At 42.2% G+C, this 71,377-nt stretch overlaps 2 protein-coding genes and 1 long non-coding RNA gene across 5 annotated transcripts in view; 2 read left to right on the top strand and 1 right to left on the bottom strand.

The window, feature by feature from the left end:
* The window catches only part of LOC121141780, a 10,087-nt gene extending 8,698 nt beyond the window's left edge, over positions 1-1,389 (top strand). The window contains exon 4 of the long non-coding RNA XR_005878720.1: positions 907-1,389. This is a non-coding gene — a long non-coding RNA (uncharacterized LOC121141780). The remainder of the gene's footprint in view (positions 1-906) is intronic.
* A 39,452-nt stretch (positions 1,390-40,841) lies between these two features.
* On the top strand, positions 40,842-53,685 carry Nepro (nucleolus and neural progenitor protein). 2 transcript variants are annotated; one of them, XM_005074755.4, is made up of 9 exons: positions 40,842-41,028; positions 42,503-42,657; positions 44,831-44,910; positions 45,203-45,334; positions 45,929-46,006; positions 47,685-48,049; positions 48,391-48,452; positions 51,252-51,511; positions 53,081-53,685. In XM_005074755.4, exons 1-9 carry the CDS (start codon positions 40,923-40,925, stop codon positions 53,544-53,546), a joined length of 1,704 nt encoding a protein of 567 aa, XP_005074812.1. In that variant the 5' UTR covers positions 40,842-40,922; the 3' UTR covers positions 53,547-53,685. The 2 variants fall into 2 exon arrangements, with proteins under 2 accessions (XP_005074812.1, XP_040606712.1); XM_040750778.1 differs by lacking the exon at positions 40,842-41,028 and adding an exon at positions 41,149-41,282.
* A 2,377-nt stretch (positions 53,686-56,062) lies between these two features.
* Gtpbp8 (GTP binding protein 8 (putative)) lies at positions 56,063-66,012 on the bottom strand. Of its 2 annotated transcripts, XM_005074756.4 has the most exons (6): positions 65,647-66,011; positions 65,150-65,248; positions 63,343-63,473; positions 62,086-62,185; positions 60,206-60,324; positions 56,063-56,734 (listed from the first exon to the last, which is right to left on the bottom strand). In XM_005074756.4, exons 1-6 carry the CDS (start codon positions 65,983-65,985, stop codon positions 56,665-56,667), a joined length of 858 nt encoding a protein of 285 aa, XP_005074813.1. In that variant the 5' UTR covers positions 65,986-66,011; the 3' UTR covers positions 56,063-56,664. The 2 variants fall into 2 exon arrangements, with proteins under 2 accessions (XP_005074813.1, XP_012972359.1); XM_013116905.3 differs by lacking the exon at positions 65,150-65,248 and having other exon boundaries at positions 65,647-66,012.
* Between the last annotated feature and the right edge of the window lie 5,365 nt (positions 66,013-71,377).

Raw genomic sequence — 71,377 nt, 5'->3', positions numbered from 1 at the left:
AGAACTTTCTTGCTCTTATATTTGGTTTACTTGGCCCAGTTTCCCAATGAATTTAGTGTTCTTGTTTTTTTGTTTTGTTTTGTTTTGTTTTGTTGAGACTCAGTCTCACTCTATAGCCCAGGCTGGCCTGGAACTCACCATGTAGCCTATACCTTCCCTGAACTTCTCACAATCTTTCTGTCTTGGCTTCCTAAATCCTGGATTTTAAGTTGTGTGTTGCCATATCTGGTTTCAGTTCAGTGTTCTCATACTTACCAAAAGGGAAATATGTTATTGATTGATTGATTGATATTGTCATTAATATTTGCAATGCTAGGGATCAAACCCAGGGTTTCACACTTGCTAGTGGAGCACCTCTGAGCTATATCCACATACTTGTCATTTACAGACAGCATTTTTCCTAACTGAGCTAAAAAACCTCATTCTGCCTCCAACAAGGTTCTGCAGGTTTGCAGGGTAACATAAGAGCCCATTTTCTTGGAACCTGGCTCTATATCTAAGATACCCAGAAGGTAACGAGTAGAGAACAAATCCTAGTCAAGATAATAAACAAGGACTTGGCAGCAAGTCCCTGTCTATGAAAGTAAATGCAAAAAAAAAAAAAGTCAAAGAAATGAATAGATACCTGTGGGAAAGGCCAACAGCAAAGACTTTCAGGAAAAGAAAAACGAGTAAATGGATTCCTGAGAAAGATCAGGTCTAATGTATGCAATTCCTTTGACTCAACAAAGGGAGTAAAACAATCATGGTTTGAGTCATGGGAAAAGATAGGCTAGGATAATAATAAAAAACTGTTTTCGATGGAATGATCTAGTGCGCTTGCCCCTTTTCTCTGATTAAGATGTTTCCCAGGTGCCTTCAGAAGATCGCTTGTAGTTTTTCTTTCCGTTTTTTGTCTTGTTTTAGCTTAGCTTCTGGTGGTGCTGGGATGTGACATCCATCAATAAAAGAGAAGTAGATGACTGCAGTTAAAATTAGCAGACAGAAGCCGGGGCCTCAGATGAGAAGTTGCAAATAGTGAAGTGCTGTCTGGAAGAAGACGGGTTCCCAAAGGTAAACTTCAGTCCTGTGGATGAACAGGCCACCCGAAAAACTGCCATCCGGCCATAACCGCTGAAGGGTGAGGAACAAGCATGCACTCTGAGCTGTTTAAGTCATTAATCGTCTCTCGTTGGTCACCACTGCACATGCAGTGCCTGACACAGAGAGCACTGCGGGAAAACTGCTTTTGTCATTCATAAGCAAGCCAGAGAAAAGAAATGAAACCCTCAGGGACTTGTAACATTTGCTTGGTGTGTCATTCGTGAGTAGCCGCGTATTTGCTGTTTCCAGAATAAATGCTGTCTCAGGTGGGAATGACAGGTTGAAAGAATGTTGGTCTGGGTTTAATAACAAATCAGTGTTTTCGCTCAGATGAAGAAATAACTTAATAATTACTTCAAGATGGTGTCTGATGGCCTGATATTAATATATACAAAGCAAGAGAATGTATACCAAACAAGAAAACTTGAAAATGTCACATTCATTTCTGACTAGACACTAGCTTGAGGGGATAGACCAATTTCACTAGAAATATGAGGACTTGTTTCATCGAAAATCGTCTTCTAACCTTTGAGCTGAAGTTCCAGACTTGCAAAAGAGTGACTCTCCCAGGTCTGTGAGTTCCCCTGGTGCCCCAATCCTTGTACCACATCAAGCTGTATGCTCTAGAGAGGTCCTCCTCAGGGACTGGGTTCAGACAAACAGTGACAGGTAAGGGACAAAGGTGCTAGTGGGCTCCCGGCAGCCTCTGGACTGGGCGGAGCAGAAGAAGGACTGACTGGAAAAGTCCCGAGTTCTGACACTGGGAAGGGGAGCACCCCAGTCGGTGCCTTACACCCACCACACTTCAGATCAGGCGAGCATCCTAGCTGCCTCGGTAGTAGATCCTCACATTCCTTCCACCCCACCATGCCTAATAGAAGCCTGGCTCTGATGACAGCCATTGTTCCCAGTTCCTCATGGTCATCTTGGAATGAAGGAGAAAGAAATCCCATATCATATTTTACTCAGATTTTTCCAAAAGACACGGTTGAGTCCTACGAGTTTGTTTTGTTTCTGCTACAGGAATTTGCTTATCTGATTGCCAAGAGATCCTCCCTAAAGGTTCAGAGGCAAACCTCCCAGCAGATGCTGGAAAACAAGAGTTACAGCCTAGTGAGTAATGGCCCCAATGCTGCACGAGGAAAATTCATCTTTGCAGAAGACGCGGAATGCAGTTTTAGGGAAAAGTCAGTGTTTTCAGAGAACAGGGGGCATAAAAATGTGAGTCTAGTATTTAAAATGCCAAAATTATTTTAACATGTGTATGTTTAATATTTATATGAATATTATTTTTGAAACAAAGAACAAATACAGACTGTTGGGATCAATAATAAATCACAGGAGTGAAAGTCAAAGCCCTGAGCCTATGGGCACTTCAGAAACAATTCTGGTTTTGAAAAACAACCTGAAATTCTTAAGATGGTTCCACCATTTATAACTTCACGTGACCTTCATAGCAAAGATAGGGCTGACTCCTTGACTCCATTCTCTGAAGGTATGGATGTTTAAAGTACGACAATCCTTTAGAAGATAATTCATTATGGGTGTGTGATGAGTCACTGTTTAAAGTGGGATAATGGTGTGTTTTCCCAATTTCCTGTCTGGTATGAGCATCTCCATTCCATAAACATTATTAATAGAAGGGGGTGGGGGAGAGAAACGTAGAAGCATGAGACTGCCAAACAAGTTGGATCTGCTGTAGAATTAAAATTGGATGTCTACCCTAAGGACGAAGCGGTAGGAAGTTTGTCACTTTTGAATTTAAAGTGGCCTTTTGTAGCAGTTTTCTGAACCCCTGGGATAAAGAAGGTTGATTTGCGATGGAATCTCCAGCGCCTGCAGTCATATATTACAATATGTTGTAAATCCAGCGGGTACAATATAGATTTCACAGGGGGCCCTGGGGTTAATTGAAATTCCATCTGTTTCTTCCGTGTGGGTTAGAATCCTAAGATACTCACTCAGGGTAAGATAAGATTTACAGTCTTTAATTTCGGCTCAAGTAGAAGTTTACCTAAGTCTGTTCCTGTCTTCCACACTCTACCTTCAATTTAAAGAAGAGGGGAAAACAGTTTAAAAGGCCAGCCTTTACTTTCCTCACAGCTGCCCCCAGGCAGCCCCCCTTCCTAGCAGTGCATGCTGGGTAATGCCATGTATTCTTAGGTTTCCAATGGCCCCCATTACTGTCAATTAGTTACGGAATGCTACAGAGATTCATGCCTGACAGCTCGGGTAAAGGCAGGAGAAATGGGCTCAGTAGGGAGCGAGGGGCCTGATTCTTTTTTGTCCACAAGAAATACCTTTCTCTGCAAGGCTTTTAATAGCTTTCCCTTCTTTCTTTCCTCTGCCAGGGCTCTCACTCCCCATGATCCCAGCACACACACACACTCATATATTCATATGTGTTCGCGTGAGTATCACACTCGACTGGGGGAACTCTCAGAGCGGAAGGCTCTGAAGTGACCATGCAGCCTCTCAGGGCATGCTTCCAATTCCCACTTAGACCTCGCTCTGATCAGATTCCTAACTCGGGTCTCCTCAGGTGTCCTGTCCCTAAGTGGCCCCTCAGCTCCTGTCTTACTTGCTATCATTTCCTCCTCTCTAAAGGAGAAGCGCAGCCTGGCTACAGCCGGCAGCAGGCAGCTCACAAGGTGAATGAGGCCTGACCATCCCGACCACTCCCACAGCCCGGGACTTCTTTCTCTCCTCTTTTTTGGCTCCTCTTTGTCACATCTCCCTCTCCCCTCCTCAGATCCACGGAGATCATCGCACTTACTCAGGAGGTAGTCTCTCCCTCCCTCCCTGATTCATCCCAACATTTATCATAACACAACATTCCCCATCGCCTTAGCATTCTCTCACTCCAACCCTGGAACGTCTGTCCTCGGTGTTTGAATAGACTCCTCCTCCTCCTCACAGACGTTTGAGCTCAAATGCTACCGACATGGAGACTTCTTCCTTCTTCCTGACGGACTGAAGGAGAGCTGAAGGTTCTAGGAGCCACAACTCATGCTCTGTCCCCCACCCCCCACTATATGTTCCCTCCATAGCCCAATTACTGTCTACAGTCTTCTTCATCTGTATGCTTATGCGCTTCCAGCCGCCTTTATTACAAGGCTTCATTAAGACAAAGACTGTCTTGTTCACCAACCAAACTGCATCTAGAAAGCAACACCTGCCTCAGGCAGGAGTTCCATATGTGAGTTAAAAGTGAATTAAAGTGTGTTTTCGGGGTTAGAGGAAACCTGCTTCACACCAGAACAGTTTGCTTATTCTTGGCCAGCTGCCATTGCTTTTCTGTATGAACACCAAGCTTTCCTCATGGTCCAACACAAAGACAGGGTTAGGAAAAACCTGAGAGGAAAATACCAGATGCTAGTAGAAAAAAATAAGCACAACGCTTAGAGTCATCCTATTCCTCCAGATGGATATGAGAACAAGGATGGGCTAAAAATAGCAGAAGATGACACACTGGAGAAAAACACGTCTGCAGCAGTTTATGCCTGGGTTATTCATAGTCTCTGCCTCTTGCTTTCCTGGAGTCTGACCTAGTGAGAGAGTCACCCAAGGGCTGTAGTAGAGAGACAGTCCTATTCTGTCTCATCCAGCCATCTGCGAGAGACAGAGTAGGGAGGCCCAAGAAAAGGGTAACGGGGTAGGACAAGTTAGGGCCGGCTTTCAGAATGTAGGCCTTAGAGTTCAAGAGTTAGGAGGCAGAGTTCCTGACTGTTGCAGTCAAGAGAATGACTGAGAAGACTCGACTCTGAGCATTATGTCTGCAGCTACTTCATATTGTCAGCCTAACGGACTTGTTGCCCTACGAGTCCTACAGAATCCTCCAGCTTCTTATTAATGCCTTCTGAAGCGAATAGTCAATACCATCTCATCAGTGAATCTGCTGTAATTCTCTGCCTTTCAAACTTGAATATGCAGGCAGATGACCTAGTAGCTCACTAAAGTGCTGACTCTGAGAAGGGTCTTGGGACCCCACATTTCTATGACTCTTTCCAGAAATACCCCTGCTGCTGGTCCACTGACTCTCCAAGTAGTCACTTCGCCCGCCATCTTGTCTACACATTAAAATGGATTTGCAATGACAAATTGTCTTTAACCTGAGTTAAATAGCAAAAATTACTTCCTATACATTTGTTGCTACAGACAGGTCAAAAAAATTCTATGGCCCATGTACCTTTTAAAGTAAGTTAACCTAGGAGATGCTGTGAAATAATAAATTGGCACATAGCCTAGGTATATTAAAGCTGTTTCTCCAGTGTATTTTTATGCGTAGACTTGAGTCAGAAATTATCCAATGAGTTTTCCTCTCTAGTGGAGTAGTTTTAGCATGAAAAGTGCACTATGCAATGAATGGGGTTGGTTGGAGGCAAACAGACTTCCTGTCTACCTAGCTTTTGTTTGCCTAATCTACTGAAGATGGGGGGGTGATGCAATGAGGCGGGGTACTTCCTACTATTATGGGTTGGATGCGCATTTGCTCCCTGAAGCTCTCATGCTGACACTGCCATTACAATGGTATTAAGAGGTGGGATACGGAAGAGGTGACTGGCCACATACACTCTTGCTTTGTTGGTGAGACTAAGGCTACTATGACAGGACCAAGTTTGGCCTCCTTCTCTCTTGACCTTCTGTCAGGCTATGACGTAATAAGAAGACCTTCAATAGATGGTAGCACCTTGACACTGGACTGTTTGACCTCCAGAACTGTGAGCTAATAAATTCTGTTCACTATCAACTACCTGGTCTGTGATACTCTATTGGTGTTGTAATATACCACAACCGGACTAAGATATGTAGGTAATTGTATTAGCTACTTCTCTTTATTGCTGTGATGAAACACCATGACCAAGGTAATTTTGAAAAGTAAGTGCTTAATCTGGTTTACAGTTATCAGTTGAAAATGATGGCAGAAGTAAGGCATGGCGGCAGCAACAATGGCGAGCTTACATCTCAAGCTGCAATCAGGAAGCAGAGAACACACTGGGAATGGCATGAGCCTTTGGAAACCTCATAGCACATCTTCTCCAACGAGGCCACAACTCCTAATCCTTTCCAAACAATCCTACTGATTGGGGATCAAGTATTGAAACATTGGAGACTATGAAGCCATTCTGATCAAACCACTACAGTAACCAATAAGTAAGATTTGTTTGGGGGGAAGTATAGCAAGCTAATCACACCTGCACAGGGTTAATCCCGCCTATGGTGTCAGCTCTCGTTAACATGCAGGTTTGAGACTCAGTATACGGAAGCAAGTGCCATTTATAAATCTGTGAGCTCACAAGGGGACAGGTAGCATTCCAGAAGCATTAAAGGTAGGTGCCAAGAGGCATGGAGTGTGTTCATATCTAAAAATCCCAAACAGTCTAAATAGGAAGATAGCAAAAGAAAATATACACAGTCATTTAATACAAAATGTTAATCTGCATAGTTTATGAAACCGTCAGATATTTATGGACATTAAACGGAATTTATGGGGGGAAACAATACTTTAGATTTAGGAAGTCCAGGATGTTTCTTCTAAAAGAATTTGAATAAGAATTTGAAGGGAGTTTGGGCTGGGAGGGTGATGCTTGTGCCAGGCAGATGGAAAGACATGAATAGTTATGTGGAGATACATACATACATGCATACGTACATATGCGTATACCTGTTTGGGAATTTATGAGCAGAACATGTTTACCACTGGAGCAATTTATTTGTTTGAGGCAAATAGGATGGAGAGGAAACCAGCAAGAACAATGAAATTGGGAATCAATTAAGGAAGACTTTGAATACTAGGCTAACAAATTCTTCATTTGGTAAATAATGGATAATGCAGTCAGGCAATGGTAACAAACCCCTTTAGTCCCAGCCCTCGGGAGGTAGAGGCAGGTGGATCTCTGTGAGTTCAAGGCCAGTCTGGTCTACAGAGTGAGTTCTACGACAGCCAGGGCTACACAGAGAAACCCTATCATGAAAAACTTCTTTAAAAAAATGGACAGTGCCTTGAGAAGACTGCATTTTAACAAAGTATCTTAATACATTAATTTTAATAGTTCATGTAGAAGAGACAGGACAGACTAGATCTGATGGAATCACAAATGTTCATGACTGACTTGAGGCTATACTTACTCGCTGGGCACAGAGCAAGCTTGAAATTAGTTGAAGAAAATGAATGGTTGGAGAAGGAGATAAAGTCAATTTGAGGTACCTTAATGAACAGTAAGAGAGAAATTTGGAAAAATCTATTAGCCAGCTGTAAGCAGGGTCCTGATGTGAGACCCTAACTGAAGCCACAGAAGTGAAAGTTGTTTCCACAAATCCTGCAGACGCTAATCTTAGGAAACGTCTGACTAGAGAAAAGCAGTGCTTGGAAAACTGAGTTGCACAGAATAAATAGGGAAATAGGGTGGAGGGGCGGGCAGTGCCCACAGCACTTCCAAGAGACCTGGGAAGATGAGGTCAACGAGCAGCTTTCAGGCCAAGAGGCTTTTCCTAACTGGACAACTCAGAGTTCAGAGGCAGGATCCGCACAACAGAATAAGTGGCAGGCAGGTCACAATCAAGTTGGAATCGGTGGAGTTTTTTTTAGGAAGAACAAAGTGGGAACTGGAATAAAAGTGGGAAGATGGAGGCCATTTTGACGGAACATAGTCTTGGGAAATTGTCAAAACAACAGTTAAAATGGGCATGGGTTTGCCAAATCAGCACAAACACAGACCTAAAAAAAGAAAAACAAAACAAACAAACAAACAAAAAACATAACAGAAACAACAGACAGTGGGCGCATCCCAGGAGTGGAAAAGTAGCGCCATAGATTGGGAGGTAAAAGGCAGTCAATTGCCAGCGATGACGAAGGCTGCCCAGGGAGTGAGTCAGTGCTGAAGTGGGGGCAAATTCAGACACGGGGGTCTCCAGAGAGGAGGGTGGGTAGGAAATGGTGAGCGAGAAAAACTGAGAAACTGTATGAGTCACGAGGATGCCCATCTCGGAGGCACTTGTGGATAAACTGAAGGATGGTCCCTCTCGGAGCACATCACACGCTGGACCTCAGCAGATGGCGGGCGAAGATGCACGAGGCAGATCCTCCCTCTGCCCTTGAAGAGCTCCAGGGAGGTCAGGAAGCAGAGACAGCATGCAGACTCCTGGCAGAGTCTGCTTCATGCAGCAGAAGCAGATCACGTGCTGAGGAGCTATCAGGGTGGATCACGGGGAGCCATCCCCTTGCCTCCTTCTTTACATCATCCCCAGCTGTCTCAGGCAGGTCACACAGCTGCACCTTTGAGAAAGAGACATGGAACCGAGGGACGTGTAACTGATTTTCTCTCGTGTGTCAGACTTGAAAAGCTACGCTCACTACACTGCCCAGAGGTAGATAGGAAAGCAATAGCCATCTACCTTCAAGGACAGCTGTGGAACACTCATCTTGGCGTGCCATCTGGGCTAGGAGGAAAAAAACAAGATAGTCTGGGAGAGATGAGAAGTTAACATACATCCCTCAAGAGGAAGACAACCAACAAGGAGCCAGTCCCCAGCTCACTGAACTCGGAAGGCAGGAACACGCCTGAGGAGCACTTTGTGGCTGGCAGCAAGGGTCTGGTTCTGGACTTCCGTTGTCATACTCAAGGTCTCATTCTATCTCAGGCCATTCGTTCCGAGGGAAGAATTTGGCTCGGCTGCTTTACCCAGCTATGTGACTTAAACAGATTGTTTGGGACAGCTGAGTCTCATTTCCCCATCCCTTGGAGCAAAGATGCTCATAGGAAAAGCAATTAATAAGTAATTTCAGGGCATGATTGCAGTTTTGCTTACCTCCCTCTTCATTTCCTCGTAACAAAAAGATGAGATTTGCCCTTTATTCAGTCACAGTCTTAGTATCAGAAATGGATCTATTTCATGACATAGCAATTTTTTTTACTAATGCCACATTAATCCAGTGGGAGGGGAATTCATAGTCTTAAATGGCTGAGTCAGTCTCTCTCTCTCTCTCTCTCTCATTCTCTCTCTCTCTCATTCTCTCTTAAACACACACACACACACACACACACACACACACACACACACACACATTCCAAGCTACTAAGTGCAAATGTTGGTGGGATGAGATTCTGCATGTGGTTTTCACCCTTGGTTAGGAATGATTTTTTTTTTTACCCTTTCAGATGTAAGTACCCAATGATAATCTATGTAACAATAGTGTTGGAAAAATAGATAAATTATAAATCTGGTAAGCTAAGTAGGCTCAGAACCTATGGCTGCTTCACTCCCAAGAACAAGTTGAAAAGGGGTTTGTTCATTTGAGGATTACATATTTTAAAGAAGTCCACCATCAAAAATATTTGCTTGTTGGCTGGGAGATGACTTGGTGGTTAAGAGTACTTGCTGCTCTTGCAAAGGACCAAATTCAGTTCCCAGCATCCACGGGACAACTCACAACCATCCAAACTCCAGTTACAGGAAATCTGGTGCTGACTTCTACCTCTAAAGGCACAGGCATGCATCTGGTGTACATGCTTCCATACAGGTAAAATCCCACTTACACAAAATAAAAATATAATATACACATATATAATTTGATTGTTTATATATATAAACAGTCAAATATTCAAGGGTGGGTTTGTTCTAATCTTTTATTTTTGGTTTTCTTGATTGCAGACCATTCTACTACTATGTTTTTCCTTTCCAAAGAGTCAAGTACCTTCTTATAGCAGGCAAGGAGGTGTATACCTATGCTCTCATCATTCAAGTAGCTGAGGCAGGAGGATTGTGAGTTTGAGGACAGCCTGAGTTACAAATTGAGATTCTATCACAAATAAACAAGCTTCTCTTGAGTTTCTGAGACATCTATGAAAGAGGGAGGTAGAAGCGTATATCACGGAGAAAAGAGGGATCTGGCAGGCTGGACGAGAAAGGCAGAAGGAAGCGGGCAATGAATGATGTAAATATAAGACGAATGAAAAACCCAGCAAAGTCGTCCTAAAGAAACAACTTTTCTGATATTTTTAGTATGTTGCTAAGTGTCTCATACTTTCAGTGTGTGTGTGTGTGTGTGTGTGTGTGTGTGTGTGTGTGTGTGTGTGGTTGTGCTGTGTGTGATGGGGAGGAGGGGTAGCTATATACTTAGAGTTGAACATAAAAAAGCTCCCTGTGTTGACCCTGAAAGGCTGAGATAAAGAGACCCACATGGAACACATTGTGAGCAACGAGAGCTCAGGAGCTGGCCTCCTTTCCTCCATTATTGTGCTATTCTCCTTCTCCCCCTACCCCTCCCACTTCAAAATGTTTCCCCAACCCCCACCCAGTCCCGCCTCCCCCCTTTCCTTCTCACAGCCCAAAGGCTCTCTTTTCAAGCTCTCACTGCTGAGGCCCCCTCAACTGAGCCCAAGACCTCCATTCAGAGTCACTGGTTTGGGTAAAATCCCTTATTCACCCCTAGCCACCCCTGCCCCATCAGCTGAGGCTGGGTTCAGACCTCACAAAACAAAACAAAACCAGCCTGGATAATTGATGGTGGCTGCTGGAGGGCCCCCCTTCTGTGTTCCCCCCAGGGGCTCCTACCCAGGCAGCCTCTATTCTCAAGTTTCCCTCTCTCCCTGCCCCCAACCCCTGCTGGATTTTCCTGGTTAACAAGTGTGCAGTGTTATAATTGTGACCCTATCATATTTATCCCCTTTCAGAACTGATGTGTGCTTTTGTTGCAGGCAGCCTGCACATCTTTTGACGCTTCTGTCTGATGGGGGATGGGATGAGGGAGGTGGAAGTGGTCTTGTGGAGTGGGGGCCGGGGGCAACCGGTGTTTCTGAGATGGAGCAAGTGACAGAAGCAACGAGGAAGAAGAGAACAAAACCCCAAAACAAGGGGAACAGGAGGCAAGAGAAAAACATTGTAACTTGTTAGTGACCCAATGGGAAGGAGGCAGGGGAGGGGGCCCTAATGAGCATGATGGCAGCTGTATTGAACACATTTTTATTTCCCCAGAGAGGGTGGGAGGTGGCTAGCTTTATTACATCTCTGCTAAACTTCATTTTCCCAAGTTCAGGATGTCTCAGGGAAATGAGGCAGAGAAACGGGAAGGGCCAGATTGAGAGCCAGAGAGTCACAGAGCAAAAGCATCAAGGAGAGGAAAAAGGAAGGTTATGGTAACGTGTGTGTGTGTGTGTGTGTGTGTGTGTGTGTGTGTGTGTGTGTGTGCGCGCGCGCGCGCGCGCGCACGCGTGCGCCTTTTTAAAATACAGAGCACTTTGGGAATGTCTTCGGAAAAGTCCCCAGAATCTCCAAACATTAACGATCTATAAACTTTTGAGATCTTTTTGTATTCATTTCCCTTGGATGATTGTTTAGGTCATGGGATACAAAGATATAAGGTTCAGAAGCATCCAGCCAATCACTGCGGAGTGCTGGAGTACCAATGGAGAACTCTAAGAAAGCACAGCTCATTAATTTTCACTTGACCTCCCAGACAGTGGTGTTTTCCTCCCAATTGCGCTGAGGATGAAGCTGAGTGGGTATGTGATTTGCACGGGGTCCGTAGAGCAAGCGATGGAAGAGCATCTGCCTGTGGGGCCTGCAGCCAGGCACCCCCACTCCCAGCCCCTACCCCAGCCCCCAGCCTTCTCCAGTCATGTTTCTAGGGAAGGATGTCACTGATGAGGGAATCTGAACCATCAAATTCCAGCCTTCTTTGGAAGAGTGAATGTAGAGAGAGGACTTGAAAAATGGCGAGTGATCTCACTTGCTTTTCTTCCCTTATAAGACAAAAGAAAGATCTCAAGAAACGCTAGGGGAAGATGCCAATTCTTCCTTGATGATTCCTTGGCTTTTCTAACTAGTATGCTAGAGTCATAAACCCGTGACTTTCCAAAATGCCTTGAACATTTATAAACAATAATTCAGCCCTTGGACAATGGTGGGTGGTTTTTATTACTACCTTAGACTCTCAGATGGAGAAGCAGGTTTAAAGAAATCACATTTCTAGTTCAAGGTTTGTTGACATGGGAGAACATTCCTAGGCAGCTGACCACACCTTTCTGTAGGATCAATATCATCCAATATCTTAGCCCACATTTCCAAAGCTTATTCCCAGCTTTTCCTTGTATCCCCTCCTTGGGAAAACTTTTTTGTTTTTGAAGAGGTAAAGAACACTTCAATTTAGTGAAGGGAACAGTTAACCAAGAAGACATTACTATACTAAACATATATTTACTAAACCCTGGGGCACCACATACAAAAAAATACACTGCTGGATTTAAAGACATGGGTTAACATCAATCCATTAATAGTTAGCAATGTTAACATAACAGTTTGATTAATAGACATGTCATCTTGGACAAAAACAAACAGAAAAATCAGAATTAAACAACATTGTACATCAGATAGACTTAACAGATATCTACAGAATATTCTATCCAAACGTCTTCACCTGGCTGATTGTTTCTTTGTCTGTGCCGAAGACTTTTATTTTCATGAAGTCCTACTTGTCAGCTTGTTGGGCAAATGGAGTTCTGTTCAGAAAGTCCTTTCCTGCACCTTTATCACATAGGGTACCCCCTATGTTTTCTTCTAGTATTCTTAGAGTTTCAAGTTTAGGTCTTTGATCCACTTGGAGTTAAAAGTTGTGTGTGTGTGCACGTGTATGGTTGTACAAGGTGACAGATACAGGTCTAACTTCATTCTTTTGCATGTGGACATCCGCTTTTTCCAGAATCATTTGTTGAAGATAGTTTCTTTTGTTCCAGTGTATGTTTTGGCAACTTTGTCAAATATTAAGTTGTTGAAGTTAATGTACTCATGTTTGTGTCTTTGATTTTGTTCTGTTGGTCTACATGTCTGTTTTTGTGCCAGTACCATCTTGTTTTTATTACTATAGCTCTGTAATATGTCTTGAGGACTGGAATTGTGATTGCTCCAGCACTGTCCTTTTTGCTCAGGATTGTTTGGTTATTCAAGGTCTTTTGTGGTTCCTTAAAAAAATTAGGACAGTCTTTTATTTCTGTAATGAATAAGATGGAGATTGTTCCTCCTTGGGCAAACTTTAAATGTGGCAGTTATTACACCTTTTATAATCTGTCTTGCCACACAAAATCAAAGATTCTTATGGGTTTTATTTCACAATAAACTTCCAACTCATATTTTTCCATTATATAGCTTCAATTCCCATGAAGCTACTTTGTATTTGGAGTCTAGAAGCTGGGTACTGGCCCCGAACACCTTTTCTTGTGTTTACAGTACTAACATTCTCAAATTAAAAGCAATTCAATTAAAATTTTCTCAGTGGTATGTGTACAGTGCTTCATAGCTTTTATAAGAAGTTTTTACACTGTAGCCTTTGGAAAGTGTCAGATAAGGAAACCAAGTCAGGCTTCCAGGTTACATACTGACAGTAACACATCAGGAAAGTAAGACTGTGGGAGACGTTGAGACCTTTAGGCCAAAGGTGCAGAATATTTTGTGTCCATGTGTAAAGAGTCATTGGGAAATAACTTTTCTCTATTTACAGCAATGTCATTAATATTGGTGGCACGATACCTCAAAACAATTCAATCACAAAGAAAATCCATAATCTTGATAGAATGGGGTATTTCCTAAGCCTTACAAAGAAAGCCTAGAATCATTTCTTAAAAATCAGAAAGATTGCAATGAACGCAAGGCAAACTGTAATGTGGTGTTGACATGAGGACCCCAGATGGGAGGAGCACTTCCTAGACATCATTTATTCAGGCAAACTGTATGTGATTTAGGGCCAGAGCATCACCCATTCTTTAAAAGATCATGTATTCTGCAGAGGCTGGGTAATCACTCTATTAATTTAGCCAATGTGCTAAATATAATTTTCAACCTCCATTTCCACTAATTGGGTGGGGGGCAGTCTTACCAATTGATGAGAAAAGTTGTTAAAATTCCAACTGCAAGTTTGGATTTTCTTATTTCTCCCGGTATTTCTGTCCATTTTTGGTTTGTGTTCTGTAAAGTTCTGTTCTTAGATACTGTTTCCTCACTACTTTATCTTCCTGACACCAGCCTCTTTATCTTACCAGACATATCTTTATCTCTGGAAGCCTAGGCTGTATCACACTGAAACAACTGGTCTATCGCTTGATGCTCAGTGCTTCATGATCTATCTTTATACTCTATATTTTTGTTGCTGTTGGTGGTGGGTTTTCTTTAAATAGAGTCTAATGTAGCACAAGCTGTCCTCAAACTTGCTATAAAGCTGAGTCAGGCCCTGAGTTCCTGATCTGTCTGTCTCCATTTTCTTGTGCTGAGGTTACAGGTTTGTGCCATTATGCCTTGCTCTACCCTGTTATTGTCAGCCACTCTAGATTAATACATCTAAATCCCTGCTTCTAGTTAACTTCTTGTGAAATTTATTGGTTTGAGTATGATATTGAAAGTATGGATGTCTGAGTAAAACCGTAAGAGAACATCTCTGAACCTAAAACGTCAAGGTCAGGTGCATACCCCAATAGAAATGGCCAGGACCTTGACCCATGTTAGAAATCTCATCACTGTGGGGCTGGAGAGATGTCTCAGTGGTTAAGAGTATTTTCTGCTCTTCCAGAGGACCTGAGTTCAACACACACTTTAGGTATCTCCCAGGACCCATATTAGGCAGCTCACGACTGCCTGCAACTCTAGCTTTGAAAATCCAATACCCCTTTATGGCTTCTTGGGGATGTGTACACAAGTTGCACACACATGGTACAACACACACAATGAATTTTTTCCAATGATTTTATTTATCTATTTTATGTATATGAGTAATCTACCTGCATGCATGCCTACATGCCTGAAGAGGCATCTGATCCTACTATAGATGGTTCTGGGCCACCATGTGATTGCTGGCAATCAAACTCAGGACCTCTGGAAGAGTAGCCAGTGCTTTTAACTGTTGAGCCATCTCTCCAACCCCCACACAAAATGAATCTTATTAAAATCTCATCACCCCAGCTTTCCTTCTTTCTCTTATCATGCAGATCATTTATGAGTCTTCTCACTTTAATTAGTGCCTTTTTCTTTCTTACTCAGAAGTCAAACACTAGTCTTTGACCTTGTGCCCTTCATTCAAGATCATTAATGTTTTCTTTGGACACCCCTGTCTTTCATCTCTCCCTCTAAAGACAAAAGCAGGGTCAGTGGCTCAGAAGGTAAGGGCACTTGCCACCAAGCTTGACAACCTGAGTTTGATCCCTGGAGTCCATGTAAGTGCTTCCAATTCCTTCAGGTTGTCCTTGATCTCCACACTCTTAATGTGGTTATGGGTAAGCATGCATATGAACAAACAATAGGTAAATAAATGTCCCCTTGATGTGCTCTTTGGTTTTTTTGTTTTTTTTTTGTTTTGTTTTTAACCCCAGGTTGGTATCCTCCCTGTACATGTCTTGGAATAGCTCACATTCTAGTATTCCTTTTTTTTTTCTCCAAATCTCTCGGTAAAGCGGATTCTTTTTCTGGGCCTTCCAATTTTTCCCCTGCTTCCCAACCACATCAACTGGAGGCGATGGTTCACTGTTCACTCAGTGCTTTGTTTATGCCTAAATCAGACAGTCAACGCCTCCGGGCTGAGGTTTCATTCTCCAAGGTCCATGCTTTGCAAAATGCCATCTGCACTTACCACACTGTATAAATAATAAATAATCAGAGCAAAGAATCAGGAGATGGGTGCCAGATCGCTGATTAGCATAAGCACTCAACACATTCAGAACTGCTATGCTGCTGCTGAGACAAAACTGGTTTCTCCAGGAAAAACAGAGCGGTGAAAGAGAGGCTTGGATGAGATCCCTGGTCTCAGTTCAATTTGGATGAGGTAGAGGACAAACTGTGGATGGAAAGGCTCCCAAAGGCAGCTTCCCTTCCTGTCTTCTTAAAGGAGTTTTCATGAGGACCGAAAGCTCTCACTAGTTACTCTTCCTCTGCGCCCTGGCTCCGTGGCTGACAGGAAGGAGGCACATCACGGACACATCTCTTAAACTTAGCCTCTGAACATAAAGAACGAGAGTCTAACTCATCTCAGTGCCCAGCTTCGGAAGCAGTCTTTAAGGCAGACCCCTCATTTTTATTTTACTTTTGTTTTATACTTATGGGTGTTTTGTCTGCATGGATGTCTGTGTACTCTATGTGTGTCTGGTGCCCGTGGAAGACAGAGAAGACCATTAGATCTCTTGGAAATGGAGTTATAGATGGCAGTGGGTCACCACATAAATGCTGGGAATCCAGTCCTAGTCCACTGGCAGAACAGCCTGTGGTACCAAGCACTGAATCCATCTCTCCAGCCCCCAGGCCCTCACTCTTGATAAACGCTGAAACATTTCCAGTCACCAGAGAAACTATATTTCTATATTAAACCACATTGAGTATTTGAAATTTAGTATTCAAAATAATAGTGAGTTTTCTGTAACACTTGTTAAGAAGGCAGATAGATAGCTAAAGCATGCTGTATAAATTTTTATTATATATAGTAAAAGTGTTGTTTGCTAAAGGGCACATTTCAGGAAGGAAAGGTTAGGGAGGTGATTTACAATCTATAGTTTTTTGCTGCATTCTGGATCCTTCATTGAGATACTACAGTACCTTTTTCTTTCTGAATATATGAACTACTCATATCTGAGAAATTGGTCAAGTGGCAATACACACACACACACACACACACACACACACACATATATATATATATATATATTGCACAGATTCAACTCAGTTTGGTTGAACAAACCTGGAACCCTTCTGGATTTACAAGTTAAGACTCCAGTAGACTGTCTATCTCTTAAGCTTTAGGTGACTGATGTAGCAACCAAAATGAACTGCCTGACACTGCAGATTCTTAAGTTCCAATAACTATGCTTACTACCTTGGCCCCATTGCCCATGAGTATGACTATATCCCCTTTGTTTTGGGTGTTTATCCTTCCCCTTGAATTCTGCCACTCTAAGATCTAATCATTCACATTGGACACATAAAAAATGAACACTTATCCCAATTCACTGCCTTGCTTTGGAATTATTTGGATAAGTTAGAAGGCATATAAGAAGAGGTGTTTTATAGTAACCCTCCTTAGGAATGTGTTTCTTGCAGGCAGGGTAACATGAATATCCTCTGAACTCTCTTGGGCAGTGAGTCTCAACTTTCCTAATCCTGTGACCCTTAATACAGTTCTTCATGTGTGGTGACCCCCAACCATAAAATTATTTTGTTGCTACTTCATAACTGTAATTTGCTACTATTACGAATCACAATGTAAATATCTGATATGCAGGAGATGTCTGATATGTAACCTTCCCCAACAAAGGGATTGCGACCCACAGGTTGAGAACCACTGTTCTTGGGTGACATGCTAGGAGGGAACAAGATTACATGATAAATCTACTTTTGCATTCAGATCTCATGAAACCTTTATGTAGCTTCCTCTTTAAAATTCTAACTCAAAATATTTTAGTCTCAGACTCCTTTGCAGTCTTAAAATTTACAGAGAACTCTAAAGAGCTTTTATTTGGGTAATACCTGTAATTACCTTATACCCTTTCTAAAATTTAACCTGGGAAGTTTAGCAAGCCTTCCTTTGATGCAGTACCAAAACTTAGTAACACTTTTTGAAAGGTTAATTGCAACTTGAAATGGACACTATCAATTTTTCATTCTGTTGAAATCCATTGGTTAGTCTTGAACTTTGAAAGGCTGTTCTATTGCTTTGTAACATCATATAGTGTCCAGTCCCAAAATAATAGTTATTACAACTATCTTAACTGTTGAGTTTTTCCATTGTTAAAAATGATACATTTCATTCAAGGTTAAAAGTCACATTTGATAATATCACAAATGGTGGACACATGTTTTCCAAATCTCATTTTTATTTTGCTCTTTCAGAGACTCAGGTTCAATTTCCAGCACCCACATGGTAGCTCAGCTGTCTGTTACTCTAGTTCCAGGGGATTTGATAGCCTTTTCTGGCCTCTGATGGTACCAGGAATGCCCAGACATACATGCAGACAAAATACCCATAGACATAAAATAATAATAACAGCGATAATAATAAAAAATAATAGTAACATGTGTTTCCATCATCAAGATCCTTCCAGCCACTCTTGGATGCTCAAGCATCTAGTTTGACTGCCGAGTCAGTCTCTGGAAGGTGCCTGCCCTGAATTCTCTGTCTTCCATCCTGCCCTGAATTCTCTATCTTCCATCCTGCTCCATCACCTTCAGTACACATTCTTGTGTATTTCCCCAGATGTCTTTCTATAAAAATGAGCCAATTTGTGAGATTCTTTTTGTATACATTGTATCTTCTCTGTATGATACTCTCTGAGCCCACAGGGACTTGAGTCTTGTGATTGTTTTAGAATTATGGTGGTTTGAAAGAAAATGGTCACCAAAGGGAGTGGCACTATTTGGAGGTGTGGCTTTGTTGGAGGAAGTGTCACTGCGGAGGCAGGCTTTGACGTCTTTTGCTTAAGATTCGCTCAGTATCTCAGTCAACTTCCTACAGCCTGCAAGATGTACGACTTTCAGCTATTCCTCCAGCACTGCGTCTGCCTGCACACCACCATGGCTCGTCATGATAGTGGACTGACCCTTTGGAATGGTAAGTGAGCCCCCTCAATCAAATGCTTTCCTTATAAGAGTTGCCATAGTGTCTTTTCACAGCAATAGAAGCCAAACTAAGACAAGAATCAACCAATACATGTTTGAGAATCAAAGAGAACACTCAGTTGTTCAACAGAACAACAAAACATGAACCAGGACTGGAGAACTGGAATGCATACTTTCCCTATTCATGACAAAGTCTTCCCAATCCTGAAGGAATTTAGGAAATCTTTCTAACCCAAGGGGTTAGAGCTGCTTCCTTGTTTAACCGGCCCTCCATGCTGCATGTCTACTATGATGACATCTGTCTCTGTCAGTACATGAGATGGCATTAGTGAGGTGGTTAATCTTTATCACTCTGACTAGATAAGAGACACCATTTGGATATATCTCGGGGAAGGGGGTGGTCAGAGAAGTTTAACTGAGGAAGGAAAATGTTCCTTGACTGTGGGTAGTACAATCCCATGGATGAGGACTCTGGACTGAGTAAAGGGGGACAAGAAGAAAGTCGACTGAGTACAAACAATTACCTCTGCTTGATTCTTGTCTATAGATGCAACGCCATGCCATTGCTGCCATGATGACTTTATCCCATAAAACCATGAACCAAAACAAACTATTTTTTCTTTAAGTGACTTTTGTTGGGTGTTTTGTCACAAAAATGGGAAAAGTAACTAGTATAGTCACTAAAAGTGATGTCTTATCCCTGAAGTCAGGCTAGAGAACAAATTCAAATTCTACTATCAGATAGTGTGCAATTTTGAACAATTTGTTAAATTTAGTGGCTTTTCAGTTTCTTAGTAAGTTGTGATGCAGAGGGAATTCAGATTCAGTCAATTCCATTCTGATTTTAAAACTAAAATTATGAGCTGAATGTGGTGACTCATGCCTTTAATCCCAGCAGGTAAGTAGATTTCTGAGTTCAAAGACAGCCTAGTCTACATAGCAAGTTCCAGGACAGTCAGGACTACACAGAGACCCTGTCTCATAAAACCAAAAACAACAGCAGCAGCAGCAGCAGCAGCAAATCCCCCCAAATTCTTTCTCTCTTTTAGTCCCAGGAAACTGGAGTAGCTGGACACTCTCCAATCCAGCAGAGCTATGAAGCTTGCATATCATGAGAGAAGGGGTTGAGTGAGCATGTGGTTACAGGCAGACAGTATGGGAAATGTTTTTAGCTTTTATTTCTTCTAGGTTCTTATGGTTCCTGTCATTTTTCCAAGTATGGGAAGAGCACCATCTGGACACGTCTATTGATGATGAACTGGCCCATGAAATCTGTTTTACAATCACTAGATACAAAATAAGATCTTGAAAACCCATCTACAGTGATACATTCTCCCCACAAAACTAGCCCTCCAAAATGTCCCTTTAAAGGAAACTTCTATCATTCTGTTGCCAAGAAAGGCCTTGTTGATCAGGTAGACTCACTGTTCCCCCATGACGCCTGTTGGAATACTAGCTGCAATCAGAGAGGCAACAGGACAATAAACTATACATTCCAGCCATGCCTCAGGGGACCGACATGGAGTTGTTCTCTCACCAAGGATTTATTTACTCTGGCTTCATAAGACTCTCTCATCTTAAAATATAATGTGAGTTTAATGTTGATGACAAGGGTTGGATGGCCGCTATGAAACAGAGTCTTCTAGTCCCTGAGAAGACACAGCTGGTGCGGCCACAGCGCAAGTTTCTTTTCTCAGTGTGAGAGGTGCAACCCTGACATGGAGGAAATCACTCCAGAGGGGCCTGTTTGGTCTCAGGGACTCATTCCAACTCTGACACCTCCGCGTAGGCTGCCCCTTTATACGAGGCAGAATAAAACAACTCTCCCAGAGGCAGGGTTCAGGATGACATCAACATTTTTTTCCATCTGGAAGGAATTGAAATCACCAGTTCATTTTTTTGGTAGTCTCCTTGGGAGGAGAGGTTGTGAGTGAAAAATCGTAGCTTGGAACTCAGTGTAAGACAAACAGCACTTTCCCCTCAATGTGCTGGATGGGAGAAGGGGGTTAATCAGCCTCAGTTCTTCCCAGCTTCCTGTCTGCAATCACACTGGAGACAGCACCAAGGGAGTGGCCAGGATCAAGTAAAACACAGCATTGTTATACCGGAGGGGAAATGGGCAAGGCACTGGCCAAGTCACTGGCCAAGTCACACTGGCTGGATAACTTTTGGAACCATCTTACTGTTTTGGAAGTCAGGGGGTGGTGTTGCCTAATCTTCCAAACCTTTCCATCCTGGAGAGCCAGATTTCTATGTCAGCAGCTTTTCTGTCTTCTTTGTTTCCTTTATCTCTATCTTGTAAGTGAACAGGGTGATGGGGTGGCCTTGGCTGGTGACAAGTGGTGTGGAGACCTGCATTGGCTAGGTGAGGTGCAAATGTTCTTTTTCTTCTTTTCTCAAGTCTCCCTCTCAGCAGGAGCCTCCTCATGATACCAAATGGCTTTGCTCTCTCCCAGAGTCATTTCCTTCTAAGCCCATCATCTCCTCTTTTAGAAAGAGTGTTTTTGTATGTTAAATGTACCATGCTGGTGAACTAGGCATCCCAGTTTGTAGTATTTATCTATTTTCATGGCTTTAATACTCTTTTCACACTCTGTCTCAAGATGACTACAGCTTAGCTGCCTGCTTAAGAATTTTCTGAATATTGAGCCGTCTGTTCTCATGGGCCAATGTGAACCAGTTCTAGCACCCTGCTGTCCTGGCATCATTTATAAGTGATGTTTACATGAGACCAAGGTGTCAACACAATGAAGGGCCAAAATGGATACCCAGACCTAAGTGGAGTCTTTGACTGAGTTTCTTCATCCATTGACTAGTGTACTTTTATGATCTTCTTAATGCAATTCTAATATATTGCCAACCCAGACTTAGTTCCAGAACTTAGAGTGTGGGAGATCTCAAAGGCCAACCTTTTGTCTCTAGCAAACTAAATATTGACCAGATCTTCTGTGGAGCCTTTTCAAAACTTTAATGACTTAAAGAGCCTACCTCTCTTTCTCCATCCAGTTCTCAGTGTTTAACTTTTAGCCTTCCTTTATTGTGGAAGTTTGCTCTGCAGGGCCAGGCCAGTTATGGCTCTGGAACAAAGTGCTCCTTTTCCAGGCAGAGAGATGTTTCATCTGGAGCCAGCCTCGGCTTTTCTTTTTACTTTAATATAAGCATGAAAATATGAAAATGAACAGCACAAACATGGTCTTATGGCTTTCTCCAAGCAGCAAAGGGATCCAGGAAAGGCAATAACAGAATTCAATCATCCTCTCTGCTTTCTTAATAGCTTGATTTTAATTTTGCTTCCAGAATAAATACTTCACAGGTTTCTTTATTCATGTGTAGCTGGAGGAAATGTAATAACTTTGGCTCAGGTGAATGACTGTGGCTCTACCTGCTAGTTCTGGTCTGTGGACTTTAGTGTTAGATTTATGATGCTTACCTAGCCATGTGGTAAAGACTAAATAAAGACAGTCACGAGGTTACTGAGTAGGGGTCCAAGAGCAGATTATTGACCAAGGTTGGAATGAGACAAAACTGAACCTACTGGGTGTGTTCATTTCCTGGAATGCAGTTTGTTCTCCAAAATGGAAAAGTACAAGAGTACCATTAGATTTGGAGGGAAGTCTTCAATAAAGTCGTAAATTAGTTGTGTTCTTCATAGACTAGGAGTCAAATAAAGTTGATTGTAGGTTAGGTTGAGGAGCAGTAACTCACATATATATGCCAAAGAAGCATACAAGACTGTTAGAAGTTAACAGCTAGGGCCATCCTAAAGCGAAATGAAATTCTCTTAGAATCTTCTTTTGCTATTTACTATGAAATTAATGTTTGTGTCCTTAAATTTGTATGTAGGACATTTATTTTGTGGGGGGTTGGAGTGGGGGAGTTGAACGTGTGCTACAACACTCCTACACAGTTCAGAGGATAATTTGTGAAAGTTGGTTCTCTCCTGCCATCTGGGTCTGGAGATCCATCCTAGCTTGTCAGGCTTGGGTGGCAAGCACCTTTATCCACTGAGCTATCTCTCAGGCACTGAAATACTTTCTATTAACAAAAATGCATTAGTTACCATCCAAAGGGATAATATTAGACAAGCCAGTGCTTTGACGCAATGGCATGCAATGTTTTATGATTAGGAAATTGGAAAGAAGCAGCAGCAGTCTGGAGATGAGATCTGAGCTTGCTCACTTTCACCAATAATTATGGCACAAAGACTGGTGAGGTGGTTTCAACAGGGAAACACACTTGTGGTCAAGCACAACACCTGAGCTCCAACCCCAGGAACCACATGGTAGAAGGAAAACATGCACCCCTGCAAGTTGTCCTCTGTTTTCCACAGTGTACCATCACACACACACACACACACACACACACACACACACACACACACGCACGCACGCACACAGACACACACGCACGCACGCACGAGTGCATTCGTGCACACAAATGAACTGATGGTAGAAGTCTTATTTTACTTTTGTATAGACCCAAGGACAGGTGACACTGTTTATTGCTGATTTCTCACCGTTCAGCATTTTTGTTAACATGCTTCCTTCCCATCCTAGTATCTGTCTAGAAGGGTGCAGACTGTTTCAGCTAACAGCTGTAATTCAAATATCTTTCCCAGGGTCCACAAAGCTGTTGATTTCAAAGTCCCTTCACTTTTGACAGTGTGGCTTTCTTGTCACAGGTGATTATACAGTCTGAGCTGGTTACTGAATTCACTTTTTTCCAGGAGTTAATCTCATTCCTACTTACTTCCTCTACTCACCAAAGTCTTTGCAGTCTACAGCTGCCCTTTTCCTTTAGATGGCTGAATGGTGCCTATTGTTGTGAGTACGAGCAGACAGCAGAATTCCGTGAGAGAAAGCAGGTGTGGTCTGAGTGACAGGTCATGACATGATATCATAAATAAAGAGTGCATATTACATTTCATCCACTTTTGTTGTACTCATCTTACATGAAAATATACCTACACACACATATATATGTGAGCAGATACTATATATATATGTGTGTGTGTGTGTGTGTGTGTTCATGTGAGTGTACATATACATGCCAACACATATATGTATGTATGTATACATATATGTGCACTCATATACATATATATCCATCTCTCTCTAAAAGTTAATACTTGGTAAGTGGAAAATCTGGTCTAAAGAAACACATTTCATCATCCTCTGTTGGTTTAAAAACATGATATTCTTAGGAAGAACCAAGGCTACTTCAAGTTATGTATACCACTCATTCTCCCAGGAGGTATTAACCAAGTACTCACCATATAGCATACTGTTCTGGTTCTTGGGTCATATCTGTGAACAGCAGAGGTCCCTGCCCTTGTGGTGTTTTATGTTCAGGGGTGCCGAATGTGGTCAGCCCATGTGGCAAAGCTTAAAATGGAAGCTGCTCATACCGTTTCTAAAGAACAAAGTTTTTCCCGACCCCAGGAGACCTGAGAAGCTCTTTACAGGCATAGCTGACTTTCCCGTGGTCACATGTACTTGTCAACCTTATCTCTTTTAAGTCTGTGGTATGCATATGTGATCTTTAAAAACCATCTAACATGTCTCACTTCTGTCTATAAGGTGAACAGGGCCACTGGCTTAGGTGTATCTGAGGCAAATATACATTAGTATTTTTTAGTGTTGCTCATATGTACATGGTTTTAGGACTGACAATCAGTTAGGAGAACTCATCCCTAAAGAAGATTGGTTCTCCCCATCTCAGCAGTTAATTCCCTGCGTTCTTCAACCAGGGGTGGGACCTTGGGAGGCTTCCACCATCTGTGCTGGCATGTCAATTGATGTCATTGTTCAGGTCTTGTTTAGGCAGCCATACTGTTGACATTTCATGGGTATGGCTTCCCTGTCCCATCTAGAAGACACAGTCTCACAGAAGACTGCCCTTACAATATTTCCACACTCTCTTCCATGGTGTTCCCTGAGCCTTGGGTACAGGGTTTGTGTCATATCCGTATCAGATGGGGTTAGACATTCCATAGTCAGTTGTTCTCTGCATTTTGACCAGCTATGGTTTTCCATAATGCTCTCCATCTGCTACTAAAAGACACTTCTTTGATGAAGGCTGAGAGGTACACTGATCTGTGGGTGAAATATATATTTTCTAGCCTGGAAGCCTTTATGATTATAACTTCCAAATATTTAGCTTCAGAAGAGGTGAGCATAAACTTTTCTTTCCTTTTTTAAAATTTTAAATGAGAAACAAGCTTCTTTTAAACGTCAACCCCAGTTTCCTCTCCCTCCCTCTACTCCCCTGTCCCCTATTGACCCCCTATTCCATACCCTTTCTCCTCCCCAGGGAGGGTGAGGCCTTCCATGGGGGAATCCTCAGAGCATAAACTTTTATAAGTGTTTGGCTACCTGTTTTAGCCTCTGGAGATGGAGCTACGGGGCCTTGTGAAGAGACTTGATGGGGCATCAGTTTAGTAGACATGGTATAGCTATGTTCCTCCTGTCTGGGTCAGCTTTGGTAGGAGTCAGCTTTGTGCCTGACTTCCCACGGCTGCCCTGGTAATGACTCCCTCCCTGACCTTGGATGAGTCAACCTTGCCCAGGGTAAGAAATGCATGTTGGGCCAGGTGATGGTGATATACACCTTTAATCCCAGTACTGGGGAGGCAGACCCAGGCAGATCTCTGTGAGTTCGAGGCCAGCCTTACCTACAGAGCTAGTTCCAGGACAGCTAGGGATGTTACACAGAGAAACCTTGTCTCCAAAAACCAAGAAAGAAAGAAACAAAGGGCTTGTTGGGAGGTTTATGGAGGAAAGAGTCATTCAATAAGCCACTCAGCAGTCTTATTCACTACAGAGTAGACATTGTGGCTTTCTGGAATCACATTCAGGTCAATGTGTTCTTACTTTTATTAAAAATCTAGGGCCATTTGCCCTGACATGAAGTGAGTTGGCTTAGTTCAGCCACAACTGGTATTTTGCCTAGAGATAAGTTCCTACAGTAAAGGGGAACATTCCTTCTACCTGTCAAGAAGATGGCGTGGGAAGTGAAGAAAGACCCAGGGGCACTGGCTTCCACGAATGCTCTGTAGTTTTGTCACTAAAGGTCCCCCTTTCCTTCCCTGTGACTCACTTAAGGCAAGACTATACTGGAGGGAGATTCAAACAGATACTCTTTTTAAAAAGTCGTGAGGGGTCTTTTACAGTAGGTGCATCTGCAGGGCTCTGCTTTCTGAACCACACACTCTCTGGGGTAGGAAGTCAGTGTAGTCCCAGTTTAAAGTCCTCTTTGGGCCTGTTACTTTTTTCACTCACCCCTGGCCTCCCACTATTCCTGCTCTTCAGGGCTGCACACAGCTCTGGAGGAAGCCATTTGCGTCACTCACTAGATGTCTGGCTGAGCTTGTCCTCATCTGCGCATCGTGCGTCTCTCCTCAGTTTAGTGTTGCTGGTGAAGAGGCTCATCCTCTCTTCAGGACTCTCTCGGCTCCAGTGAATGGCGCCATGAGCACAAATCAGCTTCCACCAGCAGGAAAATAACATTCATTCATGTGTTTATTCTTACATTCATCCACTCACTATGTGAACAAATAAACACATGTTAGCGGTGGAGCCAGGTACTGAGAATTTAGAGAAACTCAAGGAAAAATGGGAGAGCAAGTAGACAGAAAGTAAAGCAAACTTTTAAAAAAAGATTATAAAGGTACGAGTGCAGGCGGTAATGGGAATGACTCCCATGGTGTGTGCAGAGGATGATGGGAATGATTCCCATGGTGTGTGCAGGGGTGATGGGAATGACTCCCATGGTGTGTGCAGGAATGATGGGAATGACTCCCATGGTATGTGTCAGGGGGGATGGGATGACTCCCATAGTATGTGCAGAGGATGATGGGAATGATTCCCATAGTATGTGCAGAGGATGATGGGAATGACTCCCATAGTGCGTGCAGAGGATGATGGGAATGACTCCCATAGTGTGTGCAGGGGTGATGGGATGACTCCCATAGTATGTGCAGAGGATGATGGGAATGACTCCCATAGTATGTGCAGAGGATGATGGGAATGACTCCCATAGTGCTTGCAGAGGATGATGGGAATGACTCCCATAGTGTGTGCAGAGGATGATGGGAATGACTCCCATAGTGTGTGCAGGGGTGATGGGAATGACTCCCATAGTATGTGCAGGGATGATGGAATGACTCCCATGGTGTGTCAGGTGGTGATGGAATGACTCCCATGGTGTGTGCAGGGGTGATGGGAATGACTCCCGTGGTGTGTCAGGTGGTGATGGGATGACTCCCGTGGTGTGTCAGGTGGTGATGGGATGACTCCCATGGTGTGTGCAGGGGTGATGGAATGACTCCCGTGGTGTGTCAGGTGGTGATGGAATGACTCTCATTGTCCAGTTTCTGCCTTGTGAGCCAGAGGAAGGAACATTTGAGTCTCATGCTAAAGGATGATTAGGTGTTTTTTTTTGTAGTTGTTGTTTTGTTTTTTCTTTGTTTGTCGTTTTCAGGAAAAACTGAGTCACCTGAAGGGAATCCTGAAATCTCACTGTTGTTTCTGGGTATTTTAAAATCATCTCTGAGACATTTGCTTTAGGATTAGCCTGGTGGAGAGTCAGCTTCACCACACATGCGGAAACAAACCTTAACCTCTTGTTCAAGGGCAAAATCACATTTAGAGGTGAGGTTCCCCATCTTTGTTTCAGTTCTGTCATTCCTCACTCCCAACCCTTTCTTCCCTTCTCTCACAGATGAAGATGCCCTTACCCTTCTAAAAGCAGCCCTTCTTCAGGGAGCCCCATCCCACCTCACCTTCTAGAAGCTTCTAAAAGCAGCCCTTCTTCAGGGAGCCCCATCCCACCTTACCTTCTAGAAGCTTCTAAAAGCAGCCCTTCTTCAGGGAGCCCCATGCCACCTCACCTTCTAGAAGCTTTGCTTCTGTCTCATAGCTTCAAACTCTTCGACTTTCCATCTCCTTTCCTTGTGTCAACAAACAACTTCCAGTCTTGTACAAACTCAAAACAAACAGAAGCTTCCTACCCCTGCTCTTCCCTGAAGCTACTGAGGTGCCCACAGACTTCTTACTCACACACTAAGGAAATCGGTTCTGCTGACACAGACATTGCAATTTCCTTGATTCTTCTCCACTCTGTATCTTTTAACACTTTGACCTCTACCCCTCCCCATCATGGAATCTCAACTCCCCAAAGAACCTCCAGACCAACAAGTCTACTGACTCATCATTCCCATCAATGCCATTTAAATCTTCAAATGCACAGTTCTTGAAGTGGGTTATCCCATGGTTCACACAGCACTACAGTCCCAGCTCCCCCTGCCTCTTCTGCTCCTGCTCTTTTTGGGTCAACCCTACCCCAAAGGTATTCCTGTACCTTCTCTTGACCTAAGTTCTAGACTCTCAAGCCATAGTTCTACTCCTTCAGCTCCTCTGAGAGATTCACTTTGTGGAAAGTCTTCGTCTCACCAGCCAGCTCCCAAATCATAACACAGAGACTCATTATTAGTTATGAAAGCTTGGCCGATAGCTTAGGCTTGTTTCTAACTAGCTCTTATAACTTAAATTAACCCATATCTTTTAATCTGTACTCTTTTAAGTGGCTTGATTACCTTTGCTCTGTAATGTACATGCTGCTTGCTCTGTGTCCTCTGGCATCTCCACCTTCTTCCCAGCATCCTCTGCCCTGAAAATCCTGCCTAGCTTTTTATTAAACTAATCCGAGTGACACATCTTCATAGTGTACAAAAAGATTATCCCACAACACCACTCCAACTTCCAGCAGTGCCTGTGATTTTCTACTGAGGTAGTTCACGGGCATCTCATGCAGAACTAACTCAGCATGTTCCTCCTCAGATCCTTACACTTTGATGGATGGTAAGCTTCCTCCCAGCACTCAGACTCAGATCTGATGCCATCCTTTACTCCCTGTCTGTCTCTCTCTCCTTTGGCCCTTTTCCCAATTGGGTTCCAAATCCTGTTTTGGGTATCTAAAGGTCCCTGTTTTGTTGGTATTATAAAAGCAAGGATTTCTTCTGCCTGTTGGCTACTGAGAATGCCTGAAGGTACATCTTCATCTTTCCTGGCTTATATGAATTCACAGATTTCCCAATGCTTTACCCTGTGGGTCACAATTTGGGCCTTTCCATATTTACCCACACTTGCCCTAAGCATTAACGGAGGATTTTTAAGATCACCTCTGATCTTCCTGTGGCTCAACAAGAACCTACCCTCCAGTCATTCTAAATGTCTGCAGGATGAAAAGGAAGAAGACCAGGTTTTTGAGGTAATGAGTAGATCCAAAATCGAAGATAAAAACAATGAGGACTTGCCAGAGATAAAAGGAGAAAACCAAGATGCTTCCAGAAGAATGAGATTCTGCATTTGTGTTGGGTGAGGGGTGTAGTAAATGGAGGAAGTATTTAAAGAAATCTAGATTTGCTGGAGAAAAAGAATGCAGTCTAAACTAAAATTGGTTTAGTTGATGAATTCTAAAATCCACATATTCCTTAGAAAGCCCAGTCAGTGCAGAATGTAAGACTTTGGCTTGGACTTCAACGAAAACATTTACTTTACATCTGAGTACTGTGTATATTTGTTAGGACATACACACAGATGAACACACACACACACACACCATGTTGGGGATTGTCAGAATGCATAGACTCTGTGGGAGTATGGGTGAATTCATTCTCAATTGCAAAGTCATGAATAAGCACGATTACCACAAGTGAAGACACACACAGTGCCTGTGTCAGCTTGAGGAGGGAAGAGGAATTGAGTTGCCATGAATGCAAGCAAAGGTATAGGTAAGTAGAAGGGGTAAAGAATTGTGCTTCCGATGAGGGAGCAGAGGGAAATGTGAATGTGTGTCAGAAAGCGAGAGCTTGTGCAGATATGTTCACAGCAGAAGCTGCTACATAGACCAGGGGCAGTTATCAATGGAGGTAGGTTTTCACGGCTGTGGCTCTTTGTGGGGACATCAACTTTATCCCTCAGGGGACTTTTGACAGTGTCTCCGGGTGTTTTTAAATTGTCACAGCTAGGGTAAAAGCCAGAAAGGCTGCTATATGTCCTTCATTGAACAGGACAGCCCCTCAAAACAAAGAATCAAAATATGAATGGCACCAGGGTTTAGAAACCCTTAACAGAAAAAGAGAAATAAGAAGAAAAAAGAAAAAGAAATAGAAGTTGGAAAGATAGGTGTTAATTAAAAAAAAAGCCAGAAAAAAAAACCCACCCCAAACTAATATAAGGGAGTTTTCTGGAAAGGTTAAAAATCATTTTATTAATTTAATTGGTTTCATTAATTAAAAGTAATAATCCTAGCAAGTGACAAAAGAGCATTTCTTTGTAAGATTCTTATAGCTTAAGCCTTGGTTAAGAGTGCTTGCAGCTCCTACAGAAGATCTGGGTTTAGTTCTCCGCACCCATGTTGAGCAGCAGATAACCTACTGTAACTGTAGCTTTAGAGGATATGACACCCTCTTATGACCTCTGAGGACCTGCATATACATGCTACACACATACACAAAATATGCCTTAAGCAAAAAACCAAAACAAAACAATTTCAGTATTGAGGTCATTGGAACAAAAAGCTCTTCAATAGAAAGGCCTGTCTGTATTCTCTCTTTGTCCTATCTAACTCTCTCTGCCTTAAAACTCTTCTACCCCTACCTTCTCCCAAGGCACCAGAGCGTCTGTCTGTCCACAGCTTCTGGCAAACCTGACCGAGGAAAACAAGGTTGAGCTCAACATGACGAGTGTGTAACCAGGATCACATGTGTTGAGCCCCAGCTTCCTGGGTCTTAGGAAGGTCTGGCCCTGGACATTTGGGATCAGAAGGCTGTGGACCATGATTCCCCAGTCACATTTATGTAGGAGAAACTGAGTCCTCACCATCTTGTCCATTATAAACTCTGCCTGCCCAGACCACAGCCGCCTTCCCTCATGGCATTAAAACCACTTCATGATAGAGATGGTAAATTTAAATTAGTCAGAAGTTACTGGAAACACAAGGCCTCCTAAGCCCATTTTTAACTTTCTAAACAAAGATATCTACCCAACAATTATTTATTTCCTCAAGTGTAGGAGATGACTACCAGATACATACTTTGTTCAGATTTTTTTAAAAAGTTACTACCGAAGGCTATCACTTGAGGCCTCAAAAATGTGAACTTGGGGTAACATCTAACCCAGAAACTGGTCAGGATCAATCTATCAATGTCTTCCACAGGAGCAAGAGGGGATGGTTCTTGGCCAGGGTTCCCAGGAGTTGGGTCTGGTAGTTCGTGTCCCACAGACAAGATTAGAAAGTCCCCATGTCCCCAGAAAAGAATCAGGAGCTCACAGGTTTTGAAGAGTTACCAGCCCCTCCCCAGGCCAGGTGAGTCTGGATCCACAGCTCCTCTGCCCCCATAGCACCAACAGCACTTTATCCTGGCCCTTTGGGGTTCATCCTCAATAATTCTGTTGCTGCCTCTGCTTCAGGGAGGCCAAGTGCAAAGTCCTAGAAATTCCTTATAGCCAGTCCAAACAGGCACTCCAAGTAGAGAGCCAAGATGGCAGGTGAGCTGGCTAAATTCTGGATTTGGGTAACTACAACTCCATCCAACCCTAAGAACCAGTTCTGACCCAGTGTTCCTGGAGTGGGCATCCCTTTTGTGAATTTCCTAGTCAAAGTCAGGTAGTCATGTCTATACAAGTAGGGAATGAGGCGCCAGCTTTGAGCATAACTAATGGTCTCAATGCCTTGGGAGAAGGGTATCAGGATATTTGATACAGATGCTGCTCCTTCAGCCAGGAGCCCTGGGGTAGGCTGCACTGGAGACTGAGTACCATGGGCCATTCAAAGCATCAGGACTTGCTATTGGCATCAGTTGAACTTTTACAGCAAACATACCAATCTGGGTGGGCTGATGATGCCTGTAATCCCAGTACTTGGGCTGACAGTCTTTGTGAGCTGGAGGCTAGTCTGGGAGAGATCCTGCCTCCACACACCAAAACAGGTCAACCAAGTAAACATATCAGTTGTTTTCAACACACAGTTTTGGAAGGAAAGAAAAAAACAAACCAACACTTTGAACTTGGGGAGTACTAGAGCTCTTTGTGGCATAATTAAAGGGGCATGATGCAATTGACTGTTACACTACAATGCCATGGAGAATCTGAAATTGAAATGATGCGGCCTCAGAGCCACAGAGGAGGAGAGACTACCATTAAAAGTCAGAAAAGCCTCCCTGCTTCTGCTTACTTAGAAAGTGTATCTCCCAGAGCAAGCTGGCCAGTGAAAATACAGGATGCAGCTCAGTTTTGAATTTCAGAAACATATTTCAGTAGTGTAAATTTATCTCAGGCTACCTCCAATTATTTGAAATTCAAATTCAACTGAATACTCTGTAGTTTTTTTTTTGTTGTTGTTTGTTTTTTTTGCTGTTGAATCTGGTGACCTTACCCCAGACAGTACGAAGTGGGAATTTTGCAGGATTCCAGTCAGTACTGGTACCCATAAGTTCCTCCAGCGTTAGCATCTTGCTGAGGCTGCTGTGATGGCCGTGGAGTTGCATGCAATGTGACTCCTGTATCCAAGTTGCCTACTTCAGCTGGTGCTGATCTGAAGAGGCCTCTGCCTCCCTATTGCACCACCGCTGTGCCCAGTGCAACACATGCCCTCAACCGCTGAGACATTTCTTCAGTTCCTGTGGTACATTTCTTCACTTTTTTTTTAATTTGGAATTTATTAACTGACCAATGACATGTTCTACTACTGGGAAGAGACAAGAAATGAAGCGTTCTTGTTCTCACAGTTCCTGCATGACTAAAGCAGATTTTCATTACTAACTTTAATGGAGCTGACCTGAGCTAGGTATAACTCCGTGTGTTGGCTTTATCCTACGCCAGCACTATGCCATCATTTGAACACGTGTTCCCACTGCCCGACCCTGTTTTTCATCACTCCCAAGGCAACAGTTTTTGCTAAGGTGGTTTTTTCCATAATAGATTTTGTGAGAATTATCAGTCATAAATACTGACTCAATAGAGAAAGCTGTTAGGAACATGACTGCAGAAATGTTTCCTTGGTGCACTTGTGCGTGCATGCATGCGTGCAGTGCAGATAGTGGTCCCTTGGAGATGAGACTAGAGTGTCACGTCTCTGTTGGTCATCATGAGTCTCCATAGCAATCGCTTTAGATTCCAGTCACAGCTTCTTGGGCAGAAACGATGACTCCCTGGTTCAGCATGAGGCAGGGAAACCGTGGCTTGGCTCTGTCCCTGGCTTACTTCTAGAGTGTTATGTTCCATTAGAGGCCCTGCTGAGGAAGTCCTGGTACCTTTCAGAAACCTGCCAAATCAGGCACAGACTTGCTGGCAGCCTTAGTGGAGGGATCTTACTGATCCGTGCCCAGCTCTCAGGAAGTAACTGGCAATGGAGAAGAAAGCAAAACAAGCCACCACCTTGGTAATTCTGTCTCAAGACTGTGAAATAGTGGAAATGATGATCTCCAGGTCCAATTTCTGGGTGTTTAGACTTTAATGTTGAGAAAATATATCCAATTATCTGCTTATTAACCCCCCCATAGTCTAGTGATTTCCTGGTCAGGTGATCCCCCCAATAGGGTTTCTCTGTGTAGCCCTGGCTGTCCTCGAACTCACTTTGTAGGCCTCTGCCTCCAGAGTTCTGGATAAAAGTTGTGTCCACTATCGCCGAGCAAGGTCAGAAAATTCTGCTCCTTGAAAACACATCAAGATTAAGGCACATCTAAAACTAGACCTTTGGCCTCAAGACCTCTTCCTCTTCCAGGCCAACCCTGAAAATCTACTTTGCCTGTGTGATGCACCTCTGACTACTGCATCTTCTCTGGCAGAGGTAAATGAACTTCTCTTCATTCTCTCTTCTTTATGGCTTCTGAGGCCACGGTGACCCAGTTAGACTGTAATCCAGTCACAGAGTTATGCTGCCCTCTAGAGGAAATGTAGTTGCTGAGCAAGCCAGAACCGAGGACTGACTTCTTAAGTAAATTTAAGGTATTACATAAAGACCCGTAGGGAATAATGGCCCTTAAAGCTATTGTTACACTAAAATTCAAATCTAAATATTATGAAAGAAAGCTATATTAAACTACTGGAGTTTGAACAGTTGGTTATGCTGTGAGAATCTAATGTCTCAGCACTGCTTCCTTTTCTTTCTCTGCTTCTCTGCCTCCCTCCCTCCCTTTTTAAAGGAAAAGATCTATTTTAGTGTGTGTGTGTGTACCATGCCTTGTGGCCAGTAGAGGCCCAGGGCATCCAACCCTTTGGAGCTAAGTTTCAGATGTTTGTGAGAAACAGGAGTGGGTTCTGGGAACTGAACCCCTGTCCTCAACCAAGAGTGGTACAGACTCTTAACTGCGGAGTCACCACTGCAGCCCCTGTGTCCTTAATTACAGCTACCATTTGGTGTATCTTGGGATAATTATCAAGGTTCTTGTAAGACTGTCTTTCAATAGTTTCAAAAAGTGAAGTTTGTTCTACTCAGGAAATGGTCCAGGCCTCCCAGCCAGGGTTGAATTTTAATCCAGACACTTGCGCATGTTATGCAACCAACCTAGCACTGAATTCTGGACCTGGAGTTACAGGCTGTTGTGAGCCACCTGACACCGGTGCTGGGATCTGAACATGGGTTCTCTGAAAGAGCAGTACACACTCTTACCCAGAGCCAACTTTCTAGCCCCGAAAGGTGCAACCTTTAACTTCTTTATTCTCTCCTGATATGTCTATTAGCCTTTTCCCCAGATACAATGCTTTTCCCCCAAGAAAAAACGTTAGAAACTATAATACTAAGAACATACAGACAAAAAATGGGTAATCATGCCCTTAAATCCCAGCACTCAGGAGGCAAAGGCAGTCAGATTTCCAAGTTCAACGCCAGCCTGGTCTACTAGGTGAGTTCTAGGAATTCCTATGATAGAAGAAGCAAAGGAAATAATCTCCTACTCCTTATCGTCTTCTGTATTACCCTAACATCGCATTGATATCTCCCTTAGGATCCTGGGAAAACCATGTGATCAGGGCCTATAAGGGCTCCTGTCTCAGACCTAGACCCCAGACTTCTCTTCCATCTTCTTCCTCTGAGTCATAAGTTGTTACCTATAAGGTTCACACTTGAGAACCACATAATCAAGTAAACATAAATACAACAAAAAATAAAATTTACAAAAATATTTCATAATGTTTTAAGCAAGTTTACAGTTTTGTGTTGAGCCATATTCATAGTTATCCTGAAGTGCACATGATATGGGCGCCAGGTTTATGTCTAACAGGAAATGTCTCTACCAAGCTATAGTAACTTGTTAAAAATGGCGTCCAGTGAATGACTCCCCATCACCCTGAGCACACGCTGTATAGCAATGTATTTTTACTTATTTCTCAAACAAGAGATGGAATCTATTTCCTCATTCCTGGAAACTGCCCATATGACTTTTTTTTGGTCCAGTAGAGTTCCATTCATGGCTGAGCCCCAAGAGGAATTATAGCCTTTTGCTGAGATTGAATTTCAACTTTCATGGGAAAGAAACCAGGTTATCCTACTAGAGAGACTATGTGGAGAGAAAGGTCCCAGAAAGACTGAACTACTTGCTTCCACTGTTTTCTCAACTACCATGGTACCACGTTTAGGGGTAGCAGGTACCAGATACCGACAAGGTCTATACATCTTCAATTCTCTTGTTGCTGTACACGACAGTGATGGACAGCAATATCTTGTGCTCAGTGTTCATCAGTGACTCTACCTTGTTCAACTTAAGTCTGGAAATTAAGATGCACTCTCTCTCCACCTTGGTGCTAAAACCAGTTTCCTGGCCACTTTAACAGACGAAATAAAGCATCCAATAGGTTGTGATCTATTTAGTTTCTTCAGACTCATTGATCAGCTAGTCAAAACAATGCAGTAACCTTGTTTCTTTTTTATGTTTTTGTTAATTTAAATTAGAAACAGCTTGCTTCACATGTCAATCCCAGCTACCTCTCACTCCCCTCCTGCCCTGCCCTCCTAATCACCCCACCTAATCCTAACTCCACTCTTCAGGGAGGGTGAGGCCCTTCAGGGAGGATCTCCAAAGTCTGTCCTATCATTCTGGGGCTGGGGCTAGGCCCTCCCCCATGTGTCCAGGCTGAGAGAGCATCTCTCCATGTGGTATGGGCCCCCAAAGTCCATTTGGATGCCAGGGATAAATACTGATCTATTGCCTGAGGCCCCCCAAAATGCCAAGACCCCCTCACTGACACCCACATTCAGGGGTCTGGACCAGTCCCATGCTGGCCTCTCAGCTATCAGTCTGGGGTCCATGAGCTCCCCCTTGTTCAGGTCAGCTGTTTCTGTGGGTTTCATCAGCCTGGTCTCGACCCCTTTGCTCATTGTTCCACCCTTTTTGCAACTGGGTTCCAGGAGTTCAGTTCAGTGTTTAGCTGTGGGTGTCTGCCTCTGCTTTCATCAGCCACTGGATGAAGGCTCTAGGATGGCATGTAAGGTAGTCATCAGTCACATAATCAGGCAAGGGCATTTAAGATAGCCTCTCCACTCTTGCTTAGATTGCCAGTTGGGGTCATCCTTGTAGATCTCTGGAAATCTCACTAGTGCCATGTCTCTCCTCAAACCAACAGTGATTCCTCCTATTATGGTATCTCTCACTCTGCTCTCCTCTATTCTTCCCCAGACTCAACATTCTTGCTCCCCCATGTCCTCCTTTCCCCTCCTCTTCAACCCCTAACCTTGTTTCTTATAATCAATCATTGTCAATTGACCTTTGTCTCTGTGGGATCCTGTTTTGTGTTCTCTGTGTTGCTTTGGAGCCTGTCCTGGACTCACTCTGTAGACCAGGCTGGACTCGAACTCAGAAATCTGCCTGCCTGTGCCTCCTGAGTGCTGGGAGTAAAGGGAGTAAAGTAGTGAGATCCTACTATTCCCACTGGAACCTGGGCTCTCGGTTCAGCGGTACTCTATCAGAAGAAGACAAGACATCCATCACAGAGGACTCCATGAGTCTCTCATTAACTCATTTCTTGGTGCCTCAGATGGGGAGTTGTGTCTGAGCTCTCTGAGGCTATATCACTGGGGTTGAGGTGTGTACACAGACCACAAATTATATATCCACCCCAACATTGCAATTCCTCTAAGCCTTTGGGTCTTACCCTCTGCATTATCCCCAGACAATTCTGGCAGTTAGCCTGACTGAATATTGGTTCCAGCTGGTTCGCTTCAATCCATGCAGAACAAAGACAACTCTGGCTTCAAGACTCTCCAGTACATTTTGTCAAGGTCACCGTTTTGTATCTATTGTCTCTGGTCTAATAACCTTAAATCTCAATGTTACTGGGTTTCTGTCACTAAAATTGAGCAAGATTCTGTACTTACTTTGGTGCATAAACTCTTTTCTTTCTGTACCAGACTTTGTAGTCCCTCAGAACACACCAAAACCTGCATCTAGATATAGTCCTAGGGGTGATGAGCAGAGGTGGGTGTTCCCATCAGCTGCTTCAGACACAGGCAGATAGGCAATCCCAAGATCTCAGTTTTTCCTGAGTCCAAGTAGAAGTCCCCCACCAAGGCTGAAAGTCTTTCCTGTAACTAATCACACTGACATATAAGGCTTATTAGCACACAATGCTATTTAAGTTGTAATTCTAACAAACTGATGAAGTATTTGCAACCACCACAGATGCTCTGCTTTTTGCTTGAGCCGGGAGTAAGTGACCCAATCCTGCCACTTTCTCAGCCTCTCTAGTTCATTCCGAAGCATCACTGCTACTTGTTTCTGGTTCCCAGTGGGCTTCAGAAAGTTCTTCATCCCAGCCAATCTCATGTGACTAAGCATGGGGACACAGCATATCACAGACTTACCGCATCCCATTGCCTTAATGAAAAAAACAATGCACCGGCACAAGTAACTCTCAGTTACCATTCTAGGAGCTGGTGAAGCAGAAAGGCCAGGGATTTGGGCTATCAGACAATAGGCTTTAGAGAAAGATACCTGCAAAACTGGAACACAGGTTACTGAGGAGGCACTGCTGGTACTTCTGGGATCTGTTAAACAAGAGTCAGGGACCAACTTCCAGACTTGGGCTGAAGAGCAACATTGTTAATTAAGAATAAGGGAACAGCAGGTACTGTGTCTCCTCTTGCAGGCATTCACCCTCTAGTGGTCCGTGGTGTATACTAACGACCTGGCAGAAGCATGAATCACACAAGTATGAGGATTAGAGCTGAAAGTTCTTAATGAATGAGTCATAAAGTATGTGTCACCGAATAAACTGGATCATGTGAACATTCTCTCCTTTCTCCCTCTCACACCCTGTCTTTGGTGTATTTTAGCATGAAAACATTATTTTTCTCAACATAACCATTTCTATTTTTTTTTAAATAGAAAATACAGTCCGATGAAAAAGGTATGACCTACTGATGAAAACAGACCACTGTTAAGACCTTTTTAAAATTTTCCAAACATTCCATCATGTACAAATGTACAATCTCAAAAGATCATAGTTTTCTAAACTGCTTTTAAAAATACCTTGGGGGACTTAGGAGACTCGATGGTTGGGAATACTTGTTCCTCTTACAGAGGGCCTGGGTTCAGTTTCCAGCACGCACATGTGGTTTGCAACCATCTGTAACTCCAATTCCAGAGAATCTGATACCCTCTTTGGACTCCACAGGCACCAGGCAGAATATAGTACATATACATACAACCAGGCCAGACATTCATAGACAATGGACAGAATAAAGAAAATCTTTAAAAAAAAACCTCCCACATTTATGTAGCATCAAAAACTGCTCACACCAGCATATATTTATTTACACCATAGGATTTCAAACCATTCCTAATTATGGGCTTGTGAATCACTCATGGGAGCTAGCGCAGAAGGCCTTAATGGAAGGGCCCATCATCACCCTTAGGCAGGACAATTCTGTTTTAAGTATTTGCTTCAGACATTTGACACCAGTGTAGGATTTTTTTCAGGGGGAGACAATTCTACTGCTAAATTATTAGAAAACAACAGATAGAAATCTGTGAGGATATAGTGTTCGTCACTATATTTCCTATTTTCTGTTTTAAATTTGGGGAAGGGTCTTGCTATGAAGTCCAGTTTGTAACTCAAACTCAAGTAGATCCACTTGCCCCAGTCTCTGAGTGCTAGGATTATATGTGTGCAACCAAGCCTAGCTTATTTTCTATTTTCAGGATTACAAAGATAACTTTGCACTTTGAGTGTGTGTGTTTAAAGCCCCAGTAGCACAGGACATGATTCACTTTTTTCTATTTAATAAGTAAGGTATGTGGTTTTACATATTTGACGGTCACCTGTGTTTGACAGTCAGTCTCTGGAGTCTAAAAATTTTCCAAGAATGACTTGAAAACCTTCTCTGTGCTTCTTCCATAAGTTCAGCTCCTGGAAGCTCTGCTTTCAACATGCACTGCTCATAGAACACCATCTCCTTGTCTCTACTCTTCATTATGACCTCAGATCTTCTTCCTGAGAACAGACCCCTCCTTCTTGGGCTCCTATCCCTTTCTTGATCACTGCATCATGGACACATCCCTATCTAAAGCTATCTTCACTTTCTTTCTGGCTCAGGATTATCTGAGGCTTTGTAATCTTCAAGGGGACTCTCTCACTTAACACCCGATTCCATCTCTCCTCGTCTCCCCTGAACAGGGGAAGAGCTCGCACGATGCTCTGGTACTGACTCAGAACATGGACGATGTGGACAGGAGCCAAAAAATGAGGCAACCACTAAAAGTTGGAAAAAACAAGGAAACAAATTCTTTAAAGCCTTCAGAAAGAAATGGCTTTTAAACAGCCAATCCTACTTCAATAAGCTTGAACAGAGGCTGGGGACAGATCTCAGCGGGTAAAGTGCTTGCTGTGAAAATATAAGACCCTTCGTTCAGATCCTCATCACCCTAGTGGAAGCTGAGCATGGAAGTGCATACCCGTAACTAGTGCTGGTGGGGCTGGGGAGGATGCTTCTGGGGAATGACAGCCAAACACTGAGTTCTGGGATCAGTGGGACTCAAAAACAAACGTGGACAGCTACAGAGCAAGACCCCAACCCAATGCTTCTCAACCTTCCTAATGCTGCAACCCTTTAATACAATTCCTCATGTTGTGGTGACCCCAACCATAGAATTATTTTCATTGCTACTTCATAACTGTAGTTTTGCTGTTGGCCTCCACATAGGCATGTTCATACATGCATGCACAGTACACCCCCGAATAAAGAAACAATATTTTCTATCTTCCACAAATCCAATAGCTTTATGCTGGTCCAATCAGTTTAATTTGTGGTAATTTGTTACAGCCAAAATAAGCCATCAAAACAGCAAGGTGGTAGGGCATTAAAGGGGCATCTAAATAGTTATAGAGTGAGGATAGGTGTTTAGAAAGAATTATCAAAGATAATGGTTCCAGAGTTAATGAGGACGTGAGGTTGTTTCAGGGAGATAATGGTCTAGAGAGAAGAGCAATTATCTGCAAGGTATACAGAGGACAGAAATGTGCAGGGCAAGATTACTTGCATTAAATACAAGCCCGGGAAAAGTATCAGTATAATAGGTACAGTTCTAATACATTCCATAACCTATGAAGATCTTTATTTTGCTCATAAGTATCCTGAAGTCTGGAGAAGTAGCTTTTTGGGATCACAGAGCTAGCATATAGCAACCCACAAAGACAGAATGAAGCAACCTAACAGTCTCTAATACCCACCAAATGCTCCTTTCCACATTGCGGCAGGGACCTTAAACACACAACAATACGGTATCAAGATGACAATAAACCACCATCGTTGTGATTAGGACCAGCAGAGCTTGGAATATTTTGTCCGAGACAATGACGGTGGTAATCCAGACAACCTCTGGGTCTCTTTCTTATTTTCAAAATTGGGCTGTTAGCCAAGATACGTAGTCTTCCTTGACCACTCAAAATAAATCGCTACGAACTACGTAACGAACTCCACATTTAAAATAATCCGACTTTTTCTTTTCAAAATATTTGAGGCGGACTCACCTCAATCGGACTCATCTGTAAAACACCTAGCCTCGAAGTTGTTCCAAACATCTGGAAGGAACTTAAAGACACCTAGTGCTCCCTCCCGCGAGGGTCTAACCGGGCGTAACTCCGCCCCCGGGCCCGGGCGCTACACTCGGCCCGCCCCCCCACTTCCTCCTCCCTCTCCCACCTAGGCCGCTCGACCCGGTCCCTCCCAGCTCAGTCTTCCCAGGCCCGATCGCGCCGCGCAGGATGGCCGCTGCGGTCCGGCGGGGCGCGGAGCCGTGGAACCGCGTGAGGATCCCCCCGGCGGGGAGCAGCAGCACACTGACGGTGCGGGATCCCAGCGCCACCCTGGGTAAGTGAGGCTCGCGAGAAGGTTCGGCGCCTCTCCCGGAGCCAGCGGCCCGCTCACGTGGGAGGGGGTGGGACTTCCTGGGGGAGGGGCGCACCGGGCGGAAGGTCCGGACTGCTAATGTGTCCGGAGGATTTGCAGGGTCTGTAGCTCCGGGACTGTGATGCTCCTGGGCTTCTGCCTGCCTTAGCTGGACCATGAAAGCAAGGGTAGCTGGCGCGTGCAGCTCCTAATCCTTAAACGCTGCCTGGGATCTGGTACTGTCCCCAAGGATCGGGGCTGTCCCCTAAGCATCCTGCATCTCGGTCTTGTCTCCAGAATGGAGCTCGTGTTCTCCTTCCCGAGCGAGGGAGTTAGCTCGGGTCCCTCGGTTCTTCTCAAAAACAATTTCAGTTCCGAGACAGTTTTAACAATGTGTTTAGAAAACAAGAACTCTCAGATGTGGGGTGGCAGCTCATATTCACATACATACATACATACATACATACATACATACATACATATATATGAATGATGTGGAAGGGATTCTTGGAATTAGGCTATGTTAATTTTCCCTGTCCCAAATAATGGGCGGATCTCTTTTGGGACTTTCTTCGCACGATCTTGTAGAAAAATCTTTCGGGTGGGCGGGACGAAAAGATGGTTCCCTGCTCATCGATCCCCGGGGTAGAAGGCGTGGTAGAAGGCGAGAACCAACTTCCTCAAGTAGTCTGTTCTCTGGCCTTCCATTGGACTCAATGCTGTGTGTGGTACACCCTCCCACCAAAGTAATAATAATTATAATGAGGGGTGTGTGAGGTGATACCTGAGCTCCAGAACGGCCTACCTACAGCCTGAAGGATGTTTAACCTCGAAGGGATGCTCAGACCAGGAGGCATAGCTACCCAGATACGCTGTCGTTTTCTTGGTTACCTCATATCCAACTTACTTTTCTTTCAAGCTGCTAACGGTCTTATGACTGTCAGCTAAGAAAATTTGTTATTTCTAAAACTGAGGTTTTAGCTGGTAGTTGGTGGTGCACGCCTTTAATCCCAGCACTCGGGAGGCAGAGGCAGATAGATGGATCTCTGTGAGTTCGAGGCCAGCCTGGTCAGCGAGTGCCAGGAAAGCCTCCAAAACAATACAGAGAAACCCTGTCTCGAAAAGCCAAAAACAAACAAACAAAAAAACCCAAAACCCAATAACAACAACAACAACAAAAAACCTTCAAAAAACCAAAAAACTGAGGTTTTAGCCCACTCTAAAATGGGAATAAAAATAGTACCAGTTTCTTGGGGCTGTTTTGGGAAATAGAAGAGTTGGTAACTATGAAGCATTTGTAACACCGCCTGGTATGACAGTCAAATGATAGTAGTCATTAAATAAACACATTTGTCCATAATTTTTAAATATAACCTATCACATCATCTCACCTCTCTTCCCATCTATATTTCCCATGCTCTTTAAATCTCTCTCTAATTCCCTGTTTCTGCTTTAGACATTTGCATTGCAGCTGTCATTAAAGGATGCCATCTCGTCACACAGTCAATCAAGAGCAAAACCTTAGATGCAGAAGTGGATGTGTTATGCTCTGTTCTCTACAGCAATCACAACAGAATGGGCCGCCACAAGCCCCATTTGGCTCTCCGACAGGTGAGGGGAAGCTCCGCTCCATACATAGCCCAGTACTGACGAACACCAGGATCATACTGCCACTTACTATTTTGTTATTTATGGAATGTTCATTAATTATTTTGATTCATAAGTCTGTAAGACACAATTACCTGTTGGATATTTTGGCCTTTTATTTTCCCAAAATATTTTCAAAAAGTAATTTATGGTCAAGAAATTTATTTCAAAGCTGGTGCACACCTTTAATCCCAGCACTTGGGAGACAGAGACCGATTAATCTTTGTTGGTTTAAGGCCTGGCTAGTCTATGTAGGGAATTCCAGGACAGCCAAGGCTATGTAGAAAGACCCTGTCTAAAGGAAACAAAAAACAAACAAAACAAACAAACAAAAAAACCCTCAAAAAGAAGTATATTTCAATTTTTTCCAATTTAATTTTCACTATGCGCAGTCTTTAATAGTGCCTTTCCCTACTTCAATGTAAACTAATTTAAGTCCTGAAATCTTAAAAATGAAAACATTGTGGTTTAGTGTTGTGGTTTACTTCTTGTAGGGTCATAATGTCGTCATCAGTGTGTTGGTGTAGTGGTTTATGGTAAGTGGTGGTGTGAAGTGCTTTCATGTGAGTTCTGGAGATTGAGAAAGTGTTGTGGCCTTGAGCTCCGTGACTCGGTGGCAGAGAACTGCTGGAGCTGGGCTCTGTCTGCCATTTACACACCCTCCTTAACAGTTCCACAAGTACCTTTTCAAAGCTCAGAGCGCTGCCCACTGTCCGTGAGAGCCATCTCTCCAGTGATTATTTGCTTTTCACAAATTCTCTCAACACCCTACTGGTGTCAGATATATAGCAATAAAAAGACATAGGCTCTACTGTGCAGACTCTTTTCTCTGGTTAGCTCTACTCCCATTGCTTAAGGGATGAGGATGCTCTCCTCAAAGAAGATCACTGTCTTTTCCTAAGTTGTCTTCTCTGGGGCTGCTTTTACCCAAGTCTTGTAACCCAAGAGCAAACTTGTTCATTACCTTCCTTGCTGAAGTTCTTAACTGCCTTTTCCTTTCCATTCCTCTCTTGCCCTCCCCAAACCATATTTCACTCACTGTAATTTCCAAGTACTTTACCATCTTGGGCTGTCAATACCTATCTTAAAAGATGGTGTCTAGACTTAGAAATTAAAAAAGGTAGGAGCCAACCCCAGAGAATGTAAGGGTTAACTGTGTTGAAGTAGAGTCCGTAACTCTGATTTGGATTTTAATCTATCAAGCTATGGGACTCACCAATAGCAGTTCCCATCAGGGGCCTTACATTCTTCAAAGTGTGGAGGCAATCCAGGGAGTGCCCTCGGTGGGCATTCCTGACAGCGTTTATACAGCATTCTGTATGCAACATGGCTTGTTTTTTCCTGACAGCCTACTAAGCCCTGTTCTAATAACTGGATTACACTGGTGAACAAAATGGAGGAGGTATATTGTCCACGGGGAGCTTATAGTATCGTTGGAGAAAAGGGCAGGCAGACAGCCAGTCAGTCAGTAATTGGCTATGCCCGCTGGTAACAGTGCTGTAGGGAAAAGCAGAGCAGGGGGAGACTGTGATTTTAAGTAAATCATACCCGCTTTAGCTTTAAGACAGTACTTGATACGTTATCTGTCCTTACTACTTGAAATTGGGATGTATCATATACCATGCCATCTCCCAACATGCTTTGCATGTAGGTAGGTGTTCAGTATAGATTTGTTCTAGGACTAAGTCACTTTCTTCATTTCTGGTGTTTACAGACTATTGAAACTGAGTAAAGAATTTACTTTCTTGTTTTACTTGGTTCATTGCTGTAAGTATCTTCCCCCAATAGATTATAATATTTAGACATATTTGTTTTGATCCCTTTATGGCATCGAGCACTTGGCACATAGTAATTTCTTGAATTGAGAGATTTTTGGGTTGGTTCAATTTCAGATTTGTGAGCAGAAGTAATTGCTTTGGGATTTGGGTTTCCTTTTCCTTAAATGAGAAGGTCTTCTGCAGCACATTTCTCTACTGTGAATGTTTCTTGGTTGTATCTGTGACACTGCTGTGTTACACACATTCTAATTTAAACCCACCTTCCTCCTCCTGTTTGTTTTCTTCGCATTCTTGGTCGTATCTGCAACACTGTTGTGTAATAACACACATTCTAATTTAAGCCGATCTTCCTCCTTCAGGTAGAGCAGTGTTTAAAGCGTTTGAAAAACATGAATTTGGAGGGCTCAGTTGAAGACCTGTCACAGTTGTTGTCTGCCAAGTAGGTGGCCCATTGCTTTGTCAGGATGTCTTTGCTATTCTCTGCTTGGTGTTGAGATATAATCAACCATGCCAAGATATATACATTGTGTTTTAATAAGGGGCACCTGTTGTTTGATGGGAGGGGCTGGTGGGACACGGAGACGGGGCTCACAGTAGGTTACAGTGAAAGAATAGTCGGTTGCTAGTGGGCATAGCCACCTCAGGCTGAGCCTAAAGCAAGTCTTCACGTGGATGCTGCTATAGAAATGTGTTTAAACATGAAAGTCATGCCCTTTTCTGTTTATGTCAAGTGAAATCCAGCCTGGAGCTACTGAGAACCGTGTCGTCCCCAGCCAGCCGGTGGTGGAGGTGGTGCTGCTCAAGGTTTTAGGAGGCTGCAAGTTGTTACTGCGCTTGTTGGACTGCTGCTGCAAAGCATTCCGGTACCCTTGACTACGGGAGCGCCTTCTTTGGAACGGGGCTGTTTGGGTATATTTACAACCTCTGTTTAAAAGCTGTGCTGTAAGGTGGTGTAACCTGTGGGAATTCTTAAAGCTTTGCCTTTGGACCCGCCTTCTAGCGACTGCTGCTGTGGTCCGTGCCTAGCATGAGCCTACCCAGCGCGCATTCTAAGAGTTTGACCATTAGAACTTTTTTAAAATTTTTATTTATTTATTGTGTATACATTGTTCCTGCCTGCACACCAGAAGAGGACACCAGATCTCATTATAGATGGCTGTGAGCCACCATATGGTGCTGGGACTTGAACTCAGGTCCTCTGGAAGAGCAACCAGTGCTCTTAACCTTTGAGCTGTCTCTCCAGCCCTCCGTTAGAACTTCTTACTCTCAGATACTAACTGTAGTAGTAGGAGCTCTAGTAGAATAGACATTTCTTCTCTGTTTTTAGTGTACTATGTCATTATTGCCATGCTAGGACTTTAATACCTTCAAGGTCTTCTTCTAATTTATTTCTTTCATAATTTTAACTTACAAATCTTCCTTTGGTTTTGTTTTTCCAACCTAAATTGATTCTTCAGGTTGACTGTGAAGCACTTAGGACTTCAAGAATTCATTATTTTGAACCTTGTGATGATTGGGCTGGTGAGCAGGTTATGGTATGTTTGCCTTTTACACTCGTGTTTCATTTCTAACTCATGTTTGCTCAGTTTCGTTTCCCACTGTTGTTCCTGGGATCTGAAGGTGTGGACTGCCTATCTTCTTATGACAGTTTATTTGCAGATTGCAAGCTGAGGGCTGGTGGTTATGCCAGAGGAATGGGCTTTGCTTCTGAAACCATACAGCTAGCCTGGCACTCAGAAAGTGAATTCCCAGGACCTAGGAATTATAATAATAGTAATAGTAATAATAATAATAATGGTGGCAGTAGTAATATTGTAGTAGGCTTTTGAAAAAGCTGCTGTTCCGGTGGTGGCCATATCTTGATTCTGTCCGACACCTGATTTCTAATTTTAATAGCAATTAGAAATACAATTTGACCTTCTTTGTATGCTCTAGACTTCTGCCTAACACACGACTGCTTTTGAAGCATATTTGGTTAGTGTAAATGATGCAAGTAATACCCACTATAAAAGGCATTTTCCTTTTTTAAGAGCTTTTTTTATTTTATTAATTAATTAACTAATTAATTAATTTTGGTTTTTCGAGACGTGGTTTCTCTGTATTGCTTTGGAGTTTGTCCTGGATTGCTCTGTAGACTAGGCTGGCTTCTAACTCACAGAGATCTGCCTGCCTTCTGCCTCCTGAGTGCTGGGATTAAAGGTGTGAGCCACCAACCCCTGGCTAAGAGCTCTTTTTTTAAAGAAAAGATTTATTTGATTATTTTATGTGTATGAGTGTTCTATCTAAATGTATGCCTTTACGCCTGAAGATCCCCACTATAGATGGTTTTGATCCACCATGTGGTTGCTGGGATTTGAACTCAGGATTTCTGGGAGAGCAGCCCATGCTGCTGACCCATGTCTACATTACCCCCTGCCCCCCAAGACATTTTCTTGTGTGAGTTTGTGTAGCATAAAATGGTTTGATGGATAAACCACACAGAATTGGATCATTAGCTCTTAACTGAATATAGCAAAACTGTCAAAACAATAAAAGCAAACCCAGAAGATTCTTTTTACCATTAAATGTAAACCTTGCTTTGATGTCTTAACCCAGGTATCTCATTTGTATTTTCAATCATCAATAAGAATTCTGCTTATTCTTAATCAGAAGTAATAGCATTTTGAATTGCTAATGTTACTTTGTTAATAAAAGAAATTAAGAGAGGCTCTTACTGTGTAGCCCAGACTAGCTCTGAATTCATGATTCTATTATCTTAGTCTCCTAAGTGTTGTAGGTATATACTCCCAAGCTAGGCTTGCTAATCATATTACTTAAAATGTTTAACTTTTGCTATTTTCTGAAATGAAAAGTGATTTACATTTTACTGATTAAAACAATGGTTTATGCTTAGAAATCCAAAACCACAAAAATGTAAAGAACTTGAAATACACCTGAAATCTCATGTCAGTACAACACCCATAAGATTTTTTTGGGCACATCTTTGACACGTCTTTTTGGAGTTCTTTTTGTGTAGCGTTTACTATTTAGATTGTGTTTGGGGTGGATTAATCTGACAATTTGCAAATACACACCTTGGGCATTCTGTTTGGTTTTGTTTAATCTATAGTTGCAGAGCTTGATAGCTCTTTATTTTCAGTTTTGGGCCTTGTGTTTATTGCATATCTGCAGACAATATTACTAGCCGATTCATGAGCTTCTGTGTCTTTCTAGGGTTCTCCATAAGGGACTTTTAAGGAGGCTGATTTCCTTATATGAGCCATTGTTTCAATTGCTTCAGGAAGTCTCCAGGATTCAGCCCATGCCTTACTTCAAAGAGTATGCCTTTCCTTCAGATGTTACTGACTTTCTAGGGTCACCATACATGGAACTCTTTAAGGGAAAAAGGCCTGAAGCTGTTGCAACTAAAGGAGTAAATAAGTTGCTAAATAAATTGTTTTTAATGAAAGAACAACTACCAAAGATCAATGAAGACACTCTAGATAGAATGTCTAAAACATCTGAACAAAGGAAGAGAAATGTACAGAGTATTGTGGACCTGGGACAGCCGGTGAGAATGAACAAAAAATCCAAAAAAGGTGAGTTGCTTGGACAAGCACGTACTCTTTCTCTTTTAAAGTTTTATTTTTATTCTTTCTTTTTTAAACATGTACTTTAAAAATGAGCCTTTGAAGGCATGATGTGGTTGTGCATTGTCTAGAGAGAAATTCAGAATTTCTTTTCTTAAGTCACTGATTATATTTAGGGAGGTATGAATGGTACCCATTTTCAAAGATTTTCTTCTAGTTCCTTCCTGGGCCTTTGCTTTCTTCTCTTCATTTCTTTGCAGCAATTTGGCAGGAAATGGCATGAGGTTAAGAATTTGTTGGTTTGAAAGTCTTATGGCTGAGTTTTTCTTTTCCTTTGTTTAATTCCACAGAAAAGCCATCAGGATTTGACGTGCGGGCTCTCTGCACAAGGCTGCGACACAAGGCTACTCAGGTCTGTATGGTTTAACCTAACACAGCTTTTCATTTCTACCAGCTCTAGAGGAAGCTACTCGCTAAGGAGAGAGCTGGACATTACTCTAACAAGGTTGCACTCTTAGTTCTCAGTGGGAGCTTCTGAATGAACAAGACAGGGTTTTTCAATGGTCCTGGTTACTCCAGTTAGTAGAGTGTGTTCAGAAGGGCTTTTAATAGGCATTTCTCTGGAATTTAAAGGTAACCGTATGGCCCATCTGAAGTATGGATGGTGAGCAGTTTAAGGACATGGGCTTTGTAGCTGCTGGAACTTCATATTACCTGTGTGATCCCTTAAGTTCTCTGACCTTGCTATACCTCCTTGCTCCTCTCCATGCTTCTCCTAACTTTGGTCTAGCTTCAGTACATGTAAATGAACTCTTGAGTGTGGGAAGCATTTAACTGATGGCAGATGTTGTTAGTAACAGCCATCATTTTGTCTTCCTCCTCCTCATTTGTCATGAGATATCAGCCATTCTTTTAGGGGTTCAGGCTTTAACTTGGTAACTTTAATTGTTCTGGACTTCATGACTGATAAGTTCATTGGTGTTACCCTTTACTCAGTAACTGCTTGACATTTTATTACCCTTTATCTGGTTTTCTTTTTGGGTTATGTCTTCCATTTTATTTAAGGAATCCCCACTCCCCACCTCCAGACAGGGTTTCTCTGTGTAGCCTTGGCTGTCCTGGAATTCACTCTGTAGATCAGGCTGGTCTCAAACTCACAGAGATCTGTCTGCCTCTGCCTCTCAAGTGCTGGGATTAAAGGCATGCACCACTACCTGACTATTTAAGAACTCTTAATCATTTCTAAGAACCTGTGTGTTTTTTTTTAAATATTTATTTATTTTATGTGAGTGCTGTATCTGCATGTACAACTTTATTCCAGAAGAGGGCATCAGAGTCCACTATGATGGTTGCTGGAAGAGCTGCCAGTGCTCTTAACCACTGAGCCATCTCTCCAGCTCTGACCCCATAGTTCTTTATTGAACTTTTTAACACAGATGGCAGCTTGCATTTTCATCTTACCTAATTCACGAGTTCAATTTCAAAGGAGGAAACTGAGGCATAGACAGTCTCAGAAAGGCTATCCAGGCCACATGATGAAGTGACAGGGATCAGGTTTGACTGCGGCAGTCCCCGGGAGAATCTCAGAACTCTAGTCTGGGTCTTCCCCCTCTGCAGCTTGAGAGCCAGTTCTCATCTGGTTGGTTAGGGTCCTCCTCATTTGAGAGTAATTGCTGCCATGTTGTAATTGGCATTCATAGGCTCAGCTTGTTTTTAAAGCAAGTTATTGATCATAAAACAGTTCTAGAGGGTCTTTAATTCATAATTATTTCTTTAGGTTCCTGTTGAATGTGGGAATTATTTATTATTATTTATTTGACTGAATCTCACTATGCAGCCCTGGCTGGCCTGGAAGTCACTATATAGCCTAGCAGGCTAACCTCATAGAGACCTGTCTGCCTCTGCTTCCTGAGTGCGGAGATTAATGGCATGTCCTTCCACAAATTTGGAAAGAAAGCAGCTTTGATTGGAAGCTGGGTGGACTTGGTAGGTGGAATAATCTTCATAAAGTTGAAAAAGCTAGTAAAATCCAAACTTGACTTGCTATAGAAGAGACTGGAGAAATAAAGATGCCTTGTTAAAAGTGGTGCATGGCTGGGAAGACTGCACACTTATCATTTTATCCTGCTCACCAGCTGGCTGACAGCCCTATCCATGCCAGACACTTTCCAGGGCTCCCTATCTTTATTGTTTTCAGTGATGTTTATGACCCATCTTGAGGATTGTTCCTGTGGGGATAGAGATAAGTGGAAAGCAAGTGTAGTCCAAGTCAGCCCTGTGGCACAGGCCTGTTATCCCTGCTACACAGGAGGCTGAGGCAGGAGGATGGCAAGTTCAGTCTTGCTGAACTAGAGTGAGTTTAAATCAGCCTGGGTAATTACATGAAGTCCTGTCTCAGAATAAAAACCTTAAGAGGGCTAGGGATACAGGCCACTTCCCAAGTGTGTGCAAGGTCCTAAGTTCAGTCTTCAGTAAAATAAATAAAGTCAAATAAAACAACCTCCCAAACAAATAAACTAGGTAGTTCAGTGATGTCATTGTTAAAGACTTGTGATTTTTTCCCCCCCTCATCATTAGCCTTTGACAAGTATTTAATCAGAGTTTTATTTTATATGTTACATATGTGTATGAGAGTATCTTGGATTTTCTCTCTTTCTTTTCTTTTTGGTTTTTCAAGATGGGGTTTCTCTTGTGTAGCTCTGGCTGTCCTGGAACTTGCTCTGTAGATCAGATTCACCCACATCTGCCTCCCAAGTGCTGGGATTAAAGGTGTGTGCCACCACCACCCAGCTTTATTTTGGGTTTTCTGTGTACATTTAATTAAAAGGCAGATAGGACCTACCTTGGTAGAGAGGTTAAAAAGTAGTGTTAAGAGAGTGGATTAAAGCCGGGCGGTGGTGGCACACGCCTTTAATCCCAGCACTTGGGAGGCAGAGGCAGGCAGATCTCTGTGAGTTCGAGGCTGGGCTGGACCGACAGCCTGGAAAACAATACAGAGAAACCCTGTCTCATAAAAACCAAAAAAAAAAAAAAAAAAGAATGGATTAAAAAGGACAGGTTAATGGATTAAGAGTTTCCTTACCATATACACAAAAAGACTAATTATTTGAAATTAAAAAAAAAAAGAAAACAATCAGCTTTCCAAGACTCTTATTCTTTGTTATAAGTCAATACCACTTTCAATTTATCTTCTCACCTTTTTATATTTCAGGAGACCACTCATGAGTTTAAATGTTCTCAGTCCAGATTTAAGACAAGCAAACTTTCCTCTCAGAAACTGACACGAACTTCCTGGGCTAGCAATATTGTGCAAAGAATCCGAGTGACCAAGACTTTCACCCAGCTCTCTGAAGAAATCCAAATGGCAGTCATGTGGTGCCGGAGCAAAAAACTCAAGGCTCAGGCCACCTATCTGGGCAACAAACTTCTTAAGAGTAACAGGCTTAGACATGTGGAAGCTCAAGGTTATAGGTAATTGTGTTAGAAAATTCCTCTCCCCTTTTGGTAAGAAAGTGTACGTGTGTGCATTGCCTCCTTTGTTTAAAATGGGATGTCTAGCAGCCCTCGGGGTACTAAAACAAGACCTACTCAAAGTATAGTTGCCTGTGTTGCTCATGGAATCTGGGCAGTTGCGTCAGGAGGGAGAAAGTTAATGAAGAGTTAGTTCATTGGACTTAAACTAATTTATACTGCATGCATCATTCTCACTGGTTCATTTCAGAAGGCGTGGGTTAAGGTTGCCCGGGGACAGCCGCACGCAGCAAGCAGTTTTAGTTCTCAGGAACTCATGTTCTAGTGGGAGGTAGCCTTCTATAGACAGCATCAGCATAGCTGGGTGAGGACATAAGAGAAGTGAGTGCTTCTGCGTGTGCGGCCCACACAGGCTGCAGGGATTAGGGCCAGGTCTGATGCTTGTAAAGCAGCTGGATGCTCACATATAGGTGTGTTCAATTTTCGTGACTCTTATAAACAAAGAACAGTTTAGAACAGCGAGGAAACAAGTCATGATGAACAGTTAGCAAGAGGGTAACAAACTAAACTCGGGTTTATTGGTTAAACTGCTACTTTCTACTTCCCAAAATATAGTAACCATATTGCCCTGTTGCTATTTCATTAATATGTTTTGTTTTTCTGTAGTACATTTTGTAAAACACTTAATGCCCACAGTACTCTGAAAGATAGGCAAGTTATCATTCCCATTTTATATGCAAAGAGATGGTATTGCTCAAGGTATTGGGATTGGAGATCTAGAACTCAATTCCGTTCTTCTGATTCTTGTTTTCGTTTCAACTCAGAAAAGCACCCACTTTTTACACAATGAAAAGTCACTGCTATAGTCATGTCTGGGAAAGGGGTCATGAATTGCTTTCCTTAAATGACTATGCATTTTTTTTAAATGAAGGGATTTGGGTAAGGCACATAGAGCCAAGTTAGTCTTTACCAACAGTAAGGTAGGTAGTTTACGAAGGCCAGAATAACTCATAAGGTAGTGAAGCAAATGCCTAGACTCCTCGTCTGAGTTCTACTGCAGACTTGAAGCGGGTACAGCACAACTCACACTTAGGCATCTGACAGCTGTCAGTTTGTCTTCACTTGAAGCCCCTCTTCACTTCTATTCCTTTGCTCTGATCATCTGCTATGCCATGAACTCAGCTAGAAATGCATTATGACACACTGCAGAGCTTCCCATTTGTGGTATTTTGCAATTTCCACTTGTTTACCCTAGGAACAGACTATTGGTGTAAGGGAAAGGCCATGGCTCTCAAGTGTGGAGGTGTCTCACCATTTGTGACCTTGCTGGGTAGTTACTGGAGTTGCTCTGAGGGTAAAATGGAGGCACATTTGTCTGCATCCTGAATTAGAGAGGGAATTGGAACTCTCACTTCTCTGTTTTGTATGTTTGAGGTTATACATACATACAGGCCTAGGACTTACAACAAATTGTGTACTTTTCTGTTGGAAATTGGTGCAGATAGTTAAAAGTGCTTGAGAACTTTTTAGAATCATAGTAAGTTGAGATTTTTCTCTTCTGTCCTTTAGTTTGCCAAAGAAGCTACAGTGCATGAAAACATCTCTTTGCAACTGCCTTCTTCGAGGCTCCATTATCAGCACTTCAAAGTGTTCTCCCAGACAAAGAAGATCAAAGCATAAAGTTTTATCGAGACAAAGGAAACCACAGAGAAAGTTACAGTCAACTCTTTTAAAGGAAACTCAGCAGGTCCCTGAAGGGACTCTGAAGAGCGCTAGGGACCCCAGTGCTAAGTGGAGCCGCTCAGGTGGGACAGTTCCGAGGACAGATGTCTGTCCTAACAGAAAGCAGGTCTTGAGAAGACTTTCAAAGCCTGCCCTGAAAACAAAGGGGCCAGGGTTCCATGGCACTGTCTCAGCAGGCAGTGGAAATGAAACTGCTTTGTGGACAGAGACACAAACACACACACACGGTGTGCCAGAAGCTGCTAGAGAGGCAGATGACATTGATGATATTTTTGCTTTGATGGGTGTTTAGATGCGAAACTTCTGGGCAGTTACCCAGCTGGTTCAGGGCTCTGCTGTTTTAAGTGGAAGCGCTGAGAGCTGTGTCTGCAGCATTCCACACGAGTGCACGCCAGTTCAATAAACATTTACTGCAGCTCTGTGTCAGTTAATCACTTAGTATTTATTTGACTATGACTGCGTAGGGTGTGAAATGATAAAAAGTCTGTCACAGCCTGCCCCTGAATAACACATACCTTCTTGACTGAAGCAAGGTTTCTGAAAATCAGATGAGTTTATGACTTACCAGGGAGTTAAGATCTGAAGTTCACAAAATCTTACATATCTTAGGGTAAACAGGGAGCAGGGATGGAGTAGCAAGGAAGTACCATAAGGGGTCACTTGGCCTCACTGACCCCATTCCCTTTTTAAGGTTTTCACAGTGTGTGTGTACATGTGTGTGGATATCAGAGGATAACTTGTGAGAGTTAGTTCTCTCCTTCCACCAGTAGGTCCCAGGATGGAATTCAGATGGCAGGCTTAGCAGCGTGTATGTTTACCCGCTGGGCCATCTCATCTGCCCAGGTTCTTTTGAATAACAGTGTGTGTATGCCAGTGTATGTTATGTTACTGAAATGAATTATCAAAAGATTTTTCCATTACTCAAATGGTTAAAACTTGTTTAATCCTTATTTTGTCACTGTATACTACAAGGCTTTTGGAGTTTCCTTATTGTATCTATGGAATGCAGCAAAGAAGTAGGTGAGTGTATAAATAAGGCCCATCATAAATTTATAACCTGGTATCAATACCATAACCCGACTTTGTACACAAAGAAGTAGGTGAGTGTATAAATAAGGCCCATCATAAATTTATAACCTGGTATCAATACCATAACCCGACTTTGTACACACCAGTACACCTGCTCCCAGAAATGATGGTCATGGAAAATCCACTTGGCCCTCAACTCCTCCAGGCCAGAAAGAGTGAGTTTCTTAGGAGAAAACAGGCATCTTCCCCTTGCCCTCTGTAGTGACCAGGTGTCCTATGACAGCACAAGCTGTAAGCCGGCAAGCCTGGGCACACCTGGACACTGTTGCCTCAAAGGCCTGAGGTGGGAGTGGTGGGCTGTGAATCTGGACTTTCCACACTGCTTTCTGCTCTGGAACATTTTGACTACAAACAGGCTCAAAAAGTTACAAGTTTGGAATATTTCTGATTTGGGACTCTTGGACGTGGGACATTCTACTATTAAAGTCTGCAAATATAAATTCTGTAATCTAAACACTTCAGTTCCTAGCATCTCACATATGGTTGAAAGGAGCATTAGGTGTTCCAGTCTTTTTAAGAGCAGTGCATGAGAGAACTCATGTCTTTTCTTGACACTCATTGCTGTGTCAACCAGTTTTGAGTGGGACTGGACTTCTGCTTTGGGGACCTGTCCCTGCTTTTAGGCTTTGTATATGCCAGGCTACAGCTTTACCACTGGGCTCCATTCTCTTGCAGTAGAGGCCCACGTCTTGGGGCTGTGCACAAAGTCCCTCAACACCAAGCACCAGCGTCTGTGGGCAGCACGCTGGACAAGCGCTCCTGCTTCACCATCCCATTCTCTTCGTCACTCACAAGTATGCTCCCATGGAAGCTTTGGCAGACATCTCTGCTTCTGGCAGGGGACCTTTGACTGCAATTCTTTTTTTTTTTTTTTTAAAGATTTATTTATTATACACTGTTCTGTCTGCATGTCAGAAGAGGGCACCAGGTCTCATTATAGATGGTTGTGAGCCATCATGTGGTTGCTGGGATTTGAACTCAGGACCTCTGGAAGAGCAGTCAGTGCTCTTAACCTCTGAGCCATCTCTCCAGCCCGGAGTGCAATTCTTTTGACACCTGTATTTTGCTTTGTGAGAATTTTTTAAAATCTTTTTTAAATACTGCTAATTAGGACAAAACAGACTAGCTAATTATAAAACAACTGAAAACAGTTACTATTGAGTTTTTAAAAAGCCATGAAATTGTACATCCTTGCCACAGTTATAACCTCTGACAGCAATCTCACTTTGAAACACTAAGACACTTCATGAAGAGTGGATGTCTTCATAAGAAATTTGCTCCTTTGAGTTACAGGTCAAAAGCTAGTCTTCCCATTCCACATCTGTAGTACAGTGATTCTAAACCATCCCACTGACTTGTGAACTCATTTCCTCACTTAAAGCTTGTATCCTGTTTGGGATGTTTTTTGTGGTAAAAATCTGTGAGTTTTGCTGTGTCCTTTAGTTGGTTTGGGCTTGCAAATGTACAGCTGTCACCCATAGAACTTGTTAGACTTCACAGCTCAGGTGCTGATAGCCACCAACGAGGTGAGAAAACAGGTGATTTCCCCCAAGAACCAAGGAATAACAGACATGAGAAGTGGAACCTAAATCCTGGATTCTGATTATCGACTTTGTTCACACAAAGGGCATCAAATGATTCTACATGACTGGTGTTTCTGTGGCCTGGCAAATTTTGACAAAATTTTTCACATTCAAATAAAGACTAGAGGAAAAATGATAAGCATACATATAGTCATTTACTTTTCTACTTATCTATGCATGCCTTACAGAAAGGCAGCCCCACCTTATCTAGTTGACACAACATTAAAAACAGGTATTTTATTAAAAATTTATTTATCTATTATGTATAAAATGTTCTGCCTGCAGGCCATAAGAGGTCATCAGATCTCATTATGGATGGTTGTGAGCCACCATGTGGTTGCTGGGAATTGAAGGCAGGACCTCTAGAAGAGCACTTAGTGCTCGTAACCTGAGCCACCTCTCCAGCCTGACATTTATTAACATAAGAAGTTAATACTGTAACAAACCTCTACATAGTAATAACAGGAGCTCACTTCATATGTTTCTATATGCTTTTGGACTTGTCAGTTTGTTAAAGCAGAAAAGCCAGCTAGCATCTCTCCTAATGAACAATATGATTTAATTATAATCCTCAACCCCAATAAATTAATTTTTGCTTCAGGATAATGCAGGTTTAAAGCTGAACTGATTCTTCTGCAAGTTGAGTCACACAATATTTAAAACAATATTGGTATTCTTCTAGGTGTTTGACTCCAGTTGACATGGAGGACGTTGGAACTTCATGTACTCTGGGAGCGTTTACTTAAGACTTCCTGTTACATCTGCTATAAAGCATTTCAACAGATGGACTCCAGAATAGGTCATTGCACTGTGAAAAGAAAAGGAAACAAGGTTTTCCCTTGCCTCAGAGGTTGTAACAGAACAGAATTCATGTTATGCAAGGTTTTTTTTTTTAAAACAAACTTATAATCCCTTCTGGTCTATCTTCCTTCTGTCAGTTTCGTGCAATACTCTGCACTTTCTAAAATAGATTCACACATCTATTCTGATGATCCCCAACATCTGATCCATTCCTTTCACGACTTTAGACATTTACCACCCCTTCCATTTTGCTTTCTCTTCTCCAGAGTAATTAGTTTGGTCTTTTTGTGACAAAAATTCAAACACCTTGAACTGTAGCATCACTACAAACTGACTTTTATGTTTCTGTCTCCATCCACGCAGAGGTGGACAAGTGTGGTCTCTCAGGCCTGAACATACTCTGGTTTTATAAAAGGGGGAATCTTGCCTGCCATGCTGCCAGTTCTGTTAGTATGTATACCATTTTAGATTTTCTGGCTAAAACTACCATGCCGAAAACAACCTTATGATGGCGTTTACAACTGACCTAAGCATTAATAATTTAAAGGAGATCCAGGTTTGATGCGTCCTACACTGATTAGCACTCTGCATTCATGTGCAATGTTTCTCTTAACTCACAATTCTCTTCCCAGAGTCAGTTCTCGTCTGCTTGGAATTTTACTACACAAAGACACAGAAGCAATTCGACTGCCTACTCACCTATTTTTCCATGTCATTTATAAAATATACCATTCGTAATATTAATCTATGAGGACACTTTATATCTATACTTTTCTCTATGTTGGGCCAAATTTCATGCATAAAAATTATCACTTAATTTTTGTCTATAGGTTCAAAGTCAAACCTTTCAGACTAAGTGGCTTCACCTTCCTCTTCAAGACAGCAGCTTTCAACCTGTGGGTCTCGATCCATTTGGCAAACCTCTATCTCCAAAAATATTGATATTATAATTCACAACAGTAGCAAAATTAGTTATGGAGTAGCAATGAAAACAATTTTATGCTTGGGGGTCAGCACAACGAACTATATTAAAGGGCTGCAGGTTAGGAAGGTTGAGAGTCACTGTCCTAAGAGAATATAGGAAGGACAGAAAATAAAACATGACTTACTTACAGTACTCAGTTGTGAATAGGCCAAACTACATGTGAAGGAATGCCTGGAGCTTTAACAAGCAAGTGAGCAAGTGTATAGACGTCTACAAGGTTTTGAGAGCTATGAGCATATTCTGTAAATGACTGCTGTGTACAAGTGAATAGTGAATTTCTTTCAGGACAATGAATAGGCTTCCATGTCTCAATCCATAGATTCTAAGTGGACTTTCTAAGGTGGGTGACTTTCTACAGGACCTTGGTCACATGTGGTAAATATGTATGGCATGCAGCAGAGAAAGCTGTCATGTCTAAAAAAGCAAATGCCTTTAAAAACAGCAGGAATCCAATAACGTGGCTCTTAAGCCTAACCCTGACATTTATGACTGGCCAGAAAGGAAATCATATATTTCAAGTGTATGTATCAATCACGACACATGATCCTTCTACTGACATTTACCCGTGAGAAAATGGACTTAGGAAAATGGATAGTTGCTTTAAAGCCAGTAGCCTCTAACAGAAACTCACAGATGTTATACAAAATCACGGCTATCGACCCTAAGGCCAGGCTCCTTCCACTTGAGCAGACAGCATTTCTCACTTGTAGCCTTCTATGTGAAGCAGGCATGTTTACTATGAAGATCAGTGCAGCACGCTGTATGTGCAGCACTCCTCACCCGCCCCATTATCCGTTTTCATGTGGCTTTAGCTAATGCCAAGCCACAATCTGACAGGACTGGCTTTTGGTATGTAGTGTATGTATGTATACAGCAGTGTGAAGCTAGTGCCTCATCAGTCCCTGTTGTGAAACTCCATGATTCCATTGATGAAGCTCCCAAAATTATTAGTTTTCCCTAGTAACATCATGCTGTTAATTCAAGCTCAGCTTATAGTAACTAAAATTTACATTTTTTCAACATAGGTATATATTAGCCACGTGTGCTTTTTAAACCCACTTGATTTCTTACTAAACAGTTAAATGGCTGTTTTATATGACAATGCTGAGGGCTCTGGAAGGAATTAGGACTTTATTCTGACCTGTAGGATTTGCACTGCACTTGTAGGATAAAGGCAAAGGCAGAGGGCAGGTTTGAACGTAGGTGACTGGAGAGAGCACTGTGTAGGAATAAGGAGGGGGTCCTGCAAGGCACATTCAGAATTTCAATTTCAATCAGATCTAGACTGATATGACTAAAACGGCTAAGGGGACAGTTCCACCTACATCACACTGTGACACTTTTTTTTTTAAATTTTCTCACAAATTATCACGGTGCCTCCCACAAACAAGTCAGGGCAAGGAAACCAGAGACTGATGCTCCACCTGCCTCAGTACGCAGTGCTTACTGCACCTGATACACAACAGAAGGAAAAACCCAAGTGTTTCCACTTCTAGTCACTGCATCATAATGTCCCCAAATTTACCAGCTTAGAAAACGCCTATTCTGAGCCGGGAGTTGGTGGCGCACACCTTTAATCCCAGTACTGGGAGGCAGAGGCAGGTGGATCTCTGTGAGTTCGAGACCAGCCTGGTCTACAAGAGATAGTTCCAGGACAGCCTCCAAAGCCACAGAGAAACCCTGTCTTGAAAACCAAAAAAATCAAAAACCAAAACCCCCCCAAAAACCAAAAACTAATCTGTCTGTTCAGTTTAATCCAAACTTGAAACATTTTTCTTCTTTACATAGGCCTATTTTATATTAAATTTTTAATTATTTTTGTTATTTTTAATCTCAGTTGTACATAGTCTTCACGGAAGTAAAATTTTCCTGTCAATTTTCAGGCAAGCTGAGCTGTTATGGCCTGAACGAGCTCTTTACCGGAAGTGGTGTTCATTGAAATTAGTGCTGGTGAGAGGCTCGCCAGGTGGAAGCGCTTGTTTGAAAGCTGATGACCTGAGTTTGAGAGGCAGCTCCACAAGGTGGCAGGCAGCAAAGACCGGCTCCAAAAAGGCACCCTCTGACCTCCACAGGCACACAACTGCATGCATGTGCTCACACACGACAGATAAATAATAAGTAAGGGCTGTTTGAAAAGTAAAGCTTTCATTTCTGTCATGGTCTAGGGTGGAGCTAGGCTGAAGCAGGAGAATGAAGAACCTTTAAGGGAGAGCAGGCATGAACAGAGAGAGCAGATAAAACACTAACAGACTGTGAAAACTCACAGCCAAACTGGTTCCCAAGTGGCACCTCAATCAAGGAACACCGATTTCATAGTGAAAGCTCTTTCTTTCTTTTTTTGGGGGGGGGTGTGGGGTTTTGAGACAGGGTTTCTCTGTGTCAGTCCTGGCTGTCCTGGAACCCACTCTGTAGACCAGGCTGACATTGAACTCACAGAGATTTCCCTGGTAAAGGCTTCTAGTACTAAATGTTATTGAGCAATTTGACTCTTACCTTATAGGAAACAACTGAGGAAAACAGCCTTGTGTTTGTGTGTTAACAAACTTCTGGATCTGAAGCACTTGTTTTAAAAGATAGCCCTTGGAAGATTTGTCAATTTTTGTTAATACCATCTATAGGAAAAGGAATTTAAGTATTAGAAATAAAATTTATCAATATAGTTTTACACATTTTAATTATAATTTTTCAGTTAGTTGAGTTGGTTCAAGTAAATTTCTTAATCTCTATCTGCTTTCTCATCTATAAAATAAAACAAGCTATAAATAATTTGCTGATGATGAGATAAGCTAAAATATGTCATATATAAAGTGTGCACTGTGTGTCTGCTACTTAACAATGCTTTAGCACACATGACCATAATGCCTTGGGTTTTATTTAAAGATCAGTGAGAACCAGAACCACATTTATAACTAACACCAGTTGTTTTATGTGATTACAATGTATTTTAGAGTCTAAGATATTTAAATGAATGTAACTTGACTGAGCCACATAAAGTTGCCAATATGTAACAATTTTGAAATCAAAAAGTTTAATTTTACATGTAATACTCAAAGGAAAAATTAGAAATTGGGTTCTTTGTTGGCTATATCTACTACTATACTTGTATCCTAGGTAAATCTAGAATGTTACTTACCCAACTATAGCAGAGGAAGGTCAAAGCATGGGTGATTACAAATCAAGGACAAAGTAACATTTCAATCTATCAGGTTTTCCCGGGGAATATCAAACACTCAAACATACACACTCTTACTTGAAGCTGGTGGTGGTGGGGCGCATCCATGCCAGGCAAGTGGTGTATCACTGAACTATAATTTCCCTAGGCTAAAACTTAAAGTCATCTTTTTGTTTGTTCTTCTCCCCCTTCTTGGGTACCTGGATTATTAATAACATCTTAATTCCTTTTCCAAAGAAGAAAAATAATATTCCTTTCAGCTTGAACTGAAGGAAATACATGATTTCAAAGTGGTATCTATGATACAAAATCAGGAATACTATTACTTCACAGGCAGTTTGATAATATTTAGTCATTTTTATACTAACTCCTTGATGCATTCTAACAGTCCCTAATACTTCATAGGACCCATGCAAATCCCAAGAATGTCCTAATTTCAAGAGTATAACAAAAGTGGTTGCCAAGTTGCATGGCTTTATTCACATGAGACTTCACTGCTTCATTTTAGTGGTTTCTGTCATTTTTGAAAAGTAAATTATAGTCATTGGGTTCCTCACTTTTCTTAAAAATGAACTTTAAAAGTCTATCTATCTGGAAGCATTACGAAACAAAATGTGGATACTAACCCACCAATCTGCAGTTTAGTGTAGGTCAATTTTATGCTGGCAGAAAAACAGCCAATGAGATATTTCTAAATTTTTAATTTTATTTCATATGCACTGATGTTTTTCCTGCATATATCCCCATGAACTTAAAAACTTAGAACTGAAAGAAGGGAAAAATAAGAAATTGTCACAGCACCTAACGGCACTTTTGATTTTTGTGTGTGTGTGTATATGTGGTACATACATGTGTTATGTGTGCAACAGTGTGTATGTGTACACATGCAGAGGCCAGAGGAGGACACTGAACCAGGGCCTCTCACTGAATCTGGAGCTGGGCTGGGATCCTGTGGTCTCCAGCCTCTATAGTATTAGGGTCATGGGCACGCATGTGACCACACAGCTCCTGTGGGTGTTAAGGACTAGAACGTAGGTTCTCATGCTTGTGGAGCAAGCATTCCTACCCATGGACCCATCTCCCCAGCCGCCTCTATCTTCTGAGGGAATGACTGCTCACTACCAACAAGTATATGTGCATATTCATATGCTTCCCAAACTGTGATTTCTAACTGCTACCCTAACTCTAAGGACACACTTACCACATACGGCAATGAAAACTCTTCACACATTTCTACGGCAATATTGTCTAATTTGGTAATTCCAACAACACTATCCACTAGCAAAAATGTTCTCTTCAAGCTGTAAGAATAGAAAGAAAAGTAATGGCAATATAAGATATATTCATTCATGTGTCTCTTTCATCCTAGAAACTTCATTCTGTAGTCCACTAGGACTCAGTGAAGTTTGTTGTACTTTGAATAATTAAATTTACCAAATACCAATTTATTTCAATAAGAACATATTAAGCCTACTGAATCTTAACAGAAAGATAAATGAGATTTCTCCTGTGTAAGTCCTTAAAGTCTAGTGGAAAAGAGACAAAAATTAAATTCATTGTAATTTTTAATATTACTTTAATTTTCTATCTTTTATATGTAAAGCTAGATACAAAATACAAATTACACACACACACACACACACACACACACACACACACACACACACACACACACAATTTGTGATGCTGAGACCAAATCCAGAGCCTTTAGCAAGTCAGGCAAGCACTCTTCCTGAGCTACATCCTTGGTTTTTTTTTTTTTTTAAAGAATCGTTCCTCCCTCCCTCCCTCCCTCCCTCCCTCCCTCTTTTCCTTCCTTTCTTTCTTTTTTTCAAGACAGGCTTTCACTGCATAGCCCTGGCTACCCTGGAACTCTCTTTGTATACCAGGCTTGCCTCAAACTCAGAGATCCACATGCCTCTGCCTCTGTCGGGATTACAGGCATGCAGTACCACTGCCCGTTATGAATAATAAATATATCTCGTAACATTATTTTCTTCTAGAGTGTGTAATTCTTGAAACACATTATTTGCTTGATTCCTTATGGAGATCAAAAAATAAAGATAACATTTTCGGAGTTTGCAGTGACTGATCTACTTTAAGACAGAGTGTACTGAATTTTATTTAACTCAATTAGCTAATTATTTTCATTTTCAAAATTAGCTAGCTGAGAGTATAGTTTTTTTTTCTTTTCAAAATGAATGAACTAACTTTTGAACACTTTTTTGTTTCACCTTGAAAAAAATAAATGAAATTAAGATTTTCCTGAGCTATAGGCAGATGCTAAACAGGCAGTGTATATCCTGGTCCTTAATACTGCAGAGTAATATAAGGGTAAATACACCTACAAATAAGTCATTTGATAAATCTGAAGTAGCTGTCATGTGTAGAATACCCTTGATTTAAAAAGTGCTTTGGTACTAAATGTGTAACTATTGTAAGAAAAAAGTTTCCTTACTTCTTTCGTTCTTTTAGATAGGTCTCTACCATGTCAACAAAGTCTTCTGGGGCTCTATAGCCATACCCTGGCATGTCCACCAATGTGAAATATTTTCCAACTTTGAAAAAATTCATTTTCTTTGTGTGCCCCTGATAAAGTAAATGGGAAAAAAAGCTGGCTTAAAATATGTCCTTTACTTCATGACTAGAAATGTTGTCTATTCAATCAACAAATATTTATTAAAACTTGAAGATTAGTAGCCACCTATAATTAAATCGCAATTAAATCTCTTCAATTTATTTTTTAATAAAATGTTTAGCTTAAACACTTTACATTTCATATGAAAAATGCATAGACAAAATATTTCAGAGTCTTTCCTATAAACATCACCCAGATTTAAGTTGTATGTCTGTCATTAGTTCTCTGATGAACATTATACACAGAGGAATGAATTAGGGTGCTGATCAAATGTTTATCCCATCACACAGATTTTTTTTTTTTTTTTTTTTTTTTTTTGGTTTTTACGAGACAGGGTTTCTCTGTATTGTTTTGGAGGCTGTCGGTCCAGCCCGGCCTCGAAGTCACAGAGATCTGCCTGCCTCTGCCTCCCGAGTGCTGGGATTAAAGGCGTGCGCCACCATCGCCCGGCCACACAGATTTTTATAACACCCATATCCAAAGTCTGATATTTCTTATCTGCAAACTAGTGTTTCCCTAAACCAAGATATTTTGTATGTTTTAGTGTCCTCATAGACTTTTTAAAAAAAGACTGTGCCACACCATAATTACAAAGTGTGACTAAAATCGATGGAAAGATAAAATATGGCTACTTATGCGTTTGTGTTTATGAAACACTTAGGAATCAGAAAAGGAAAGACAACTTAAAGCCAATCGCTTAGATCTTAGAAAAGATACTATCAAAGGAGAGGATTTTTTAAAATAAATGACATTAAGTTCCTGGTTAGCTTATTTGCCCATATTAGGAAGTGCTTTTAGAATTGGATATGCGAGAGTGAAAAGACTCAACCTTGTCTATTGTCTGTCCTCCTATAGAAGAATGGGCTCCACCCTGTCTAAAAGTCATGTTTAGTTGGTGAGGAAGAAGAGGAGTGAAGAGGAAGTGCTAAGGAATGGAATCATTAGTGATGAAGCCAGAGAATCTATTACATGAAGTGAGGGGGGGGGGCAAACGTTTGCTCGCGGTTTCACGAAAGCGGTGAGGAACAGTGAACATTAGAGCTGGTCTGTTACACAGATACTGAGGTAGGGGGAACCAGGGATGAGTTTTGAGAAAAGGCTATTTTAGATACCAGTTGAGTCTGCAGCATTGAAAAGGAAGCAGAAGGAAGGGGGGAATGACAGAAGGCCAGCAGAGCAGAGTGTCTGTGAAGACAAGCACAAAGTGAGCGGCCTTGGGGAAAAGAGTAAACATGGAAAAGAGTAAGAATGTACGAGAGTGTGTAGGAGTAGAGAAGGTATAAAGGATTATAGGAGATAAAGCAAACTTGAAACCCGTTTTTCCTACAACTAATGTGGAACTTGATGCTATTATATAAGGAAACAGCAAACAGTAACAAAATGCTTAATTTGCCAGTTGGAGAAGATTCTATCTAAAGGATACTTTCTTCAAGATTTTGGCAAGACCTCTGCAGTCAATTTAGCCATACTTCCCTTTTTTTCAGGAAATACACAGGCGCTAATGATATGTCTTACCTTACTATTTGTTTAAAAGAAATGTCTTCTCTAGGAACTTAGCAATTATGATCTCTTGCACCTTCCAAAACTTAGGTCTCATTTTAGTACATTCAAGAGATACCCAGCATACCGGTTTTTTTGAGACTCTGACTTCTACATCAGGGGCCATTGAAAACAAGGCCTTTATCAAGGAGGATTTTCCAACATTGCTTCGGCCTATGAAACACACCTAGTATGAGGGGCAAAAAGGAGAACGGAGAGCTTAGAGAACTGAACAGTGGTTTATTACTGAGTGTTCTATTAGCGGGGCTGGAGAGATGGCTCAGTGGTTAAGTGCACTTGCTGCCAGAGGACTGTGGTTCAATTCCCAGCCCACAAGGCTGCTCACAAATGCCAGAAACTCCTGTTCTAGGAGGCTCGGATGTCCTCTTCTGGCTTCTGAGGGCAACAGGCAAGCATGTGGTGCACAAACACGCATGCAGCAAAAATGAAGCACCGGCTACCGTTCCAGAGACCGGGGTTCGATTCCGGGCACCCACATTGCGGCTCACTGCGGTTCTCCACGGGCAATGCACAAGAGGCAGTGCATCTACACCGAGTTTTCTGTTTGTTTTCAATGTCTCTCACCTCGGGCTGCTGCAGGCTCGGGGCGTGGTCTAGGCGGACCGCGGAGCTGAGGTACTCGATGCGGTTCCGGTCCGTGGCCTCGAAGACGCTCTCGGCCCTCGCGATGTCCTCCAGGCTCGGGTCGAAGAGTCTCTGTTCGATGAGACCTGACCCGGTGTCCCCGACGAGGTACTGTGCCATTTCCCGCAGCGGGTACACTACTTTCGTTAGCTGTTTCTGAGGTAGCCTTAGCACTTCAGCAAAAGCAGAGGACGTGCTGTAAACCCGGGGCCAACGCCCCAGTGCTGGCGCCTTCTCAAAGAGCCTCCCCATTCTATGCCACTGTCCAGCAGCCGCCATTGTTCTCTCCCAGAATCCTCAGCACGATTTCATTCATAGACTCTGACAGGACAAGTGAGAGTCTCATTGCCGCGGCGCCTGCTGGGAATTGTAGTTTTCGAGGGCCTTCTCGCCTACTCCAGCTTCTCACCGCCAAAGACTGCGAGGATGTGGGGGGGAAAGCCCGCCGACTTTAACACCTTGGCCTTACCAACTGTGCATCAGATTGGTGTGTTCTGTGGGAAAGTCTCTAGCGGTTTCCCGAGGTGCGAAACCTACCTCGTCCTGTGGTCTTTGAGGCACAAGAGAAGGATCCAGAGAGCAAAGCTCTTGTGGATTCCAAGCCCCTTTTATCTTCTGTTTCTGGTCAATGATTGACATTTATCATAAGTTCACATCATTGAGAAAAATACGTTTGCAAAATTAGAGCTGGTGAGAAATGTGATTGGAACAGCACCTCATTTTCAGAGAAGGGACTGTAACTCTCCTGTAGACATGCAATTGGAGCTGCAACTGAGAGCTTACATCCAAATCCATAAACCGAAACAGAGCTGAGAATGGCAGGCGGCCTTTCAAGGTTTAAAATGCATTCTCCACCTCCAACAAGGCCACACATTGTAATCCTTTCCAAACAGTTCCACAAACCAGGGACCAAGTATTCAAACATATGAGTTCGTTCTCATTCAGACCACTACAAACATTTAATCACCTTTCCCCACTCTGTTACTCCAGTATTTTTAAAAGCATCGGCATATACCCGACACATAAATTTTAGAAAGATGACTTAGAGACAATATATGCAGCTACGCTTTCTCTGGACATACGCAATCAAACTCTTCCCAGTGTAGACAAAAGATCAAAGATGAGACATGCATCTAGCAGTTAGATCTACTAGTGAGAGGGTGGAAACTAGAATTGGATTTAGGGGAACTAACCCCATTAAAGTTGCCATGGGAATCTTAAACAGCACAGAGAATTGTGGAAGTTCAGGAAAATCAAGCCAAAATCAGTATAAAAGAAGATCACATCTGATAAATGAGATCTTGCAGTAATACTGCGACCCTGGTTCCTGGTGTTTTGTCAGTATGAAGTAGGTATTAGTCTATAGCGACATATTAGGAGTCAGGATCTAGCTTTATACACCAGAGGTTTGTCTGGGCTTAAGATTGAGAATAGAATTAGCACTAGTGAGATAAAGCAATATAGATTAGAAAAACACAGTCTATACACAGCATATAGTGTCCCGAATGGAATTCTTAATATTCTGTCTTTCTAGCCCATTCTGTTGGTTTTGCATTCATTCCTATCCCACTAAATGACAACAGTATCCCCTCAATGTATCCAGTCAGACTTCTTTCGGGAAAGTCTTGATTTCTTTCCTTATATCCCACACTTAATCAGTCAGCAATCTTCCTGACTTAATCTTTGACACATCCTGAATTTGAGTCTTTAACAGATCCACTGTTTGTATCGTGTTCCCAGCCCCCATTGCCTCTTACCAAGATAATTGCTATACCTTCCAAAAACTGGTTGTCTACCATTGCTTTTTACTCCTTTAGGTGCGTTCCTGACATAACAGCAAACATGATTCTGTTAAAATGAAAGTGAAAATCTCCAGCATCTTCCTGCCAAAGAGAAGTCAAAGTTCTCCCAGTAACTTAAGAAGTATAGGTAGCCCCACTCTGTGTATACTCCTGCCTGGCATATTTCCTTCCAGATGCTATTACATGGTTTGCTTCTGTGCCATTTGGCGTGTTTGCGGCTATCCTTCTGAAGTGGCTTCAGTTTTGAGAACTGAAGAGATAGCTCACCACAGAGTCAATACTTTAAAAAAATCAATAAGACATAGACAGATATTGCATAGTCCTTAGAGTCATTTTTATTTTATTTATTTATTTTGGGGGGGTAGTTTTTGAAACAGAGAGTGTGTTGCATAGGTCAGACTGACCTCAAATTTATGATCCTTCTGTCTCAGTCTTCTGACCAATGTACCACCAAACGCCAGATTTAGAGCTAAGAGTTTTCACTAAAATTCATGTGATTGAAATGCTGTAGCTCTACTCTACCAGGCTTAGCTGTAAAGGACAGGAAGGAGGTTGATAGATCAGTGAAGAGATTGTGCCATTCTTATAGATCATCACAGTTATTTTTCTGTTGTTGTCTGTCTCTGAAACGAATGGCTTTTTGACTTCAAGCGATCATGAGCTATGTACAGCCAGTAGGTATCAGGTTTATGGATTCCATCTAACCCAAGAAGAAGGTAAGCAAGCACAATAGGCCCAGACAGGTAGACAGAACCATGGACATCAGAGAGTCAGCAAGAACAAACCACACAGGTCAGCTCTTATCCTTGTTTAGACGCATCCCACTTTGAATGTCTGTATAGAGATGAGAGTAGAGACACTAGAAAAGCTTGCTTTTAGATAGAGGGAGAGGTTATGGTTTAGACTCAGTGTTTGTTTTTACAAAGGTTCTTTCTTACCTTCAGTTTCCACTTCTTAACAACAATAATTATAATTTACTTGTGAAAATAGCACGCCGAGTGGTGGAACCTGTACTGCTAGCACTTGGGAGGTAGAGGAAGGAGGACCAGAAGTCAAAGGTCACTTTCAGCTGCATACCAAATTTAAGGCCAGCTTGGATTACACAGAGCCTATCTCATAAACATTATTGAATTCTTTCCATAAAAGGAATTGATTTGAGTATCAGGGATCAATTATGGGCAAGGCCCAGTCATATTCAAATTAAGGGCCTGCAATGGGAAGGAGATAGTGGGGGAAAGAAAATGATGTGGAGAAACTCCAATACAGAAATTGCCTGAATTGTAAGAACTACTGTTGGGATGAATTATTTGTTTAAAATTTATTTTAAAAATATTTATTTGTGTGTGTGTGTGGGGGGGGGTCATGTGTGTGGATATCAGCAGAGGCCAGAAGAGAGTGTTGGGTCCTCTGGAACTGAAGTTATAGGAGGTTTTGACTGTCTCAACATGGGTGCCTGTAGTCAAATCCAGGTCCTCTGGATGAGCAGCAAGTTCTCTTAAACACCGAGCTATCTTTTGAGGGCAACTTTAAAATTTTTTAAATTATATTTTAACTTGTCTGTAAAACTTTCCCTTTAATCAATTATATTAGCTGTAACTCAGCACATAGACACAGGTTTGTGGCCCCAACACATGCAACATAGTGCATGACTTTTCTACCTAATTCATTTTTGAGGGTACGGGTTATGAGATGTGAGAGTCACTATGTTATCATCTTGAGAAGTAACAGATGTATTTCCCAAGACCATCTTTGGTAGTTTATCAAATTATTGAATTTCATTTATATCTCATTAATGTTCTTTTGTAGAATGTCTCCAGCAACTTCAAAGAATTGTGTTGTTGTTTTTCTTCTTCTCTCTGTGTAGACTTCTAGAGCTTCTTTTAAGGTTGTATCTGCCACGCTGACAAATTTCTCTAAAGAGATCTGGAGATTAAATATCAAATACTAGTAATGTAGGAGGTGAATTCTTAGAATAATTTGAGTTCTGAGAGGAAAATAAAAATTTGTTTCCATCAAGTTTTTTGTTTTCAACCAATAAGAAGCAAGTTGCTTTAAACAATATTTCCCATTGTTAATTCTGTGTTTCATTCTAACTATAATAATGTTACTATTTTGGAACTCTTTGCCATCTATAGCTTGTGCTTTTGTATCAGTTAAAAGTGTGTGTGTGTGTGCGTGCGTGCCTGTGTGTGCATATATGTGAGTATGTGTGAGTGTGTGTGAGTGTGTGTATACATGTGCATGCTGTAGTGGTTGAAAAAAGCATGGGAGCATGGGTTTTTATGTTCCAAGTGAACAACAATTTATTAACATCTTAATCTTTATTACTTATTAGGAAAAAATTTTTGGTGGACATCACTTGATAGTAGATCAATACTATATATCAATACTACATTCAAACCTGTAGAAGCTTGAATGAGAATGGCCCCCACGGGCTCAAATATTTGAATACTCAGTCCCCAGTTGATATAACTATTTGGGAACACTTAGGAGGTGGCCCGTTGGAAGAGGTGTGGCACTGGGCACAGACTTTGAGGTTTCAAAAGCCTATGCCATTCCCAGGTAGCTGCCTCTGCCTCATACTTGTAGGTCAAGACATCAACTCTCAGCCACAGCTTCAGTTTCATGCCTGTTGACCTGTTGTGATGCTCTTTGCTGTGATGGTCATAGACTCCAACTTCTCAAACTGTAGGGCCCAACACATTCTTTCTTCTCTAAGTTGTTTGGCTATGGTGTCTTAGCACAGCTACAGAAAAGCAGCTAAGACAATCTCTAAACTACATGTCATTGCTTTACTGATAATAATAGTACACTCTTTGACACTCTGAAGAAACAAAGCAACATCCCACAGGTAGATGTAGTCATATATGTTCCAGTTTAAAGCTCATTCTAGGATAGATTTTTGTCTGGTACCTCCACTCTAGCTTCCAAATTTGCTGATATAATAGGAAGATTCACGAAATTCAGTACACGGTTGTCTCTATGGCTCAAATTTGTCACACGAAAGGATGCAAATTGAAGGAACCGACCAGAGTTGACGGCTTGAAACACAGGCTCAAGCGTCTCAGAATTCTCTCCTGTAGCACAGGTTGCATTTACACCTGTCAGAAATGAGTTGTAATGTGGGAATGCTTTTCACAGGGGGAGATCACTGGAGTTGGGGAGTCTAGGGTTTATATCAAGGGCTAGTCACATACCTATCTTGTAGTTGTGTAACTGACTTTATGAAATTTCAGATACTTAGAAGGTTGGTGATCAGGACTGGGATCATGAATTTCCACATAGAATGACAAAAGCTTTAAAGGAATTTTAGAAACAAAAGAACATAGGAAAGCATGTGTTCTTGGTGGCAGCATTTTCTCAGGTGGGCTCTGTTTTGCTAGTAATAAGCAAAGACTCACATGGCTCAATTAAGGAAGTTTTCCTGACTCAGCATAAGCAAAAAAAAAAAAAAACCAACAAAAAACAGCAAGTTTTTTTTTAAGAGGCTCTGCTAACAATTTAAAGGTGTGTATGCACAGCTGGAAATGGCAGTGACCACATCTCTAAGCCAACAAACTTTTGCTGGATGCCGACATAGACTAAGGCGATGAGCTGGAATCCCACTTACACCCGCCATCTTGGAAAAACTGCAGTTTAAACAGCCGTGGTTTTAACAGATAAGACATGTGGCCATTAAAACATAAAGATAACGTAAAGTCAGACTTGAATGAAGTAAAAGCTCTAAAGGTTTACAGTGTGTTTAAAAATATACATAGGATTGAGAGAGAAAAAGAAACAGCATAGTGGTAAATAAATAGAGAAGCCAGCTGTGGTGGTGCACACCTGTAGGATTTGCTCCAGAGGCAGAGGCAGGAGGATTTCCAAAG

This window comes from Mesocricetus auratus, unplaced genomic scaffold (assembly GCF_017639785.1).
Source record: "Mesocricetus auratus isolate SY011 unplaced genomic scaffold, BCM_Maur_2.0 Super-Scaffold_100008, whole genome shotgun sequence".
NCBI lineage: Eukaryota > Metazoa > Chordata > Mammalia > Rodentia > Cricetidae > Mesocricetus > Mesocricetus auratus.
Note: the sequence above shows the minus strand (reverse complement) of the source record. Positions and strands in the feature narration are given on the sequence as shown.

What these genes read in the sequence shown, in the direction of transcription:
- Nepro (XM_005074755.4), top strand. Translation starts at nt 40,923, where the DNA reads ATGGCCGCTGCGGTCCGGCGGGGCGCGGAGCCGTGGAACCGCGTGAGG. An exon ending in GGATCCCAGCGCCACCCTGG is followed by an intron (nt 41,029 to 42,502) that starts GTAAGTGAGGCT and finishes TTTCTGCTTTAG; the next exon opens with ACATTTGCATTGCAGCTGTC. An exon ending in TCACAGTTGTTGTCTGCCAA is followed by an intron (nt 44,911 to 45,202) that starts GTAGGTGGCCCA and finishes GTTTATGTCAAG; the next exon opens with TGAAATCCAGCCTGGAGCTA.
- Gtpbp8 (XM_005074756.4), bottom strand. Translation starts at nt 65,985, where the DNA reads ATGGCGGCTGCTGGACAGTGGCATAGAATGGGGAGGCTCTTTGAGAAG. An exon ending in TCAGAGTCTCAAAAAAACCG is followed by an intron (nt 63,474 to 65,149) that starts GTATGCTGGGTA and finishes TTACTTTATCAG; the next exon opens with GGGCACACAAAGAAAATGAA. An exon ending in TATCTAAAAGAACGAAAGAA is followed by an intron (nt 62,186 to 63,342) that starts GTAAGGAAACTT and finishes CTATTCTTACAG; the next exon opens with CTTGAAGAGAACATTTTTGC.